The sequence below is a fragment of the Sturnira hondurensis genome, unplaced genomic scaffold, assembly GCF_014824575.4.
Source record: "Sturnira hondurensis isolate 20B ecotype Veracruz unplaced genomic scaffold, ASM1482457v3 Scaffold0023901, whole genome shotgun sequence".
Taxonomy (NCBI): Eukaryota; Metazoa; Chordata; class Mammalia; order Chiroptera; family Phyllostomidae; genus Sturnira; species Sturnira hondurensis.
In genome coordinates, this window is record NW_028096532.1 from 463 (window position 1) to 70,915 (window position 70,453).

At 47.4% G+C, this 70,453-nt stretch overlaps 2 protein-coding genes, 2 long non-coding RNA genes and 1 pseudogene across 4 annotated transcripts in view; all 5 read left to right on the forward strand.

Moving 5' to 3' along the window:
* Window positions 1–13,982: 13,982 nt before the first annotated feature.
* On the forward strand, window positions 13,983–20,101 carry LOC118981300 (carcinoembryonic antigen-related cell adhesion molecule 21-like). Its single transcript, XM_037038012.1, has 4 exons — window positions 13,983–14,066; window positions 14,178–14,359; window positions 15,244–15,597; window positions 19,765–20,101. Exons 2-4 carry the CDS (start codon window positions 14,296–14,298, stop codon window positions 20,043–20,045), a joined length of 699 nt encoding a protein of 232 aa, XP_036893907.1. The 5' UTR covers window positions 13,983–14,066; window positions 14,178–14,295; the 3' UTR covers window positions 20,046–20,101.
* Window positions 20,102–29,296: 9,195 nt separating this feature from the next.
* LOC118981304 (ER membrane protein complex subunit 2-like) lies at window positions 29,297–41,394 on the forward strand (annotated as a pseudogene).
* Window positions 41,395–46,118: 4,724 nt separating this feature from the next.
* LOC118981302 (uncharacterized) lies at window positions 46,119–49,260 on the forward strand. The gene is made up of 2 exons (XR_005065326.1): window positions 46,119–46,253; window positions 49,082–49,260. It is a non-coding gene; the product is annotated as an uncharacterized LOC118981302 (long non-coding RNA).
* Window positions 49,261–53,366: 4,106 nt separating this feature from the next.
* Window positions 53,367–70,453, forward strand: part of LOC118981303 (uncharacterized) — a 20,850-nt gene continuing 3,763 nt past the window's right edge. The window contains exons 1-2 of the long non-coding RNA XR_005065327.1: window positions 53,367–53,377; window positions 69,428–69,432. This is a non-coding gene — a long non-coding RNA (uncharacterized LOC118981303). The remainder of the gene's footprint in view (window positions 53,378–69,427; window positions 69,433–70,453) is intronic.
* Window positions 57,092–60,747, forward strand: LOC118981301 (carcinoembryonic antigen-related cell adhesion molecule 21-like). Its single transcript, XM_037038013.1, has 3 exons — window positions 57,092–57,263; window positions 58,146–58,499; window positions 60,340–60,747. The coding sequence occupies exons 1-3, from the start codon at window positions 57,200–57,202 to the stop codon at window positions 60,618–60,620; spliced, it is 699 nt and encodes a 232-aa protein (XP_036893908.1). The 5' UTR covers window positions 57,092–57,199; the 3' UTR covers window positions 60,621–60,747.

Here is a 70,453-nt window from a genome sequence, read left to right on the forward strand (position 1 = left end):
AGGATGATGCTGTCTTCATAAAAAGAGTTTGCGAGTCTTCCATCTTTGTGGATTTGCTGAAATAGTCTGTGAAGGATTTGGGTTAGCTCTTTCTTAAATGTTTTGAAGAATTCTCCTGTGAAACTGTCTGGTCCAGGGCTTTGGTGTGCCAGGAGTTCTTTGATTACTGCTCTGATTTTGTCAGCTGTTATCGGTCTCTTCAAGCTTTTGCTTTTTCTTCATTCAATTTTGGAAGATGTTTTTCTCGAAATTTGTGCATTACTCTTAGGTTTTCATATTTCTTGGCATATAGTTCTTTGTAGTGATTTCTTACAATCCTTTGTATTTCTTTTTTTTTTAAGGATAGGGGTGTTGATGTTTTGTGGCCCCTGGACTGTTGGGGCATTGTAATCTGAGGCTGCTTTTTTTTTAATTGTATTTCTTTATTTATCTTTAGAGGGGAAGGAGAGAGGGAGAGAAACATCAATGTATGGTTGCCTTTCCTGCGTCCCCTCCTGGGAGTTGACCTGCAGGGAACTAGCCTGCAACCCAGGTATGTGCCCTGCCTGGGAATTGAACGGCGATCCTCTGGTTCGCAGGCCTGTGCTCAATCCACTGTGCTACACCAGCCAGGGCCAATCCTTTGTATTTCTGTGGAATCAATTGTATCTCTCCTCTTTGATTTCTGATTTCATTTATTTGGGTACTCTTTCTTTTTTTCTTCTTGAGTCTGCTTAAAGGCTTGTCAATTTTGTTGATCTTTTCAAAGAACCAGCTCCTGAATTAATTGATCCTTTGGATTGTTCTTTCAGTGTCTATGTCATTTAATTCTTCTCTGATCTTGGTTATTTCCTTCCTTCTACTTGCTCTGAGCTGTCCTTGTTATTGTTCCTCTCTTTTTTGTGGATGTAGGTTTAGGTTGTTTATTTGAAATTTACACCTTTTTACCCCTGTTCCTCTCTCTCTCACTCTTTTTCTTCATCTTCTTAAAGCAGACCTCTAGCACCTCTTGCAGAGCTGGTTTGGAGGAGGTGTATCCTTTGAGTTTTCTTTTGTCCAGGAAACTCCTTGTTTGGCCTTCCATTTTAATTGAGAGCCTTGCTGGGTAGAGTAGTGTTGGGCCTTTGAGTTTTCATTACTTGGAATATTTCTTTCCATTCCCTTCTGGCTTGGAGCATTTCCAGAAGCATTGAGAAGTCAGCTGCCAGTCTTATTGGGGCTCCTGTGTATGTTACTTCTCTTTGTCCCTTGTTGCCTTTAAGATTCTCTCTTTTCCTTGGAATTTTGCTACTTTAATTATGATGTGTCCTGCAGTAGGCCTCTTTGGGTTCCTCTTGACTGGGACCCTCTGTGATTCTAGAATTTGTGTGACTATTTCTCTCATCAAATTAGGGAAGTGTTCCATCATTACTTTTTCAAACAGGATTTCTATTCCTTGCTCTTCTTCTCCTTCTTGTATCCGTATTATACGAATATTATTCTGTTTCATGTTGTCCTGCAGTTCCCTTAACACCTCTTCAGTCTTTCTGAGTCTTTTTCCCTTTTCTTAATCTTTCTGGAAGTTTTTTCTTTCACTTTGTCCTCTGGCTTGCTGATTAGGCCCTCTGCTTCATCTAGCCTGATGTTGATTCTTTCTACTGTGTTCTTAAATCCAGAAACTGTATTCTTTCTTTCTTCTTGGCTTTTGTTGATAGTTTCAGTTTCCTTTTCCATGTTGATGTGGATAATTCGATCTTCAAACAATGTTTTCTCAGTGGCATAAAACTGTGGCTTACAAAGAAAATGATGTTGTCCAGGGGCAACAACAACAACAACAAATACCCTCGCCGTAGACCTTGTCAGGAGAAAGGATGCTGGGAATTATCAGTGTGAAGATTCCAACCTTATCAGTTCCACTGAAAGTGCAGCAGCAATACCAATGCTGGGATTAACCCCTAAGCATCCTGAAATGCCAATTCAAAAGAACTTGTGCACCCAGTGTTCATAGCAGCACAATTTACAACAGCCAAGTGCAGGAAGCAACCAAAATGCCCATTGGTAAATAGATGAATAAAAAACTATGGTACATGTACACAATGGAATTCTATGCAGCAAAAAGGAAGAAGAAACCCCTACCCTTTACAACAGAATGAATGGAACTGGAGAGCATTATGCTAAGTGAAATAGGCCAGGTCGTGAAAGACAAATACCATATGATTTCACCTTTAAGTGGAGCCTAATCAACAAAACAAACAAGCAAGCAAAATATAACCAGAAATGTTGAAATTAAGAACAAACTGACAGTAAGCAGGGGAGGGGGAGAGAGATAATGGGGGGAAATAGGAGAAGGTCCATAAGGAACATGTATAAAGGACACATGGACAGAGCCAAAGGGGATGGGTTTAAGTGGGGGGGGGATAGGTGGGGCAGGGGGCCATGGTGGGGTGAAAATGGAGACAAGGATACTTGAACAACAATTAATAAAAAGAGAAAGTTCAGCATTCATCCCTCCTCTATGTCATTACACTCTAAATAAGTAATTTTGCACTTTTTAAGTAAATTTGTTGATATAGTAGAAGTTTTTTTTAAATAATTGCATTGAGTCAATAAATGCTCAAAAATGTAAGACATTCTGTCATAGAACCAAACAACTCTAGTAAATAAGCTGATCCCTGTCACATCAGCCACTTGCAGGCCAGCAGTATGAGCCAGACTGGTGGAGTCTCTGATGTGGTGCCCATCTGCCAGTTCTGTGGCTCTGTGGGGGAAGGGCTCAGAAAAGGAACCATGGCCCCTGCCAGCACTTCTGTCTGGGAGAAAGCTGCCCCCAGTTTTCACCCTGATGATGAATAATTCAGTTCCTCCCTGTACATCTCTAATGTTTTTCAATCTGCTGCCCCTGCACTGGAACTGAGAGCGAGTGAGTCTGAGTAAGTTGTGCACGGCCCCTTCAAGAGGAACTGCCAGGGAGTCAAGCAGATTCTGTATTCCACAGCCTCAGTTCTGCTGGTTTTTACAGCCAGAAGTTATGTGACTTCTCCTGGCACTGGAACCCTGGGCTGGGGGCCCTGGTGCAGGGCTGGGACACTTTGCTCCTGAGATATCCCTTCCAATTTTTAGGCACTTCACATGGGTGTGAGACCAACCCCTTCCACATCTCTGCCCCTCCTGCCAGGCACGATGTAGTTTCTTTTTTAATTCTACAGTTGTAAAACTTCCATTCAGGTTGATCTCCGACAGGTCTGAACATTGGTTGTTCTATAGTTCAGTTGTCATTTTGATGTGGTTGTGCAAGGAGGCAAGCTGTGTTTACCTCTGCTGCCATCCTGATCGGAAGACTAAATCTGTAGAATACATGTTCCAGATCTGTGAAACATGACATCGGTACTTTAATAAGAATTTCATGGAATCTACAGATTGCTGTGGGTAGCCTGGGTGGTTTCAGGATGTCAATTCTTCCAATACATGCTGGTGATATATACTTCCACTTGTTTGTACCTTCTTCAGTTTCTTTCCTTTAGTTTCTCTTTTTGATAGTTTATTATTGGTGTATAGCAATGTCACCAATGTATGAATATTAATGTTGTATTAGCTATTTGCTAACTTTCTCTAATATAATAGTGCTCTTCCAAACACTAATCCAATCTGGCCCACTTAGGGCATAATTTTTCCACTACAACAAGTTTGCTATAAAACCGACTAAAATTCAAAAACTGTGTATGAAGCCATGGAGCCTTGATTCAACCAGTTTTAATAGCTTTTCAGCATCAGGTGCATGTAGCCCCTCCCCTACAGCCACAACAAATGCTGACAATACCAGTTCAGAGGCCCCGAGAAAACAAGAAGACATCAGGACAGGATCCTTCTGTCGTCCTTTTTTTAAGTGACAGGGCTTTTATTGTTGCTGTAGAGGTTGATATTTACACTCTGTGTTTTGACTGAGAAGGCACTTTTCCAAGTCAGCCCAGAATAAATGCCCCAGATGAATGGTTGCTCCCCTCACATCCTTTTCTCGCCAGGGTGTCACTTATCCAGGCAGAGTTTCCTTCCTCTGTGACTGCAAAGATCGGTCACCCCTTGCACCCCCACACATGGGGACAGAGCCGAGCAGCTCCCGCAGAGATGGGCACTCAGACCACTGAAAGGCTGTCATGCTGAAGTTTAGTGAGACAGGCTGCTATGCCCTTGCTAACTTTCCTCCTTCCTCCTCTTCTGCCATAGACTACATGCTTCAGCACTAGGGTGCTAACTCAGTGTAATATCTTCAGAAGAGGTAAAAGTTTCTCAAGTACAAGGAGAGCTTCAATGGCCACACAGGGCCACTGACTTTGTAGTCCCCAAAAGAGCTCATCCAAGATGTCTCCATCATCATCCTCCCTGCCCCCATGGCTTTGGTTTTTATTTATTTTTAGACTCTTTGGCTCCCCTGAATGTTTTATCTGTATTCCTCTCCAGACTCAATCTCTTTGACAGTCTTCCCACCTGCCAGATGGGAAGACTTCCCTCTCCCACCTGGGCCCTAACTCTTTCACCATCATGGTCTCTTGAGGGACTCAGAGATTCCAAGAGCAACTGAAACAAAACAAAATGGATAGAAATAAGAAACGAACCCACAAACCACACACACCTTATATTTATTATACCCAGAGCTTCTTCTGTTGAGGCAGAATGATCTCAAAAGCTTTGGGATTCTAAACCCAGTTTTTTTTCCTTAAATGTTTATTTAATTGTATTTTAAAAAACACATAGTATTAAATTTACCATCATGCACCAATAAACCGTGTACAGTTCAGTAGTGATACATATATTCTCATTGTTGCCAAACAAATCTCTAGCACTTTTTCATCATTAAAGCTAAAAATCAATGCCAAATTTTCTCTCCCAAGTACCTACAATGACCAATTATTTTTTTGTTTCTTTAAATTTGAATACATGAGATACTTTATATAAGTGAAAGATATTGTTCCTGTCTTCCTGTGACTGATTTGTTTCAACAAGCATAATAACCAAATTTACCTTTTTTCCAAGGTTAATATTTTTGTATATATACATACCACATTTTATTTTTCCATTGCTCTGTCTATAGGCAATTTGTTTGTTTCCACTTCTTGGCTATTATGAATAATGCTGCAATGAAATTGAGTGTGCTAATATTTTTTTAAATCCTGCTTTCAAATTTTTAGATGTTAAAACAAGAGTGAGATTGTAGGACCACCTGGGAAGTCTATTCCTTATTTCTAGGGAAATCTACAAACTGATATCTGTAGTATCTGCACCATCTTTGCATTTCCACCAACAGTGGGTTCAGGCTCCAATCTCTCCACATTGTGCCAACATAGGTTACCTTCTGTGTTTCAGGTAGTGACCATTCCAGTGAGCGTCAGAGTATACTGCATTTTTGTTTCAGTTTCTTTATTCTATTGATGAATGAGGTTGGGCATTATTTTAAAAGCTTGTTGGTTATTTGTAGGTCTTCTTCCAGAAATGTCTATTCAAGTGTTTTGATCATTTTTAATCAGGTAGTTTGGGCTTTTTGTTGTTCTTAAATTGTAGGATTTCTTGTGAATCAAAGTACCTGCTGAGCTAAAGCCAGCCCTAAAATTGTCGGGTTTCTTAATATACTCTAGATGGTAACCCCTTAACAGATATATGGGATTTGCAAATACTTATTTTGTTTTGTACATTTCTTTTTCACCCACTGATTTTTTTTCTTTTGATGAACAATAGTTTTTTAATTTCTTATAAATTTCTTTTTTTTTCCACTCTCAGCTTTACCTGTATTTATTTACCTTTTTTTCTCTCTTGCTTTTTTTATTATTGTTGTTCAAATAAAGTTGTCTCCATTTCCCACCCACCTCTCTCCCATCCCCACCTCCCACCCCCCACCCTCAATACCCCCTGCTTTTAGCTTTGTCCATGTGTCCTTTATACATGTTCCTTAAGGATCCTTCCCCTATTTCCCCCCATTATCTCCTCCCACCTCCCCTCTGGTTACTGTCAATTTGTTCTTTATTTCAATGTCTCTGGTTATATTTTGCTTGCTTGTTTATTTGGTGGATTAGGTTCCACTTAGAGGTGAGATCATATGGTATTTGTCTTTCACTGTCTGCTTATTTCACATAGAATAATGCTCTCCAGTTCCATTCATTGCTGATGTGAAGGGTAGGAGGAGCTCCTTCTTTCTTTCTGCTGTGTAGTAGTCCATTGTGTAAATGTACCAGTTTTTTGATCCACTCATTTACTGATGGACACTTAGGCTGCTTCAAGCACTTGGCTATTGTAAATTGTGCTGCTATGAACACTGGGGTGCATAGGTTCTTTTGAATTGGTGTTTCAGATTCCTAAGGGTATAGACCCAGCACTGGAATTGTCAAAAGGCAGTTCCATTTCTAGTTTTCTGAGGAAATTCCTTACTGTTTTCCACAGTGGCTGCACCAGTCTGCATTCCCACCAACAGAGTACTAGGGTTCCCTTTTCTCCACAACCTCACCATCACTTACTGTTTGTTGATTTGTTTATCATGGCCATTCTCACCGGTGTGAAGTGGTTTCTCACTGTGGTTTTAATTTTCATCTCTCTGATGGCTAATGATGCTCAGCATCCTTTCATATGCCTCTGGGTCCTCTGTATGTCCTTCTTGGAGAAGGGTCTGTTCAGGTCTTTTGCCCATTTTTTAATTGGGTTGTTTGTTTTCCTCGAGAGGAGTTGTGTGAGTTCTTTACATATTTTGGAGATGAAACCTTGTCCGAGGTAGCATTTGCAAATATATTTTCCTATACATTTGGCTCCCTTTTCACTTCACTGATATTTTCTTTAACTGTGCAGAAGCTTTTTGTTTTTATGAGGTCTCATTCATTTATTCTTTCCTTTATGTCCCTTGCTCTGGGGGACATATCAGTGAAAATACTGCTACATGGAATATCTGATATTTTCCTGCCTATGTTCTCCTCTAGGATTTTGTGGTATTGTGATTTACATTTAATTCTTTTATCCATCTTGAGTTTATTTTTGTGTGTGAGTTGGTGATCAAGTTTCATTTTTTTGGCATGTGGCTGTCCAACTCTCCCAATACCATTTGTTGAAGAGGCTATTTTTACTCGATTCTATGCTTCTGCCCCCTTTGTTGAATATAACTGACCATAGAGACTTAGGTTTATTTCTGGGCTCTCTATTCTATTCAATGGATTACCTGTTTGTTCTTATGCCAGTACTAGACTGTTTTGATTACCATAGCCTTATAATATAGTTTGATACCAGGTATCGTGATCTCTCCTACTTTATTCTTCTTTCTCAAAATTGCTGAGGCTACTCAGGGTCAATTATGGTTCCATATAAATTTTTGAAATGTTTGTTCTATACCTGTGAAATATGTCATTGGTATTTAATTTCTAAAAGTGTATACAACAACTTTTGTATTATCAAATGTATTCATTTTATGGTTTCTCTTTTTGAGGTAGGTTAGTAAGAAGCTATGAATATGTCTTGATGAGTAAAATGTGGATATTTAGTCAGATAGCTGAACAAACTGGGTGAGCAATTAATAGCCAAATACAAAAGTTCACCAGGGTGAAAATCTTCAAGTGCTTGGCAATGAACACACCTGTGCTGGACCTCATCTGCAGGGTGGCCTTTCCCCTACTTGGCAAATCACTAGTCATGTACTTTGGAACTTCTGCCCTGGCACCAGTTAGTGAAGACCATGACCCTGAAAAGGTACATCTGAAAAAGCTGATGAACATTTTATTCAGATCTTCCCTGAGACCTTGCCTAAAATCGTTACCTTATGAAAGCAAATAAAATTCCTCGAGACAGAGAAGCCAGAGAGGGTTCAGTGGGAGGCATGCCCACTAAAATCTCCTTTTCAAGTACATTTTTTTTCTTTCTCCTAGACTCTGAGGGGTCCTCATGAGGCTTGCAACCAGGGGAGCAATGGGCATTGGCATCTTGTCCTAGGCAAACCTCCTGAACTTGTTCCCAAGGTCCCCCTTTTTTCTGTGATCCTGCAATAAGCTGAGACCAGCCCCCCTAGTCCCACATCCCTCCCATAGTGTTGTAAGAGAGCCACAGCAGCCCTCCCCCCCAAGTCTCCCTTCTGCTACTCTTTCTATTCTAAGCCCATCCATGTTTCACTGTCCCAGCTTTAATAAACACACTCCCCAAATCACCTGGGCTTCTTTTGAGAAATTCTTCCTGCACAGAGTCAAGAATCCATGCATGACTGGCTACCCTTAAACAAACCTCCCCTGAGCCAGGTCCCCTTTCTGGTAATATTTTAAAATGTAGAAGAAATGCTACTGCAAAATGAAGAAAAAGGGTGTGTGTGTTTTAAGAGAGGTAAAAATTGTGTAGTTTATCCTTATAAGTTGGTCATTTCTGAATGAGTAAAAAGAGATAAACTAATAAAATCAAGGGAAGTGGTAGAAGGTTACTGGAATAAAAATATTGAGAAAGGACTTTTGTGAAGAAATGCTAGAACCTAATTATGTGAATGTCCTTATACCTTAACTCAACAAGGACTACTCACTATATTAATTCAATGAAGCTGAAGCGGTTATAAATCACAGCCCTCCGTACCTGCTGCTGAAGCAGAGGAAATGTACCTATGAAACTCTTACTGTCCTCCTCACCTGTGGAACTTTTAGACGATAATTATACTGAACAGCATTGTGTTCTTACAACCTGGCCCCAAATAAATCTTAAGGTTACAGCTTCCAAGTGTACGACTAGCAAAAATCAGATTAATAATAAATAATTAATTATTAAATATAGGCGAATGAGAACCATCATAAATGAGAACCAATCTTATGGTCAGATTATTAAAACTGAAGAAGTTAATAGTCTGCCCTCAAACTCTAAGTAAATGTTATCCAAGATGCAAAACACAGAGAAATGAGACAGGAAAGCCTACATGATGATACCTTACAGGTTCGAAATGATCCAGAGTGTTTTTCCAATAAAGGCCTGTGGGTCCAACTGCCTTCCATTTACCTGTCTTTCTATTTGAGGACATTCGGCTTTGACTTCCATCCAAGGTGAAGGTCTTGCTGCATCACCAACGGTTTATCGTTCAGCAAGACAAACACTGACAATAAGACTTCCTAAGATTCCCACTTAGCACTTGAGACAATATAATCTAACCAAAAGACTGGTCATCAGTGTGTTCTTTAGCTTGATTTATGAATAAGAAGGGGAAGTGTGGATAAAAAAGCAGCCACAAGATAAACCTGCCAAGGTCAGGGGAGGCCTGCGTGGTGGGACTTACAAACTCAGAGACCTGAAGTAACCACATAGGGGTGGTCTGAAATTGAAACTCTTAACCCAAAGTGACTAGTCCTTTCTTGACAAAGGTCAATCATTGCCTTAGCTGAGCATGTTCATTCTCTTTTTGCATCTTCTCTAACATGCCTTTAAAATGTCAGGGAAATTTCTTTTTTCCAGGTCCCTTACTGCACCAGAGCAGAGACCACAAAATGCTTCATCATTGTTCTTACCATGTTTATTACTAACAGTCAACTATCCTGTACCAACCTAGCATTTGAAAAAGTATATATCTGTTGTACTTTTTACTCAAATGTCAGAAATTATGGCACTGTGGTTCCTCCCACCTCCTTAATCTATTGCCAGTGGAGTTCACGGAACCCCTGAGGCCTCTGGCCTCGACTGCACTGCACAAAATGAGGTGCAAACCTGCCACTGTCTGGAATGCTGTCTCAATCCACCGAGATGCGGATTCCAGCAATCGTCAAGTTACACTCCAATAGACTCATAAGACTTTGCTATAGGTGTAAAGGTTTGTCATGTTGACGGCTGGGATTCCAGGCCTCTGATCCAGACTTGCTCTCTCTGCTGACCTGTCTCCGTCGGCAACCACCCAGAGGCCTGCCAGGTGTTGCCTCATCCTGAAACAGACACTCTTATCACCCTCATCACTTGAGCATTCCACAGGTTTTGGTGTTCTTTTCTAACATCCAGGAAAGAAGACCAAATGGCTTTTTGTGATGTCGCATGAGAGACCTGATGCTTCTCGAGGTGGGGTCATGCCCAGGGGCACACAGCCTGCAAGTGGAGTCAGACATACTACGTGTGGTCTATTGGCACTTGTCATCTGTGCTCCATTCTTTTCTAGATTTCCTCCTGTATCCGAGGCACTGAAATTTTAAATGCTAAGTTCCCCCTGGTCCTAGTGATTGAAAATCCAGGTGTGAATCAAATTCAGCTTCTGAGGTGCACCTGTGTTTAATTCAGAAGCTGGAACTGAGATGGAACCACTATTTCTGCTGCTGAGGTGACTGATGGGTGGGCTGTAGCAGATACAGGTTTATGTGAAGAACCAGGTGATTCTGTACCTCTGGCTGGGGCTGTGGCCATGCGACCTTGAGACTAGACTTCCAGGGGTAACTGGCTAACTTCTATTTCTATAGCTACTCGGTGGTTTTACAAGCACTGATGCTTTGTGTTAAAGATGTTTCTGCACAAATGTTCATGACCTGTGCACTTGTAACAGCCTAAAACTGGAAATAACACAAATGTCCACAAAGGGGTGAGTGGATCAACAAACTTAATGCGTCCCTAGAATAAGATAGAACTAAAGCATTGAAAGAAAGAACTGTGTCAAAATAAACTTTTTTCAGTCAAGAAGCGAAACTCCACCTAAAATTACACACTGTGTTATTCCAAGTGTGAAAATTCTTGAAAATGAAAATGAATCTATAATGACAGAAAGCAAGTGAGAGTTTCACTGGGGAAGAAGGTAAAGTGGGGCAGAATGAAGAGATTACAAGGGGGCGTGAAGAGGCTTTGAGAGTAAGGGACGTGGTTATTACCCTCATTGTGACAGCTTCTCTGGTGCGTGCCTCAGGAAGAGCTCAATACATTGCATGCTTTCGACATGTTAATCTTATATTCAACTATAACTCAATAAATATATTAAAATTAAATACACACATATGAAGTATTGCTTAACATAGAAGTTGAATAAAAAATACAAAACTCAATAAACACCTGTCACTTGAGTTTTCCTGCACATTTTTCTGGTGACACAGGTAATCCATAGCCTGAAGCATTTCCTAGGGGCTGCTGATCTTAAGTCAGCAGCACTCAAAGCCCAGCAGGGACCAACCTTATCAGCATCAATCATTACATAACCTTTCTAACTCTCCAGCCTCCCCGCAGTAGACTGTGTCTGCTCCTCCATCCAGCCGAGCGTCAGCCCACCAGAGGTCAGTCCTCTGCAGGCAGGTTTTCCATACACCCTCTGTTCTTCAATGAGTAAATGGCCACTAACTCTTCATGACTCAGGCAAGAGGTCACTTTGTCAGAAGTGCTCTCTGTGACCCACAGCCCAGCTGAGACTCGAGTACGTGCTTTAAAAGCTCCCGAAGTTTTCCTTTATGACCCTTCACTGATTTGTGACTAATTTCTTAGAGCCATGGTTCATCTGAGAGCTGGTCACTGTTCCAAGGTAAAGTCAATGATCACAGGACCCACACTTGTCTTGCTCTCTTTGGAGTTTCCAGGGCCCAGCCAGGAGCCTGGCATATCACAGAAGACTTACATTCAAAGCCCCCATTCTGTGTTGGAGGACATATAGCACGTTTTGGGGATCAAACTTCCAGGTCAGCACTTTCTCCCAATAGCCTCAGGAGACCCTTCACCAGGCCCTTTCTTTGAATGGTTGAAAGCAGAGAGCTCTGTCTGGTAGGACAGTTCTTTGGTGGGACAGTTCTCCTGACACTGAACTCCTAATACTCTGGACAATGCCTGACCTCTGTTACTGAGCTCACCCTGCATTAGTCAGCATCCCAGTGTAGCACATTGGCTGCAGATCTACTCCTGACCTCCAGGGGGCAACATTGAGACACTCAGACAAAACAGGAAATTCTCACGTGAACCTGCTTTTGGCTAAGAAGATGGAGGAATCTGATTTTCATCCCCTGCTTCAGTAGGCTTTTCTCGGGCCCTCCCTCATGCCTGCTCTGTCCAACCTGCTGCTTCTAGAGACTGTTAACAAAACGGGGCTGTGCAGCAACACTGACAAGCTCAGGGGGCCACATGGCAGGCCTGGCAAGCTCAGGGAGTGAATGTAACCTAACACAATATTCTGGTCAGAAATTTCTAACTGGGCAGGTGATGGCACATCATCCCCTCCCAGGCCTATACCTTGCTTAGCAAAGGTCAGTCTTTACCTTAAGTGAGCCCTGACCCCTGTTTTTAGGCATCTTAAAGAGCATAACTTTAACACATCTGAGTGATCTTCTTTGCTAGACCATTGGAAGGCACAGACTCTGGGATCAGTGTACAAGACCCCAGAGACTGGTCCCCTGCACACCCTCTCTCTGTCCTATAAATGTTAGTTTTCTGTACTCATGAATGTAAAAAAAAAAAGTATGGGTTTCTCCATTTTGACTTTTATCTAATTCTAGAGATTTCCCCATTATGCTTTTCCTCCCCTCCTAGTGGATTTCATGTAAATTTTTTCATCTTCTCCTTTGATTATAATGTACACAGAGAGCATTTTGATGGTTGCCCATTGGGAGTGGGGTATATTGGAATGGGCAAAGAGGTGAGGGGATTAAGACATACGAGTAGGTAGTTACAAAGTAGCCATGTAGATGTAAAGCACAGTATAGGAAAAGGAATAGCAAAAGAATTTATACACACGATCCATGGATATGAACAATGGTGGGGGGACTGCCTGAGGGAGTGGGGGTGCTGGATGGAGGGAGGGCAAAAGAAGAAATATCAGGACAACTGTAATAGCATAATCAATAAAATATAATTTTTTAAAGAAAAAAATAAAACTGCCATTCTTTGCAGAGTTTGAGATCTTGCTCCCAGGCATATGACGTCAGGTTGGCTCAGATAAACTCACCGAATTGCTCCACAGGTTTGGACTTTTCTTGTTTTTATAGAACCTGGAAGCACCTCTCCCTCAGGGGTTTCTGTGCTGCTCTCTACCCCAAGCCTGACATCACCCATGGGCAGGTCTGGTGACCACAAGGAAACCTCCCAGGCAGAACTCAGAGGTTGTCCCAACACTCAGGAAGCACAGGGACAGGCCCAACAGACACCTGAACCCATCCCTCCATAACCAGGAAGCCCACAGGCACCTGACCTTTCATCACAGTCCTTTCTTTCTGGGACATGCAGGACATGTCCCGTTTCACACCCCAAAATTGAAGGTTCTAGCAAACTCCCAGTCCTGGGTCTCTGTCCCTGGAAGCAGAAGCCAGGCTGGTGACACCTGAGATAGAAGAAGAGTCCCCTCTGCAATTATCACCAAGCTTGACCCATTCTCACCCCCAGAGTCATCTCTGTGACCTTCCTGCTGGGAGGAAATAAAACCTCAGAGCATCTGAGATCATGAAGCAGCCTGGATTCCCAGCTGGGTTTCTGTGTCACAAACAGAAATCACCCCCATTTTCTAGGATACCTGGGACTCTCTCTGTGTGGTTCTGATGGACCCAAGATGAAGAAACAGTAGAGGCCAACGCTAGGGTGAGTGGATCATCCTCTCAGAACATCTGTGTCCCCATCAGCCTTGCAATTGTCAGTGAGCTCCACAGGCCGGTAGGGTCAACCTCTCCTGAGAGCCTGTTGGATGCATAGTCTTTGACCCACCCACCCCTGTCAGAACCTGCAGTTTAACCTGGAGATGTCCCCTGGGCACAGGAGAGCAGGAGAGGCACTTCTACTTTCACTTCAAGAGATCTCATTTCGAATGGGCACCCACATTAACTGGACAGCTGCTGCAGCTGCATTTTTAAGGTGTCACCTGGGCATTGCAATGTTTACAAAGTTCCACAGGTGATTCAATGCACAGGAGAAATGCCATCCCTCTGACAGGTGTCTCTGAAGTAGCCCAAGAACTCCTGCTCTGAAGGGAGCGGTCAAATGTGAAAGAGAGAGGCTGTGGCAGAGGTTCACCTGGCAGGAAGTAGTGGGGAAACCCCGAAACCCAGACACCCCAGGCTTGTGTGTGGGCTAGTGTTGTATATGTATGTGTGTGTGTGAGTTGTGTGTGAGTTCATGTGGGTAGCTGTGTATGTGTGGTGTTCAAAGGTCTCAGCAGTTCCCAGGGAACCTAAATGTCAAAGGACAGTAAACTGGTAAGAAGGGACAGTAATGGCAAAAATGAGGTCAGGGAGTGGGAGAGTCCTGGGCACTGACTCCGCCCCCAGCCCACATGACAAGAATCGTAATCTTACCCCTGAATAAAGCTCAGCCCACAGGTAAGACACACAGCAGATTGCACCATTCTGGGCAGAGGTGCCTGTGAGCCTCACAGAACTTCAGGCTTTTCTCAACGATACACCCACAGAGGAGGCAGCAGACACCATGGGGCCCCCTTCAGTCTCTACCCACAGAGGACATGTCCATTGGCAAGGGCTCCTGGTGGTTGGTGAGTAGGAGACAATTCCTTGGGGTTGACTAGGGACCTGACGGACACTGGCTGGGATCTGCTAAAGAGACCAGGGCTCTGAGAAAGAGGGAAGGCTTCTGTTTTGACCTGAGGGTGAAGGAGAAAGGAGCAAAGTAGGATGGGGAAGGGGGCTCAGCAAGAGGAAAATCTCATAATCTGGAAGTGGTGAGAGACAGGAAAACCTCAATTGCTGTTCATTTCCTGTTATTCATCATTGAGTATTGAATTAGGAGAACTGATAATAATAATAATAATTTATGTCTGTAAACCCCAGAAAAAACATAACCAAGAGTGCTAGACACTGTCTTTACCACCAGCCTCAGAAACGGTCAAATACACTGCAGGATATGCAGAGCCCCAGGAAAACTTGTTTATTTACCCACAGGTATTTGCAGCCTTTTGCGGTCACTAGAGGTACAATAAGGTCAGACAAGCCCCTGCTCACATGGAGCTATGTTCTAGTGAAGAGAGAGACAAGGAAAGTCTACTTGGGATGTCAGGTACCCACAAGAGCTATAAACAAGAAGAGCAGGGTGAGGTCAGAAAGTGAAGACACAGAAACTTTAGAGAAGGTGGTCAACACAGATGTCTCTCAAAGACACTCCTGAGTGTCAGCAGGGGTCTGAGGGCAGTGAGTGGGTGAATGAGACAAGCACCTAGAGAATAATATTTGAAAAAAAAATAGAACAGGTTCAGAGGTGCTGAAGTAATAGTGCCCATGACTCTGACCTTGGCCATCGGAGACACAGCCTCACACGCAGACCAAGGCTGAGAGCTGAAGAGACTCACTCAGGATCCATGGCCTCATCTTTCCCTCCAACCCGTAGATCCAAATATTGATTAACTTTTTTCTTCTTTTCTAGTCTCACTATTGAACTTCTGGAGCCTGCCCACCACTGCACAATTTGCTATTGTGTCGACCAACGCTCCTGAAGGGAAGGATATACACCTACGTCTCCGAAATACACCTCCTGATGCTCTAGGCTTCTTCTGGTACAGGGGGGAAGGGGAAAAATCCAATCATAGAATAGTCTCTATTTCAACAAGCATAAGAGCATTTGCAAAAGGGCCTTTATACACTGGGCGAGAGATAATATACAGAGACGGATCCTTGCAATTAAAGAAGGTCACCAAGAAGGACACAGGCATCTACACCGTAGTGGCCCACCTTCAAAATTCAAAAAAAGAAATAGGATTTGGACGGCTTAATGTATATGGTGAGTGATTCCTCTCTGCCCCCTGGGTGTCGGGTGGGGTGAATTCTCCTTCACACACAGGACTGGACCCAGGGCCCTGGACCCTGGACCCAGCCTCCATCCCCCTCTGCATCACATTCCAGGCTGGGTTGGGCCTTTAGTGCAGGACACACCCAGTGGAGACAAACTTCCTAAGATCCCAGTGCCCTTCCCAACTTGCAGCCCTGCAGACAGTCACTGCTGGCTGAAGACCAGTCTGTGAGAGTAACTCAGCAAAGGGAGGCCAGTCTAAGTGCAGCCCTGAGCTCCTCCCTGTGACCTTGACCCTGAGAACAGCCCTGCAGGGCTCTGTCAAAGCCTGCTCTGAGGAGCCCCCTGCAATTCTTACAGAGATCACTAGAGAACCCTGTCCAGGGATCTTGACTCCAAGGACCTTGGGGAGCTTGTGTCAGGCTGGGTTTGGCCTCCTAAAAAAAGGTTAGTTGGGTAGTAGTTTAACGGGTGCCCGAGTCACAAGGATTCTGAGCTGGTCACCAGCCAGGGCTCAGGCCCAAGAGCCACATCCTGGCAGAAATGGAGTCCAGTCTATCACCTGAGACTGGCTCTGGAGAGCACAGTTGGACAATGTCCTTGGACATTAGCCAACTGTCCTGGGGGACTTAGCAAAGTCAGGTTCAGATAAAGGTCCACATCCCCAGAAAGAAACAGAGAAAAAGATGCTTCTGGAAGCTCCTCATTCACCAGGGATCGGCCCAGGGGATTCTTTCTTGGAGTCGATCAATAGCAGATGCCTCTTATTTGAGCTGCTCTCTATCCTAAGATTTAGGTCCTATATGTGAATATTTTGTGGTTAATACACTGATAACATGGCAGCCAAATATTCATCCTTCATGGAGAATAAACTAAGACCCAAGAAGGTACAGTCACTGAAGCAGAGTCCCACAGACCCTGAGCAGCTGGTCAGGGTCACTCGAGGTCAGTCTACAGCACCTGTCTTCTCCCTCCTAGGAGCCCAAGAAGGTGTCTGTGGGTTCCTGAACCTACCATTGGCTCAGATGCCTTTCTCTTAACATACTCAGCTCAGAGAAATATATTCGGGTCTGGAGGGTGAAAGAAAATAAAGAAATAATCTGTTTTAACTCTAGAACCAAACTACCTGCAGTAACGATCAGAGTGAGTACAGAGAACACCTGGGCCTCTAACTCAGGCGGCTTATCCACAGCTCCCCGCCCTGGACTTGAAATCACTTGTTTGTTTCCTGCTGTGGTGGAGTCACTCCCACCACATATAGATAAAAGGGCTTTGTCTTCTCATCTTCACTCTACCCCAAAACCAGCTCAGGGACCAACATGTAAGACTCAGTTGCTTTTGATGAATTAGGAAGAAGTAAATAGTGATTTAATGAATGAGTGAATTGATGGATGAATGATCCAAAATCTCTTCAAAGCCTGAAACCTGGATGCAGAGTCCTCGGATTTCTGGCCACAGGGCACCAGCTCTCTGTCCCCTCAGGGACAGCCCCATGTCTCAGACCCTTTTCTGCTCTCCAATGAAAAGTCTTTCCTGCATTTGGTTGTAGGCCTTGGGGTATTAGTAATACTTTTTTCACATATGGAAAAATTGTGTTTCTCCCAAATTTCTATCTCATAGCCTCTCAACCCAAGCAGTCCACATGGGCCTGAACTACAGCAAGACCATGCTCCCCACTTGCTGTGCATCACCCACTTTGCATCTGCACACGTCCTCACCTTCCCTGGACAGATGGAGAAGGATTTTAATGACCAAGGGCAGAACCCAGGGTTCTGCTGCCACAGTCAGCTTCCACCTGTCTGCTTCACTTGCTTTCTGAATTGTTTCTTAGACTCTTCTCTATCATTTAGTGACCCACTGACTCACTTCAGTCACACACACCTGGGAAGACATGACTCACCTTTTGGCCCAGAGGCCTGAGTAGTCAACTGACCACCAGCCTGGCCCTGTGTTATGTGTTATTTCTGCACAAACCCCAGTTGCTGGGATGTCCTGGGAAGTGATGCCTCATAGAAACACACTTAGCTGGGTGATGGAGGGCTGTGCAGCTGGAAGGAAAGGCTTCTGGTCGACCAGGCAATCAGCTGGTCAGTGAGGAAGCAGGGGAAGTGCAGGGGTGTCTCTGACTCACAGTCTGTGTCTCTCCACAACCAAACCCTGAGACCTCACTGTCACCTGAGAAAGTCTGTACTTTCCCCCAGACACAGAGCTGGAGGCCATACATTGCCCTCAAAGCCCTCAAACCCCCATGCATTTGTCTTGTGATACACAAACCTGCCTTGTTCTTCTAAGAACTCAAATTGGCTGAGAGGTGAGAGGTGAGAGGTCTCAACTCTGGTTGAAGAAGCTTTTAGAGGAATCAAAGGTACCACACAGGGCGATTTTCTTTTTCTTACCTGCAGAGCAAAGTGAACCATGCCAAACAACACAAGCAACAACTTCGACTTTAATAGTTTTGATTTGCATTTTTTAAATAATAGTGGTGTTGAGCATCTTCGCCTGTACTTATTGGTCATTTGTATATCTTTTTTCAGAAAAATGTCTATTCAAGTGTTTTGTCAATTTTTCAATCAGATTATTTGTTTTTGTTGTTGAGTTACAGGAGATTTTGATGTATTCTGGATGTTAACATTTCATTGTACATATGATTTGCAAAATATTTTCTCCCATTTCATAGGTCACCTTTCACTTGGTTGATAGTGTTTTTGATGAACAGAAGTTTTTCATTTTGACAAAAAACAAATTGTCTAATTTTTTTGCCTGTGTTCTTAGTGTCATATTCAAAAAAAATCATTGCCAAATCCAATGTCGTATTGCTTCTCTGTATATTTTTTCAAAGTATTTTTTAGCTTTAGGACTAACCTTTAGAAGTTGATCCATTTTGATTTATATTTTGTGTATAGTCTAGGGCAACAGTCCACGTCATTTATTTGTGTATGGATATTACTTGTTCAACACCATTTATTAAAAAGACGGTCTTTTCTCCATCGAACAGTCTTGGCATTTTCATCGACACCATTTCATTGTGTCCTTTGAAGGACAGAAGTTTTCATACCAGTGTCACACTGTTTCAGTTACTTTAGCTCTGCAGTGAGTGCTGAAATTGGAATATTTGGCACCTTCAATTTTATTCTTTTTAAATATTATGTCAAACCTGTGGGGTGCATTGAAATTTCTTATGAGTTCTGGGATGGATTTTCTCTATTTCTGCAAAAAAAATTTATTTGATGTTGATAGGGAATGTGTCAAATGTGTAGAGCGTTAGGGGTCTCCTAATCCATGAACATGGGTGCCTTTCCAGTGACTTGTTTCCAACTTACTTTCTTTCAGAGACATTTGGCACTTTTCAGTGTATGTGGTTTCTGCCTCATGAATTCAGTTTGTTTCTATGCATTCCAGTCTTTCTGATGCTATTGTTGATGGAACTGTTTTTTTCTAATTCCATTTTGAAATTGTTCATTCTCCTTGCACAAACGGGAAGTGATGCTGAGTATTGATTTTGTTTCCTGCAACTGTGCCTTATTTATTAGCTCTGACAGTTTTCTTTGTGAATGGTTGTCACAGAATCTTTAGGGTTTTCTACATATAAGACTATGTTGTCTTTTCAAAAAGAGAGTTATTTTTTCTTTTTCTCTGACTTGGATGCAACTTATTTCATCCTCTTGCATAAAATGTTCTGGTCAAATCTTCCAGCACTATGTTGAATATGTGAGTAAAACAGCATTGTTGTCTTGTTCATGATCTTAGTAAAGTTTTTGGAGTTTCTTCACCGCATACTGCTCTAGCTGTGGGCTTTCATGCATGGCCTTTATTATAGTAAGTAGTTTTCTCCTATTCTTATATTTCTGTCTTTTGTTAAAACCATAGCCATTTTCTTCTAGAGATTTATTTCACCAGTACATTCAATCAGCAGGCCAGGAAATACAGTCTTGTTCAGACTGATAAAACTTTTACATAGAACTCCTCCAGGTCTAAGGTCAGATCTCTCCTTATACACTGTCACCTAAACTCAGACCATTGTCCTTCTGCAAATGTCAAGACCATACTCTGGGACCTTTACATAGCTCACGTGGGCTGTGAGTGGCTGAGATCTCTGAGGAAGCCGTGTGGCTCCCTGTCTCAAGCCCACTCTCAGTCCCATTCTCTCTTTCTCCACAGAGCCTGTGAGAAAGCCCACCCTCCAAGCCAGCAGCACCACAGTCACAGAGAATAAGGATGCTGTGGTCTTGACCTGCTACTCAAATGCAGTTTCCATTGAGTGGTTATTCTATGGCATGAATCTGCAACTCTCAGAGAGAAGGAAGCTGTCCAAAGACCGCAGAAGCCTCACCATAGACCCCGTCAAGAGGGAGGATGCTGGTTATTACCAGTGTGAAGCCTCCAACCCCATCAGTTCTGCTGAAAGTTGGCCCCTTGAACTGCATGTGCAACATGAGTGACCCTTCTCCCCTCCTCTTTGTGATCAAACTCTAAATAAAGGTTTTTGTATTATCATAATAAGTTTGTTCTGAAAGTAAATACTTCTTAAAAGATTTTCATTGAGTCAACCAATACTTAACAATGGGAGCTGACATTGTTATTATTTCTGACTTCAGGTCACATTTCAGAGCAACCCCTGCCTTGGTATTGTCTTATATGTACCATGTCCACAGTGGGGGTGACATTGTGTCCCTCAGAGAATGAGCAGTGGTTGTGTGATAGCCAATGGGAGCAGGTGATGAACCCACGGAATCTGAGCTCTTTCCCTTCTCCATGCAAACATGTGGAGGCACCTGGACACTGTTGTAGACAATGGGGATGGACAAGAGGACACCGTGTGTGTAGAAACACTGACCTTAGTCTTTCAAGTTGACGTCTTTCAAAAGATTTCTAAAGTCTCTTGAGTATTCTTATTTATAGGGCAATAAAAGTATTTGCATGAGTTTAGTCCTTCTCTGTTCTTTTAGTTAATAAGATATCATTGGAAACTTTGGTAATAAAACCAAGGTTTTAGCTCAAATGTCCTAGTTCAGACTGATGCCCAAGGAATTAGAAATGACCTCATGCTTTATGGAGCTAAGTTGTACCTGTTTGGTCCTCTGGTCTCTCTTGGAGAAGAGGAATCACTAAAAGCTAGAGAGACTGCAGGTGCAGTGTGAGGGTGAGACTCCCTAACCTCAAGAGGCTGTTAAAACTCCCATCTTAAGCTTCATTTTTTTAAAAAAACTGCATCAGAAAATACTTTGTGATGATGTCATCTCTTCTGCACTTAAGTAACTAATCAGATCAAGTCAGGAGACACCTTTCATGTGGAAGGATCAAGAATGCACTTCCCTGGGCATCACCTTGAATCAAAGGGAAAGTGACTGTAGAAAGAAATGTAATGTCTTAATGGAAAACTCCAGAAGCACAGCCTTTTGGGAGATCAGATCCTGGCTCTGTTCAGGGACTCTGTTATTTCGTACCTTTTTATAAATTGCAATAACTGATGGACATGCAAACTGGGTCTTGGCTGAAAGAGATGTAGTTGTGTTTCCCTCCACTGTGCAGAAGGCAGTTTGGTTATGACCCAGAGGCCTTTGTGTCCCTCGGTGTCACAAACTTTAGACAGATTCTTCTGATTGCAGGCCTCTGACCTCCATTTTCTAGAGCATTTTCTTCAAATATATAATTGCAGTTTGCAATTACAGGTTCTTTCTTTGCCCTTTTGAAACATACATAGACCTCCTTAAAAAATCTTTTTGCCAGAGTTGTGATTCAGAAAGTATCTGTCCCAAGGGCCTGGGCTGATCCCTAAAAATGCAGTCCTCCTGGGGTCTCTGTGACCCAGTCTGTGGGAAGTAGAAGCCTAAGCTGAGTGAGGACCTTGACAATCATGAGGCCTAAGAAGGCCCCTCGTGAGGAATTTCTGAAATGTTGTACTTTCCTGCTCTGTGCCACCAATTAGCAAACAAAGGTGGCTATGATCCTTTCTCCTGTTCTTAAAATCTCCACAGCCTTTTCTCTCAGAGGTGTTGAGTTCTGGCTCAGTACACTGTGGCATCGTCTTTAATAAATTTGTTCAATGCATCTTTCACTCTGACATCAGCTGCTTGTAATTAGCTGTTCCTGTCATCATGCTCACAACGTCCATCCTTATTAGATTTTCAACCCTTCCCAAAGGTTTTAATCTGGATGAAATTTCCCAGGTAAAGATTCCCAGTTGTCTTGCCTTCCTTCTGAATTGGTGCCTAGAGCAAAAGATGGCCTGACTGCCCAGATTTTTCTGGGGACCAGGTTAATTCAAAGTGTCTTTTGTCTTAGAATCTGATAGAAAGGGCAGGTGTGAAACCCTGCAGTGGCCTAATTATCAACAGCGTTCTCATTGTGCATACATGTTCATTCACTTTCAGAGAACAAGATTACAGAGATTTTAAAAATATTCTGTCATGACACTCAGGAACTCTAGTAAACATGCTTCCCTGTGACATCAGCCCCTGCAGGTCTGCACTGGGAGACCCTGTTTTGTGCCTCCTGTGACCTGAAACTCAGAGCACAAATCATTATCCTTATTCTTTCATTTCTCTGTTTTGTTTACAAAGTCCACATGCCTGTCTTCAGAGAGTTTACAATCAGAACTTGAAAAATGGGAAAAAATCTCTTTTCTGGTTCTGGTTTTTTTGGTGGTGGTGGTTTGATTCTTTGTGTGTTTGTTTGTTTTAATGCTCCTTGTGGCCTCTAAGGTATTTGGTTGAAATCCTTGAAGAATTGGTGAGAGGAGGATTGTGGATAAGCAGAGCTGTGCCCACACCTTGGAGAAGCCAAAAAGAGATGGGATCTGGTCAGAGGCAGGGTGAGAAATTACAAAGCATGTGAGTTTGGGCATGAGGCATTGTGTGGATTGAAGAGGGCATAAGAAAGCCATGCAGAAGGGTTTTGTTAAGTAAGCTCAGGATGGGGCTGAGGCATAGGAAAAAGGGGCTGACCTAAGTGATGAGGGAGGGACCACTGAAGCTGGTGTGGTTAAGAGAAGGGAGCCATTCTCCCAGACTAGGACAGGCGAGTGGGAAGAGACCCTGGGTTGGCAGGAAGGATTAGGTCTGGAGGATGTTATCTTTTCTAAGCTAAGGAAAAGATAAAGTCCTAAGATAGGAAAAAGAGGAAAAAACAAATGTACTAGGCAGCAGAAGTTATGAAACAGAGGACATGAAATAAGAAACAAGAAGATGAGCATTCGATGGGGAGTGAGGAGTCTGAAGATGGATAAGGGTTTGTAGGACTGGGGGTACCAGGAATACAGAAGATTTAGTCAGGGAAGGAGTTGGAGTGAGGGGTAGTCAGACTAGCAAAGGGGTTGGGATAGAGCCTGGGAAAGGTAAGGAGTGCAGGGCAACCTTGGGGTGACAATCAGATTGAATGTTTCCAGTTTTAGTTCTGACCCAGTAGCAACATATGCAGCAGGTTCTCAAAGTGTGGTCTGAAGGCCACAGTTTCCATATGACCTAGGAGACCTGTGAAAACTAAATCTCACCCCATAACCCGAGACGTGACTGAGCTGAGCCAACACGTTAGCCATGCCCCAGGGATCTGTGTCAGTGAGTAACGCAGCCTGGGGAGAGGAAAATAGTGTCTGATGGTGTGAGGCATGAATGGGGATTTCAGGGCTGGAAAACTTGGAGTAAATGGAACCTTTCCTTTCTTTGTTGACTAGCCAGAGTGGACTTTCTGATTCCATGGTAAAAGCTATGTGGCAGGTCACAGTGCTGGCCCAGTGGTTCCAGTGGTCTGGGCCACTTCTCCTTGTTTCATCCCAGATGTACCACAGCCACCTGTGATGGACGCTGCTCTTCCCACCTGTCCTTATGTTGGCGGGTGTGATAGAACCCAGGTCACGAGGAGGAGGTCTGGCCACCTTGTCACTTCACAGCTCAAGTTCAGACCCTTTGTATCTCCTCAGGATTAGACTTTGTTCAGGGATTCTTATATTATTGCTGTAGAAGGCACAGCCTCACCCCAAAGCCTTGGAGTCTGCATGTAATTCTCTGATTAATTTCCACAAGAGGCTACACAAAGCAGCTTTTATTCTTCTAACATGGATTAGATGCAGGTACAAAGGCAGCAACTTGTCCTTTACTCTGGGGTGTACGTCCAGCGTGGCCAAGAGTATTGGAGCCGTGAAAGTCTCATACTTTGCAGATCCCTGAGTGGTCACAGATGTGGATGTTCCTGCTTTACTTAACCTGCTGATCACTAGATCAGATCCTGTCACTGGTGTCACTGTCCTCACTGATGCCATTGTCTGAGAACATCAACGCAAGCAGGTACCTGCTTCCACCCTTCAGAGCACATGTGTCTTTCCAAAGCATTTACAAAACTGACCATTTTGTTCATTTTTAGAAAAAAGCCTATACTTTGAAACCATAAATGATGACACCAGTAATAAGTCCATAGGCTTTTTATGACTTGCGGTTGGTGTGGAATTGACTTGGAGGATAAATGACTCCATTTGCCCTGCTAGGAAGGGTTGGCGTCACGGACTCACAACCTGTGCAGTCACTCAGAAAGGCCTACAGTAGGTTTAATGCTCCACTTTCATGGTTCCAAAATACTTAATGACTTTTCCACAAACTGCCCTGCATTGTCACTTGATGCTGATTTTTTCTGCTTCCACCCTAGAATAACCATGGCTTGGAAAAAATACTTTGACCCTACTGGGAAGTGCAATTTGTAATGTGACCACGAGAGGACAGTACCAATGCAAAGTAAACAGGAGAAAAAGTAAAGGAATTGGAGGAGTTTGGGGCTTTTTTTACTCTATGTTATGACAAGGGTCTAATGAGCAGAACTACTCATCTCTACAGCTCACAAAGGGAAGGTTCTTTATCTCTGTTGTACTTCAGAGATTCAAATTTAAACAAATCTCTGTTAGTTACTTCAACTATGAATAGCATTAAACAGGCACAATAAAGTCTACAGTAAATGTTGGTCTTTAGAAAAATACTGAAAAGACGAGATAGGAGCTGTGTAAATGTGTGTTGGTGGTGGGACAAAAGCAGTCAAGTCCTCATCTTTCAAGGGGAAAAGTCTTGTATTACATAGTGCATAATAGTAAAAAATTAGTACAGCACCTCAAAATATATACTATAAAGAAGACTTTGTTTCTATCTGGGGAGGCTGCCGTGGTTTGAGGCAGATGTCATAAGCATGGACCTTATCGGGGGCCATAAGACAGGGAGGCCAGGACCTTCCTGTGATCCCTCTGAACAGCACAGACAGGGAGTCAGGGATTACCACGACCAGTGTTGTCACAAAGACAAGAAAGGACGCTGAGCAGGTGGGAGCTGGGAACTGGTTTTGCTCACAGAGCGAATACCAAACACAAAACCGTCATTTTATATTTCAGATGAAGCGAGAGTCAAAATCTACTTAATGTGGTAGGTGCTCACATCAAAAATATATGCTCTCTCTGGGCCTTCCAGACTGATGGAGAAAAACCAAAATTTTTGGCTCTTGTCTTGAATGACATAAGATGAGCACTGACATGTTCGCTGTGTTTATTTGTTTTTTTTTTAATATCAGGAGCATAGAATTTAAAAAACTATAATCCTCTGTTTATGAACCAGCCCATAAATGGTCTGCCTTCATTTTGTAGAGAAGTATTACTTATTTAAATTAACTTTATGTGTCTGGAAGCAGACTCGAGTTGCAATTCCAGAATGATCAGGCATGGAGAATGGCCTTGCTGAAGAAGCTGCTGCTACTTCCTGAACGAAAACACTGGACAATGGACACACTGCACTGGTCTCAGGCCACAGCCCCTCTGCAGCCTCTGCAGCAACAGTCCAGGACCCACCAGCCCCACTGCCCTGAGAGCTGGGGGAGGCACAACCCTCATCTCATAAACCACTTCCATCTTTCAGAACTCACACATGGAAACTGTTGTCAGAGACTCTGAGATGTGCTGTGCTCACCTCCTCTGTCTTTTGTGTGCTTTCCAAAGGGTTTGGAAGAGAGTGAGTTAAAACATTTGGGGTACCTCTCCTAGACATCACTGGGGCACCTATAATGTGATATGTGCACAAGCATGATTTTGTTCATTTCACCTGTCAACATGATCCTTGCAGAGTTTTCCCCTTCTCAGTCAAGGTCAACCTCATCTTTCCAGGTGCTCAGGTTGAAAATATTGGCATTATCTTTGATGCCTACCTAGCTCTCACAGTGATCTCTAATCCATCGGCACACCTGGAGTCAGTATACTGTGTATAGATAGGAACCAAACACTCACGTCCAAGCTACCATCGCTGCTATGTGGGCTTATCGTATAGCCTCCTACTGGTCTTCTGCTGCCAACTGATATAACTCTCCCCCAGAAAAAGACCTGTGAATCTTTTTAAATAACATTTTTTTAAAAAAACCTAGGCAGGTCATCCTTTTTCTTCTTAAAGCCTTCCTATCACACACATCTCAATCACACCAAAATCCAAAGTCTTCAACACAGTTCAAAAAATTTCATATTAGTGCTGTTCAAAGTGCTGCTCTGCACAAGTCAGGACATTTCTACCAGAAGGTCAAGACACCCAGTGCTGTGGGTGAAAAAGTCTTGCAATGAAGAACGTGTCAGCTGGGGGAAATAAGGACCTGTAGTTACGTAACTGGTATACTTTTTTTTAAGACTTTATTTATTTATCTTTAGAGGGGAAGGGAAGGAGAGCAGGAGAGAAATATCAATGTATGGTTGCCTCTCATAAGTCCCCTGCCAGGAAATGGCCTGCAACCTAGGCATGTGCCCTGACTGGGAATCGAATCGTGATCGTGTGGTTCGCAAGCCCAGGCCCAATCCACTGAGCTACACCAGCCAGGGCTGTGATTGGTATACTTTCTATCTCAGGCTATTTAGCTGCTTACTGGTCACCCTTTGACAGCACTGTTCTCAAAAATCTGGTTCCTGTCTACACTTCTCATGTCACCCCTTCTTCTCACCCCATCTCTTCCGGTCACAGTGGCTATTTGACCATTGGACATGACAAGCAACACCTGGCACCAGGGCCATCACATTGGCTGTTCCCTTTCCCTAAACTAATCTTTCCCCAGAGAATCTCCATAACCCCTTCCTCACTTTTCTAGTCTCGCTAGAAGGTCACATAGTCACAGAGGTTTTCTCTGACCATCTCATGTAAGAAAGTAACCCCCAACCCACCTACTCCCTATCCACTCCACCCTACTTTATTATTCTTTAGAGGCTTTCTCATCTTTTTAATTGCTGATTGTTTGTTTCTGGATTGCCTCTCTCTCTTCATGAGAATATCAGCTCCATGAAAACAGTGACTGTCTGGTTCACTTCTGTGTCCCTTAGAACTATAAGCCTGTTAAGAATATTTGTTTATGCCCTGGCTAGTGTAGCTCAGTGGATTGAGCGCGGGCCTGTGAACCAGACAATCGCAGTTCGATTCCCAGTCAGGGCACATGCCTGGGTTGCAGGCCAGTTCCCAGCAGGGGCCAGTTCCCAGCAGGGGATGCACAAGAAGCAATCATACATTGATGTTTCTCTTCCTCTCTCCTTCCCTTCCCCTCTAAAGATAAATAAATAAAATATTTTTTAAAAAGGATATTTGTTTATAAAATATAACCAGAGACATTGAAATAAAGAACAAACGGACAGTAACCACAGGGGAGGGGGAGGGGGATTACAAGGGAGAGAAGGGGAGGGGTCTTCAAGGACCACATTTAGAGGACCCAGGGACAAAGACAGTGGGGGTTGGGTGTAGGATTGAGGGTAGGAGGTGGGGTGGACTGGGAGGGGGGAGTGGTGGTGGGGAAATGGAGACAACTGTACTTGAACAACAATTTTAAAAAAGAATGTGTGCTTATCATTCAAAAAAAGAAATTAATTAATTCACCTGTGAATAATTGCATGCTGGGAAGTGAGTATAGTCCCTCCAGCTTCACTGTCTGTATAATGTGAATAATTCCAGCCCTGTCCTTGTATAGTGATCAGGTAAGGATGGGTATCTCCTTCCTGATATCCATTGCTATGCACCAAAAGAGCTCAAACTTACAATTGCTTCACGTCTGACATGATGAGGGACCTGAGAAAGACGAACTCCAATCATGATAATAAGCAATCAACATTTGCACGAGGTAATAAAGACCCCAGATCTTAGGTAAAGTTTCCTGGGGTCCTTTTGGAAGGTTCGCCTCCCTGGCCTCTCATGCTTGTCTACGGTCCCTCTCTGGAATGGCCCTGGGAGTTCTGCACTGCTCTCACTTTGCATGTCAGAGAGCAAACAGACCTGTACCTGACTTGTCACTTCACAAGGGGCAGGACTCAGTGGGACTGTTCTGTCACCCCTACACTCACCTACAGACATCACACAGATTAGACCCATGGACCAGTGTCCCTTCTTTTTACTGAACACTATGACTCTGAAACACATCCAAGTTGGCACGTGCAATCTCATCACTGTCTCACCCCCCGTCCCCGTCCACCACAGATGAAAGTGAAACTACGAAGACATGATCTGCTTGGGGAGGAAAGGTGGCCAATCCCTCAAAGGGGAAGGGCCAAGAGCCCCTTCCTCAAGGGGCCTTTATTGGGTTCATTTGCACAAAAATACAGGTAAGGATCAAACAATAGATATCATTCAAAGAACTATGAGGACTTATTCTTAGTCAGAGTCAGATAGCTAAAGAGCCATAAAATTTTGAGGAACAAACTTCTTGCTTGGACCCTTATCATTTAAATGAGAGAATTCTAAACAAAGCAGGTTTCACGGGATTTTACATATTTTTTCTTAGGCCTGATCACCCAGGGAACCCACCCTTTCCAGCACAGGGCTGCACCACCTTCCCATTCATAGGTTTTTAGGCTTAAGTGGATTAGAGCCAGGAAGCACTTCTCCCAGACAGAAATGGGGACTCTGGCTATGTCAGAATAGCCAGGGGAGGTGAGGGTCCATCACTTCCTCTTTGTTGCAGCCCCCGAGTCCTTCCATGATAGCCTCCCAACTAATCGTGTCTGGCTTAGGTTGCCCCCGCTCTGTGAGGGGTCATACCCATTATAGACTAACCGACCAAGTATTGGGGGTAGGGGATGAAGCAGAGACAAGCTTTGTCTCCTTAGTGGCTCACATTCTAGAGGTTGCTCACTCAGCCTTCGCCATGGGGGATAGTTACAACTCCTGAAACCAGGCAGAGTGGTTCCCAACACTCAGAAAAGAACACATCTATTAAAGGCAAGACCACTGACTGTCTATGGGACATAATCTGGATAATCTGAAAGGCAATATTTAAGAGAATATTGCACTTTTCAAAGGGCCACGTCTTCACAATCAGTAAGGAGATGTGATAATTTTTTATAAATACTAGCTCATTATTGTTATAACTAGATATTGCATTTTGAAATAGACATGATTATTACATTGTTTGAAAACACATAATCTTATTTTAATAGATGACTATTAATTTTATTTTTATTAACATTTTTTATTTTATTTATTTATCTTTAGAGGGAAAGGGAAGGAGAGAGGGAGATAAATATCAATGTATGGTTGCCTCTTGTGAGTCCCCTGCTGGGAACTGGCCTGCAACCCAGGCATGTACCCTGCCTGGGAATTGAACTGCAATCGTGTGGTTCACAGGCCCGCGCTCAATCCACTGAGCTACACCAGCCAGGGTTGATCTTACAAATTTTCTTTATTCAGCGGGCACACAACAGTATATTTATCATGAAGAAATGAAAAAATGGAGGGAAAAAAGCTCATGAAATAGCAAATCGTGGAAGTCAGAGAGGAATTAATTTATGAACATGCTACTAAGCTTGGAGATGTGTTTGGATCCTGTATGAACAGGTGATGATTATAGGCCTCATCTATGGTCGGGATGACTTGGCCTTGTTTTGTCTGCAGCAGCTGAGAACGCAGTTCTCTGGCAGCCCCAGAGTCATGTGACCACCCGTCAGGCGATGTGAAGGCGCGGAAAGATCCGTGATGCCATACGGCTATAGGATAGAACTGTACGTGAAGATCAACCAACACTGCTGCAAGAAGGCTCCAAATTGCCATTCGAAAAGCGCAGGGGAGACAGGTGGAGACCAGTCAGGAACTGAGTAAGTTCTGGGACAATTTGCTGGAGACCAAGAAGCCTGGCGTGAACCTGCAGGGCTTTATATCACTGAACGTGACTGTGCTAACGCAGCTTCTCGTTTGCAGGAGCTTACGCTGACTTAGCAACACAACCACTTCTACCGTCAGCAGCATGATGCGGTTAAACATGCCCAAGGGAAACGTGACAACCTTGAAATTTTGAGAAAGTATTTTGCACAGACATTCAAACTGAACATCAGAAATAAAAGAGCTTTGTTTGGACTTTACGTGTGCACAAGTCACATTATTTCTCATTCAAAAGCCAGTGCGAAAACAGAAAAGCCCAACATAAAACATGCTAACTGGGCAGTTCGTCCGATAGGTGAAGCTCTCCGGTGTACAGGCTGCAATAAGCAGGAAAGCAGACTCTCTTCACGCAGTCGATGCCATGTGGGAGCCTCAGTGACATCACATCTCACAGCTGCACAGCTCAACTTACTGGCCTGTGACTTTTTCACTCAACGCCCAGTGCTATTTATATACTAATTTTATGTTTAGGCCGTTGTAAAGACGTTGGTCATATAAACCTAGAATTGCCTTTCGTGGCTAAGCAGAAAGGCCGGGAAAGTCCATGAAAAAAAAACATTCAAGAAAAATCATATTGATTGTACATGATTCCCTTCAGATCACACACACGTACCATGTTTATATTTTTATTTCATTTTTTTAGAGAGATGGGTAGGGAGAAGAAACAAGTGGGAGAGCCACCTTGATGTGAGAGAGAAATTTTGACTGGTTGCCTCTCACACACGTCCCGGCCAGGAACTGAACCTGCAACCTAAGCACATGCCCTGACCAGGAATCGAACGAGGAATGGGATTTGCAGGATGACGCTGACCCACCTGAGCCACACCGGTCAGGATGACGTATGACTGCTTTTAAACTATAATCTGACGTGGAACAAACCTCGTCAAATAAATTATAATGATCTATTTAAAATGTAAATAAATAACATTTTAACCATGAGACAGGCACAAAAGGCAAAAACCATTCATTTATTACAGTTGAAAAAAGTTCGGTTCATTAATTCAGATGGCTAAGCCTTTTAGTGATTTTTAGAAAACACTTTTAAAAACAAATTTTAGCCCTGGCGGGTGTGGCTTGGTGGATTGAGCGTGGGCTGCGAATAAAGGGGTTGCTGGTTCAATTCCCCGTCAGGGCACATGCCCAGGTTGTGGGCCAGGTCCTCAGTGGGGGCCACATGAGAGGCAACCACACGTTGATGTTTCTGTCCTTCTCTTTCTCTCTCCTATGCCCCCTCTCTAAAAATAAATAAATAAAGTCTTAAAAAATACAAATTTTAGATTTATATTTGCCTGAGGTAAAAAACACTTAAGGAAACAGGAGAGGGTGGGGTCCTTAGGCAAGTGAACCTTTGAGCAACTCTTATTAAAAAGTTTCCTTCTCCCATTTTTCTTTTGGCTTGTTTAGCATTAGGCAATATGGGCTATGTTTATATCCTTATTATCTTTGGGAAGGCCTTGAATGTGCTGAGAACGCCTGAAAAATTCTACTAGAAATGAGTAATTAACCACCCGGCTCCCATCACACGAAGCAAGAACTGCTGGCTCTTACTTGACTCTTACTTGGCTCTTACTCACCCTGTTGACCTGGGTCAGTGATGACGTTAGAGCCACTGATGTGCTCAGACTGCGGGTTTTCTCGACCTGTCACTGCTAGTTGTGCCCTTGGCCTGCTAAGAATTCAATTTTTGTAACAGACGTTTTTTTTTTAAAAAGCCACGTCTCTTTTTTGGCACAGCCACCCCCTCCCCATGGTTTTGCAAAATTTCATTGGTGCCAAACAGCCTGGCCTTTACCTGCACCGGCAGAGGCAACATGCTGCAGTTCAGAGAACACACACTCTGTGTTCAGGCAGATGTCCTCAAATTCTGTCACTGATGCTACACTCTATGAAAGCAGACAAGCAAGAAAAGCTGCCTGATCCTTTTAAAATGACATGTTTCTCAGGGCTCTGTAACTGAGGGGCCTCTGGGCAAAAGAGTTAGCCTGACACTTAGTACTAAACAGGTGCCAAACTAAGATTGGTTTCCCTTTTATGCCTTCAAGCTGAAGCTTTATTTTCTTAAAGTTGGTTTCAATTACACTTGACATTCAAAATTGCATTAGTTTTTCGTGTATGGTGTAGTGGTGAGACATTGATAACACTTACGAACTGATCCCCTGATAACGGAGGACATACCTGTCACCATACATAGTGATTGCAATACTAGTGGCTATATGTCCTTTGCTGTGCTTTGTATCCCTGTGACTATTTTACTGTCCAGCCGTTTCTCTTCTTCACGCCGACAGCCATCAATGTCCCCATCCCCACCACACTACTGATATCTGAATTCCTACGAAGCTCAGTCAGTTCCTGGGTTTCTCCCCCACAGGTCCACTTGCAGACTCATAATAATATTTGTCCCTGCATCTCTCCTTTGTTCAGCTGCTGCCACCTCGTGGCAGGTGGCTGGTACTCAGGACCTGGACCCTGGGAGCCTGCTCCCACCGCTGCCCAGGAAGGCAGGGCTGGGCCTCCACACTGATGGGGTCAGGGGCAGCAGTGACCACTCTGCAGACCTGGGAGTCCTGGGCGACTGGGCAGTCAGCGCCGCCCAAGGGTGAGGGGGACAGAGAGTTGATGTGGGACTGAGTCAAGGATGAGGACTGAGGGGCCTCAGCTGGAAGCGCTGAATTGGCAAGTTCTTGACTGTGGGCAGGGAAAAGCTGGGCTCTCCAGAGGAAACACTCTGGGCCCTCACTCAGCTGCAGCTGTTCAGCCGGCTGTGGGCCTCCTGTCTGCCCATCACTGCCCAGCTCCCACCCCCAGGAATGAAGGTCTCTCCTCACTTCCACCTGCGCTGCCCCACCTGTGCTCATTTAGAGTCCAACTCTCCATGAAGGGGCTCTGGGTCCCTTTCCTGTACTGTAGGGAGAGGGGAGGGAGACGGAGTCCCCACAGACAGCCCAGCAATGGTGTCCTGACAGGTGGGGTCAGGCAGGACCCTACAACTGGACTTGATGGCAAAGCCCGGACACCAGCTGCTCCCTCGGGCCCCGAGAGAACCTCCCTCATCACCCTGCACAGACCTGACCTTGGGTGCCATCGTCATTACCTGAGCGTTTGGATGCCTTTCTTTTCTCACAGTATTCAGTGTGTCCCAGCTCTGGAGGGAGATGTAATTCTCTGTGAATGGCGATGAGTGACAGAAACGCACAGAGAAATCAAATCAGTGTTCACAGAACATAATCTTTGTGAACCTAAGAGAGATTAAAGTCTTAGATGAAATCCACATAAAATCTACATCCCTGAGCTAAACCATGAAGTGTAGGTGGCTTTTGCCATTTTTTTAAGAGCCAGATTGCCAAAAGTGATGTCTGTAATGAACTAGAAGTATATGCATCACAGTTCCTAGTAAAACTATTTCTTTGTCTTTAAAAGAGCATTGCAGTGGATTACTTTCATTTTTAAAAGTACTTGTTAAAACTATTTTTTATTTATTCCAGAGAGAGATTGAGAGAGAGAAACCTCATCAGTAGCCTCCCCTGCATGCCCAACTGGGGGCCATGCCACAACCTAGGCGTGTGCCTTGCACAGGATCAAACAGGCAACCATTCAGTGGATTGGACGATGCTCCAATCAAGTGAGCCACACCAGGTAGGGTGGGTCATTTTCATGTTCACAATGTAGAAAGGTGGGCCCTGCAGTCAGGGTGTCTTCCCACCATCCTGAAGCAGCTGGCTATCAGTGATTATGGTGACCAGATAAAAATGATCCTTTGGCCTTTAAATATCAAATACAAGACCAGAGGCAGCTCCTGACCCCTCTCCCACAGACAGCCACCTGAGACCCTGTTATTGGGGCACCCTGTGCCCTGCTGTCACCGTGTCTGCGAGGGCACAGCCTGGTGTGACCTACACACCATCCTACCAGGGCAACACTAACTTCATCGGGACCCTGGGCCCAACAGAAGATGAGGGGCCTTTGTCATCCCACCCAGTCACAGCCACAGCACCCCCAGCCCTGCCTTTTTACCCCTCTCAACACCTCAGTCCCTGCTTTTGCCAACCCCAAGGGCACCACACCCAGAAGTGGCCTGTGTCCCATCACCCCCACCCCAGCTCAGACCTCAGCTGCCTCGGCCTTCCTCACTCCTCTGAAGTGAGCACTCCCAGGCCCCTGCCCCAGTCACCAGCGAGGTCGCCATGGGGGCTCCTGGCCCGTCTGCCTGGAAGCTGGGGTCCCAAGGCCTCTGTGTGACCCAGGGGGAGGGAGGAAGGATCCCTTTGCACATGAACTACCCTCCTGTCCACACTGGGGAGAGGTTGCTCCTATCAAACCCTTTCCCCACCCCTGCCTGCCCACTCCTCCCTGCCTTCCCCTGGGGTGCAGACTTGCCAGGAAGGCTCACCTTCCCCACCTGCCCCATTTGCCCAGGTTGAACATACAGATTTGTTCTCACCAAATATTAAGAGACTGCTGCTTTATTATCATAGAGATTGTCACATTCTTTCTCATTTAAACTCACAGAGTAAGACTTCGGCCTGTAGGAGGATTTTCAGTTTCAGAATTGCTCACAGTTGGACCAGATCTCTTTCCGTTGTGGGGGCTTGTTCTGTGCATTGCAGGACCTTCAACACTATCCCTGGGCCTTGGTCCAGGAGGCACTCACCGGTCACCCATAGTCCTGACAACCAAACACCTGCAGACACTGCCCGCCATCGCTGGAAGAAATAGCAATACGGTTGAGAACCACTGAAGTGGGCCTGGATATTTTGTAAGGCTAAACCTAAACAGAAGATAATGATGAAATAGAAAATTAGACACAGACCTTCTATGTAGCACAATGATAGTTAAATAAATACAAAATAATATCTCATGCAGCATACGGAATATCCAAGACCAGGTAAGAGGTCTTTTGGACACTTGCATGTTCTACTCTTTTCATCGAAAGATGCTCTAGATGTGGTCCAAGCATCAGGTCCTTCCTTGTGGCTGCTCCTAGTGACGGAGACAGAAACCTCGGCTGTGCTCACAGCAGCCCCTGCTCTCACGGAGCTCCCTGTCTAAAAGGTGTGGGGACAGAAGACAAACAGTAAACAAATACATCCTTTGTCAGCTGAGGGTATGGGACATAAAGAAAATAATTGATTCATTTCTTGTGAGGAGCTGACATTGACATTTAGGGGAAATTTTCTTGTTATGTGGGACAGTCCTGAGCTTTCCCCTCACGTACTACCTCTCACCCCTCACCACGTTCTGGAAGGCCCACCAAGTCCCTGATGGAGCCAAAGTACTCCCCCAGAGAGAGAGAGAGACGCTTCTAAAAGGTCTCTGAGAGGGGTGGTGGGCACTGCTGCCCCCTGCTGAGAAAAACATCTAAATTCTTAACACTTTTCTGCACCAAGAGCTTTGCCTTGTGTTTTTTCAAATGGCAGTGATCGTGGGCATCTTTCCTGTGCTTACTGGTCATTTGTACGTCTTCTCTGGAGGAATGTCTGTTCACATGCTCTTCCCTTTTTTAAATCAGTGTATTTTACTTTGTTTTTGTTAAGTTGTAAGAGGTTTCTCAAATGTTCTGGATATAATCCCTCATTCTATGTATGATTTTCAAAGTATTTTCTCTCATTCTGCTGTCATCTTTCACTCTGCTGATTGTGTGTTGGGTTTTGTTGGTTTGGGGTTTTTTTATGAATAAAAGTTGTGTTTTTGTTTTATTTTGTTTTTTTACGAAGTTCAAATTACCTAGTTTTCTCTTTCTGCCTATGATCTTAGTGCCATATTCAAGAAATCATGGCCAAATCCAAGGTCCTAATGCTTTTCCCCATATTTTTTTTCAAGAGTTTTTTAGCATTAAGTCTTACCTCTGAGATTCGATCCATTTTGACTGACTTTTGTGTTCGATATAAGCGATGGCCACGTCAGGCGTTTGGGGGTGGGAACTCCGTTCAACGCAGTTTGTAGAAACAACTGCCCTTTCCCAGTGGAGCAGTCTCCGCCCCTTTGTCCAAGCCGTTTGATTGGCTCCTTGGGGAACAAAAGTGTGCGTGCCAGTGCCACGCGATTGTCTTTGCTCGAAGTAGGATTTGGAATGAACAAGTGAGAGAACTGTGAGAGAGCTCCAACAGTACCCTTCTTAAGAGCACAGCGAACACTCGGAATTTCTTGGGGTTTTGACACGAAGCGTATCACAAACGCAGATAGGTGGAGGTCTTCCGACTCGTGACCATGGACGTTTTCCGTTCGTTGTTTGTTCTTCACTGTCCTTCAGAAGCCTTTGGCAGTTTTACTAAGACATCCACACCCGTGGTTTAGTCTATTCCTAAGTAGTCTGCATTTTCGGACGCTACTGTGAATGAAACTGTTTTCTTCATTCCATTTTGGGTTTGATCATTTCTGTTGCAAAAAAAAATTAAAATCATGCTGAGTGTTGATTTATTTTTCCTCCTGCAACTTTGCTTAGTGTATTAGCTCTATCGGATGTGCGGGGTGGGGGGTGCAGAATCTTTAGGGTTTTCTGCATAGAAGGTTATGTTGTCTGGTAAGAAAAAGAAAAAGAAATGTTTCTTCTTTTTTTAATCACAAGGCCTCCCTTGCTGCTGGTTTTGGGATTTGTTCGTTTGTTTGTTTGTTTTTTTAAGATTTTATTTATTTATCTTTAGAGGGGAAGGGAAGGAGAGACACATCAATGTATGGTTGCCTCTCGTGAGTCCCCTGCTGGCAACAAGCCTGCAACCCAGGCATGTGTCCTGACTGGGAATCCAACCGAGATCCTTTGGTTCGCAGGCTCGCGTTCAAACCACTGAGCGACACCAGCCAGGGCAGAAATTTTTCTTCTTAGTTTCAACTTGAATGGGTCTCTCTGACTTTGCCCTCCTGCCTGCTGTCCCTGCCGGGACTGCCAGTCCTGTGCCAAAGAAGCAGTAAGATCTGCGTCCCTGTGCTGCTCAGGGTCTCAGTGAGGGATGGTGCTGGTGCTTCTGCCCAGAGTGCTGTGTGAGCCGTGGGCTCCTATATAAGTGTCTGCCACGTGGAGTAGTTTCTTCTGGTCCCGCAGTCCTGCCTCTTGTCAGAACTGTCACCGCTGTTCCCCAGACGCTCCTTCACGGTGACGTTCAGTCCCCAGACCAGGAATCAGAGCCTTGTGCAGACTGAGAAATCCATTCGGTGGAACTCCTCCAGGTATAAGGTCGTGAAGACGGAGCCGGGCCATCTTTATTGCCTAATGAATTATTGAACATGTGGCGAATGCTTTCTACCTTACTGTAAAGTTGCCCTGGACGCAGAGATAAGCAGAGGTGGCGAGCCTGCCTTCCCCAGCACACCTGGGAGTTTATGTGAGGAGGGGACCTGATGTTTTCAAAGTCAGACAAAGTTCTAGCAGGAAAAAAAAAAGCTCATGAGTGAAAAATGGTACCTCATGGTGAGGTTACAGGGCAGGTGGGCTGGAGAGGGGCTCCCCACGCAGACACTGCAGAGGTGTCTGCAGAACCCAGGGCAGGGGCCGCCTTGGGGTGATTTGGGGTCAGAGAGGAGGTGCCGCTTTCTCCTTACACAAGGTCACCTGAGCAAAGACCATCTCCCTTCTGCTGAGACCAGGCCAGTCCTCTGCTGGCCTTTCAGAAGCTCACTGTGCACTGTGAGAAGCTGAGGTCTCTGAGGAAGCAGCACAGCCCACGGTCCAAGTCCACTCTCAGTGGGTTGTGCCTCCTAGTCTCCACGGAGCCTGGGAGGGTGCCCACCCTCCCTGCCTGCAACACCACAGCCACAGGAAGTGAGGACACTGTGGTCCTGACCTGCTCCACAGCCACCATCTCCACATGGTGGTTCTTCAGCAGCTCACAGAGAAAATAAAGCCGTCGGGCCAACAGAACCCTAACTACCGACCTTGTCAGGAGAAAGGACGCTGGGAACTGTCAGCATGAAGACTCCGACCCCATCGGTTCCTGTGAAAGTCAGCCCCTGGGTCTGGATGTGACCGATGAGTGACCATCCTCCCCTCTGCTACGTCATTAAACTCCAAGCAGACTTTTTTGCACTATTGAAACAGACTTGTTCTGAAGGTGGAGAATCCTCGGAAGACTTCCATCAAGTCCATACACGCTCAGACATTGGAGATTCTCTGTCACGAAACTCAACAACACTAATGCACAAGCAGGTCCCTGTCATGTCAGCCCCGAGCCGGCCTGCACCTGATGACCTGGTTTGGGGCCCTCTGTGACCTGGAGCTCAGGCCAGACGTCACTGTTTTGATGTTCTGTTTTTTGTGCTGTTTTTACAAATTCCACGTGCTTGTCCTTAGAATGTTTGCAGGCAGAGCCTGGGAACTGGATACAAATGTCTTCTCTTCTTTCATTTCGTTTTTTTGTATTTCCTGCTCCCTGTGTCCTCTGGAGCATTTGGCTGAAATTTGTGGAGACCCAACCCAAGGTGGATGGTTGGTAAGCAGAGGTATTCACAGACGGGGCTGTTGAGGGCTGGCGTCTGCTTAAAGTCAGGATGCAAAATTGTAAAGCCTGGGGTGGTGGGTATCTTAGGGAGCATCTGGGTTCTGAGGGACATAGAGGTACCATGCAGGAGGGCTGCTCTGGGAGGGGGGAGTCAGAACAGCGCCAGAAGGAATGAGTGAGTGGCCCACCTGTCTGCGGAGGGAGGAGCCACTGGAGTTGGTGCAGTGAAGAGGGGGGAGGTGACATCCTCTCAGACTTGGGTGGGTGTGAGGGCAGGACACAGGGCTGTAGGAAAGGACAAGGCTCACCATTGTAGTGAGAATCTGGAGAGTCAAAAACAGGCAGCCAGGAAGCTGGGCTAAGACTTTGAGAGGAGGGAGGGATTTGGACTCGAGGCTTTTGTAGGATGTGAGCCTGGAGAAATTGTAGCTGGGAGGACGAAGCATTTGATATAGCCGGGTGTGTGCTAAAAATGCTACAGAGAGGGTTTATGGAGTGGGAGGAATATACCATCAGGTTGGCATATGGAACCAGGTTAAGAGCTTCCTGAATGCGGATGGCCACTGCTACCAGAGCCCGCAGGCAAGCCAGCCAGCCCAGGAATAGGGCATCTAGCGGCTAAGAGAAATGAGCTACGGACCTTAGATCAGGCCTATAGTGTTGAGCTAAGAGGCCCAAGGCATAGCCATCCTGAGTGTCCGGGTAAAAGCAAAGAGGTCCTGTGATTGGGAGGAAAGGGGAATGATGAGAAAAATGCTCTTACAGAAGGGTGTTTTGCATCCCCAACCCGAGGGTCAACAGAGGAAAGGAAGGTGGGGTCTGATGAGTTGAGAGCGGGGGAATTGGGCGGCTCCGTAAGGTCAGCAGCAGGACTGTTTGTGGGTTTAGAGCACGTGTTAGGCTCCATAATGAAGGTGTTAGGAGGGAGGCTTGTAGCTTGGCCAACACGTCCCTCTCTATCAGCAGGACAGGACTTCCTTCGTGTGACTAAGGAAGAGTGAGCCAAGGTGTCTTCCCCTATATGGCAGAAGACCTGAGGAGTGGCCCATGGTTTTGTTCGTTTTCCATCTATTCCTACAGCAGGAGGTGGCCGTGGGTTCTGGCAGAGCCTCACACGATGTCCCTTCTTTTCGCACCTGAAACAAGGACCCTGGGGAGCCCCTGCCTGGGTAGGTTTCTCTCCTTTCCGACACCCTCCAGGGTTTTGTCCCTGGAGGGCAGTGGCAAGCATTAGGTACCTCACATTCTCTTTCCTACCTTTCCTTTTCCCTGGCATTTTCTCTTTCTTCTCTGTCTTTTTTGTTCTAGTTTTTTCCTCCTCCTCTCGGTTGGTGAATACTCGGAAAGCCGTCTCAGCGAGGTCCTCTAGTCGTTGGCGCTTTTCCAAATATCGAGCGAGTGCCTTTGTGCAGAACCTGGGTTCAGATTGGTGTGTTTGAGAACTGCCTCACTGAGGGGGCTCGTGCAGGCCGCAGGGTTTTCACCTGGGCCCTGGGTGATCCCTGAAACTTCATCACACTCCCTAACGCGGTTCTGGGGCCCCAGGAAAAGAGCCAAGCTCGCGCTCGGTTTGTGCTAAATCTGACGGTGAACAAGGAACAGGAGCCCGCACCGCTCCCTCCTGCCTGGGAGGAGACATCCCGGAGGAGACCTCAGTGGGGGCAGACACTCACTGGGGGATTTGAGATAGGCCTGTGAGAGGAGTGTGAGTCTGTGAGATAACAGTGGGGTGTAAGGGCTTTGTCCTGGGGTAGGAGGGTCGGGTCTGGGAGGGTTCCGAGTCCCCTGAAGGAGATGAGTCGTCTAAGAGGGGGGCAGGGACCCGCCTAGGGCAGAGGGTGGTCCGGATAGAAGGAGGTGGCTGAGGAGGAGTCGGGAGGGGAGAGGGAGTGGAAGGGGTAGGAGCTCGGACCCCTGGCCAGTGAGCTGCACAAGATCGGTGAGGATTTTGAAATCGAGAGAGTGCCCTTCTCGGGCTCTCGCTACAGTGCCATTTCCTGGCCATGGTTCTTAAGGCTGCGAACAAGCTGCCGAGAAGAGTGTCCCAGGCGGGAAGAGACTGAAATGTCCCTGTAATTATGCGGAGAACGGGAGCGGTTATAAGGGAGAATACTGGGAGGGCGAGTCCGCGTCCCACGACTTGAGGACAGCTGACTCCCGGAGTCAGACATGGCCCTGAGTGCGTCCAAGTCCCAAGGCCAGTGTCTCTGCATCGGCGACAGGGACCTGAGAGGAGCACGCGGGCCTCACCAGGGGCGTCCCCAAGGCGAGACAGGACCACCCGATCAGAGCAGGAGGGCTCCGACGGAGCGCTCAGATGTGGAGGGCTCACCCCTGGAGTTAGCAGTGAGGCGAGTATGGCCGGGGCGGACCCCCAAAGTGCTTGGAGTCAAAGGCCAAGGACTCACCCGAGAGGACAGTGACCGGTGTGGATTGGAAAGGTCCAGTGCCAGGGGGGCAAGGGCCCCTGCAGGGAGGGTCCTCTAGAGAGAGGAGCCAGATGGGAAGGAAGAACCAGAGGGGGAGCTCAGGCCGCTGACCCCTAGGGTCTCTGAACGACTCCAAGGTCCGAGATTCAGGGCGACCAGAAGCCAGTCCCAGTGGCCCTGAAGGATGGGAGCACGGGCCTCTGGCTGGGTGCCAAATCCGGGCTTTGGCACCAAAAAATGTTAGGTCAGAGTCTCGCAGTGAGCTAAGGAGCAGGGTGTATTAGCGGGGAATACCAGGAAGAGTGGGGCCGACGTAGGGAGGTTGGGGAGCCAGCCAAGGGAAGTTAGGACTCCCTCGGTTGTTCTTAGGGCAGGGGTTTTAAGCGCAAAAACCCGCGAAGGGTAACTGGTTGGGGTGTCAGAGTGTGACTGGGTAGAGCTGGTTGCTGGGTGCCATTTCTGCTGACCACTGTTCTTGATACATCTTGTCAGGCTCCAGTTAAAACTGCATCCTGTTACACCGCATAGGCCAACCTCAGACCCCGATCTTAGTCGGGCATGTGTTTGCCCTGGGCAGGGTCGGCAGGCAGTTTCCCAGGCAGGCATTTTCCCAGACTACAGTTTCCCACAGTACAGATTTCCCGCCTGGTGATTTCCATTCCTCCTAGGCCTACCCAGGTTGGTCACTCCTCTGACAGCCACAAGGTGCTGACAACAGGGGACCAGAGGCTCCAAGAGAACATGAGGACATCGGGCAGGATCCTTCTAGTTGGTACCAAAGTGGCAGGGCTGCTGTTGCTGCTGTAGAGGTTAACGTTTACACCTCTTGTATTGTGCGAGGAAGCGCACTTCCAAGTCAGCTCAGAAATGCCCCCCCCCAACAGTTGTTCCCTCGTGTCCTTTTCTCACCACAGGATGTTTTACCCACGCAGGTTCCTTCCTCTGTGATGGGGTCGGTCACCACCCTGCGCCCCCACACACATGTGCCTGGAAGGGCAGCCCCTACACAGATGGGCACTCAGACAGCTGACAGTCCAGTGAGACCCAGGCTAAAAAGGTTCCCAAGGAAAGGAAAGGGTCCGCTCAACACGCCCAGGGTAGGTGAGTCCAGCGTGGGAGTCCTGGACCAGGGCTGCGTGTCAGGTTCAGAAGCTGTTGTAAGAAATCCTGTCTCTGCCTGGCTGGTATAGCTCGGTGAATTGAGTGCGGGCTGCAAACCAAAGGATGACTGGTTCGATTCCCAGTCAGGGCACAGGCCTGGGTTGCAGGCCAGGTCCCCAGTGGGGGACTGCGTGAGTGGTAACCACACACTAATGTTTCTCTCCCTCTCTTTCTCCTTCCCCTCTCTTCTTGTGAAAAAATAAATAAATAAGTAAAATCTTAAAAAGAAGAAATCCTGTCTCTTAGAGAACTGATCATCAAAACAACAATGAGATTGCTCAAACATTACAAAGAGAACTCCACACGACCTCTGTTGTTTGTCTAATTTGTCTAAAAATAATTTAAACACTAATTCAAAGGGCATCTGCACTCCTCCGTCCATTGAAATGGCGCATTGTCGATAATAGCCACAATGGTGGGGGGACACCTGGGTGCCCTCAGCAGATGAACAGAAAAAGTGAATGCGGTATATCCAGGGTCCCGCAGAGGGAAGGCCAGCTTCAGCGTGGTAGGGTGGGCAATGATATGGGTGAGAGAATATGTAGTTTCAATTTGAACATCTCACTTAAAATGTCATATGGTGTGCTTGGGTGTGATATTGTTATGTTACAGAATCACCTACTTATGATTTTGTAATGAAAGATTTTATCATGAAAAAGGATGCTGTTTGTGGCAGACCCTGTATATGGTAAATATACATGTATATGTAAAAAAAACCTGAGTATTGCTCAGCCATTAAAAAATGTGAAATCCTGCACTGGTGACAAAACAGATGGTCCTGGAGATGCTATAGTAAGCAAAATAAGTTTTAAAAATCCATAAGGAAAATATTAAGTGACAAAACAAGAAGAGCAGATGTGACTGCAGGAGCCAGGGAGGGAAGGCGCGTGGGATGGGGGACCTGAACCCTGAATGAGGACGGCCTCCAGAAGCTGGAAAAGCGCAAACAGTTTCCCCAGAGTCTGAGGGGGGAGCAGGGTCCTGCAGATACGCAGCAAGACTCCAGCACAGCGAGGCCCATGTCAGGCTCCTGGTCTCCGGGATGGTTAGGGAATGTGCGGACTGGCTGAATGCCTTCTCCACTCAGATGCCCTTTGCAGACAGCCAGGTGACCACCTGCTCACTTTCCCCCACAGCTTCCACGGGGCGGCAGGCACATCAGGGCAAAGGGAAATCATTCAGGTCCCCTCACTGACTTCGGCAAGAACACCAGCCCTAATCACCAACATTATTCTAATTTCACATGCACTCTCACCTCACATGGAAGGGAGCAGATGCACAAAACTTTCAAAGATGTTCTGTCACAGAACTCTGGCCGCGTGTGGGGTGGGAGGACTCCTTAAAGACGCAGCTGGGTGAAGGCCTCAGCTATCGGTCAAGTGCGCCCAGTGCCCTCACTGCTCTGCGATCACCCGGAGACCTCCAGATGCACCCACGACCCAGGACACGTCCTTGGCTTTCGCTGTCATTTTCATAAACTCTGTGTGCCAGTTTCAAAGAGAGTCCACAAACAGGAGGGAGGCAGAGTATCTGAAAAGAGACACTATCCTATGAATTGTTTGGGGCTTTGTTGGCTTCTGAGCGTAGAACAAAATCCTCAGCTGACCCAAGGGTTTTAGAAACCAAGGGGCTGCCGGAGGGAAAAGGAAGGCCTAAGGTTCTGGACAGAAGTAAAAGGGAAATTGTGAGGACGGTAGAAGCAGCGCGGGGAGGAAAGGTGTGCGCTGTTGTCTTGGTTTAGGGTAAAGAGGAGGAAAACTAGGGGTGCTGGAGGGAGAGGCCGAGGACTCCGGAGTGCGCAAGATGTGGTGGTCGCGCTGGGGGTGCCTCCTCCAAGGGGGGAGCCGCCGGGCCTGGAAACGCGACGTGGGAAACCAGCGGGAGCCGCTCCTCCAGACGCGCCTTCGGTCTTGAGAGGCAGGGCGGCTTTTGAAAAGAAGGAATAAGATGCTAGTGGGAGACCCAGATGAGTCTTCTTGGCACTAAAATCAAACACCTGATGTGAAGAATCCACGGGGGCTGGGGGCAGGGGCGGTGGGCAATCCTGTACGTGGAGGGAAAAAAAAACACAGAACCTTAGGGAGGCTTTGGGAAACCAGAACAGGAGGCGGGAGCTCGGTGAGTGCGCGGGGGTGGAAAGGGAGGGAGAATGCGACCCTAACGACACGTAACCAGCCCTGGCTCGTGTAGCTCAGTGGATCAAGCATGGGCTGCGAACTAAGGGATCACGGTTGGATTCCCAGTCAGGACACATGCCTGGGTTGCAGGCCAGTTCCCAGCAGGGGACGCAGGAAGACAACCATACATTGATACTTCTCTCCCTCTCTCCTTCCCTTCTCATCTAAAGATAAGATAAATGAATGTCTTTTTTAAAAAAGAGAGAGGTAACCAGAGAGCCATCTCGGTTCTCATACCCAAGGGTATTATAGAGCCTGGCGCCCCAGGGAGACGGGAGACCCGGTCCTGGTGGAGGGGTCAGAGGGCGCCTGAGGGTGGGAAGAAGGTTCGCAGCCCCTGGGAGACTGAGGGTCTGGGGAACCAGGAGGATGGGAGGGGTCGGGGGGAGCGCAGCCCCCAGGTGACAGGTGGTTCCGAAGAGAAAGTCCGGGGCGCGGAGGCAGGTGCGAAGGCGAAGGCAGGACGGTGGGTAGCAATGTGGTCGGGAAGATGTGAGGGCAGCGCCAGTTTGGCGCCCGGGGATGGCGTTTTTCAGAGCCCGACCCCGACCCCAGCAAGACTGGAGCTGCCCCGCTCCCAGGGCGGGTGCAGGGCGGGCCGTTGCGGCTCCGCTCGCTCGGAAGCCCCTGGGACACGCGAGCCCCGGATTCGCCCAGAGGCCGCACTGGGGAGCGAGGGCCCGGGACCGAGGCGCTCGGAAGGGCTGCGCAGTGCCCGGCGGCGGGGGCTCCCGACAGAAGGGGGTGGGGGCAGCGTCTTTCTCAAGCTTGCTGCGTCTTCGGGGTCTCATGGAGACTGTGCCAAACCCGTCGATACTCAGGGGTCTTTCGATCCATAAACATGGACCTCTTTCCATGTATTTGTCTCTTCTTTCCTTTCTTTCAGAAATATTTGGTAGTTTTGAGTGCGTATATCTTCCACCTACTTGGTTCGTTTGTTTCCCCTAAGCATTCTTTCTTCCTGATACTACTGTAAGCGAAACTGTTTTCTTAACTTCGTTTTGGGTTTATTGTTGTGGCAAAGGATTGGAAGTGGTGCTGAGGGTCGATTTCGGCTCCTGCAACTTCACCGAATTTATTCGATCTAGCTGTTTTCTTAGAGGGCGGGGATCTTTAAGGTGTTCCCCGTGTAACATTCAAACAGAAAGGAAGAAAAAGCTCGCTTCAGGATAAAAATCAGGACGTTCCTCTTAGCCTAATTTCATTGAGAATGGTAAATACGAGGGCTCCAGGCAGGCAGCGGTGACTGGATATCCGTGTTCCATTGTTTCCGAGTTGCCTAGAAAAACTTGTCTTGCCGTCTAAAATCCGTTCTCTTAACTGTCTGTAAGCTGCCCACCCTGACTTCTGAAATCTAAGACAGCATTTTCTCCTTTTTTTTTCTATCTTTTATCCAAAAAGTTTTATGTACCTCATGTTGCCTCATGGCTGGTGAGATTTGCATGCTTATGTAAATTTCCCATGCTCGGACAGTAAAAATGTGATATTCTCCTGCTAATCTGACTCTGCTCATGGTTAGCCCAGGCAGAAGAATTTCGGAGAATTTAGGTGGGAAGAACGGCATCACTCTTTTCTAGCTTCCACGTTAGTCAGCATTTGTGTGGCTGCTGGGTGAAGGGCAGGGAGCCCAGTGAGGGAGGAGGCCATGCGGTCCCCCAGGTGACGGGGGAGGGTGGTCTGATCAGCGTGAGAAAAGGGGATCAGTTTCTGACTTCGTTCCGAGCGCAGAGGTGAAGGATTTGCTGAAGCGTGGGGTGTCGGGGGTGAGAGAAAGAGAGGAATTGGGAAAACACAGAGATCCAGAAAAAGTCTGGAGAAGCACATTGAGGTCGATAATTTGGCTGGAATTAAGGGACTTTAGGCATCTTGAAGTACCCTTTAAAGATTAGTCATCCAGTAAATAATTGGACGTCAGCAGCAATGTCCACTCTGCCTCTTTCGTCCACTGTCGTGTCCCCAGGACAGTGCCTGGCAGGTCCACAGTACAAGTCCATTACACATGTCCAGAATCAACAAATTAGCAAGGGAAAAGCAACCAAAATCTCCCCCGGACTCCCACACACAACAGTTGCCGTTGACAAAGAAAATACAGAGACGCCACAGAGGTACCGTGACTGCAGGGACCTTGATGAGCCCATGTGTTGTTGGCGGCCCACCGGGGACCGTCTCGAGCCTGCAGTCCGCGTTGTTGGAGCCAAATTCAGCGACACGCGAGAGCACTTGGGCGGCATTGAAACGGAGCCGGCGCCCCTCTGTGAAACTCCCTCCTCCCAATTCTCAGCAACAGAGATGCAACCTGACGACTTCAGGTCGCAACCTGCTCAGTGGGTACTAATCACAACTAGGGACGTGTAAAAACGCCACGAAAGAACCGATTCAGCAGTAAGCGACAACAGTGTAAACCCTCTTGTGAGACACGGGACAGGGTCACAGGGCTCCTAGCTCTTCCTCGGCAGCTGCGGGAAATGTCACAGCACACGTGTCGAGTTGCTTTCCCAAAAATGAAGTGCCGGGCAACAAAGAACGGGGCTTTTTTTTTTTTTTAGCAGATTCAAATGCATCTTTTCACTTTTCTATAATACGAAGTCAAAAGTCGATACACTTAGATGAGTAGGACAATGTTTCCATATTTTATCTGGTTCGGTCAGGAGTCAGGGACTCAGAGACTTGCTAGAACGGAGGTGTCGGGGAAACGCGTTAACCCAGCCTCAGAGCCGTGGTTCTGCTGGGAAGGGAGGCAGATTTGCTGCCCCAGGTTTGCCCTTGTGGGTTTTGATTAAGATCTTGTTATTGGGAAACAGAAGGCTCGGAAAGAAATCTCTCTGGCCTCCCTCTTAACTGCCTAGAAATAATCCAGATGGAAAATCACCTCCTGGTGGGACATTCACATGAAGATGTTGAGCAAACATTTATTTACCAAACGTTTGCATTGGCATCTCCATGCGAATGGCTTTGTTGCCGTTAAAGCGTCGACCCACGAAGCTTTTTGTTCTTTCGCTTCAGAATGACACAGAAGCCTCAACTACCCAATATTTCTTTGGGTCTCTATTCTTATCTCCCCAGAAGATTCATTAGTAAATAGACTTTTACCTTGTCTCCTGTCAATCTGTCTCTGCCAACTTGGTCATTAGCTCAGCTAAAAGAATTTAAAAGATGAGAGAAAAATATATTTTTTGCTTCCACAGCTGACTGTCATGTTTTCTAGTTAAAGAAATAAAGGGAAAAAAAGAACCTGGCAGGTATGATAGGAAAGAATGCAGATGTGGCCCAAAGCCTGGAAACTCAGTAAAGCAGGCTGCAGGCGATGTACTTCTCAAGATAAGAGGAGGATGTGGCCCACTGAGGGGGAATCGTTCTGTTCTCTGCTCCTAGGTCAACACACCAACACAGCCCCCAAAATGGGCTGCAGAACTCTGGGTTGTCTGCAAGCAGGGAGGCCTCTGGGCCTCTGGGAAGAGGGAATGATGTCAGGGGAGAAATAAATCAGGTCATAAAAACTTACATCGTAACCCAGCCAGCTGCACAGTCCATGACCTTGAAACCCCTAAGCAAGATTCCGCCCCATTTTTCCTTTTTAAAAGGCCTTAAATGAAAAGAACTGAAGATCTGGGGTCTTTGCATATCAGCTGCCTACTTTTTTTTTTCAATAATTCCTTTGAAACTTTTTTTTTCTTCCACTGCTACCTGGTGTCAGGTTTTTGGCTTTTTAGGCATCAAGCAAATGTGCTACCAGACAGTGGGCTTAGCCCTGAGTGGACCAGGGGGTAGTTTGTGGGTTCTTGACTTTGGGTAGAAATGATTTTACAGTGTTAGTCCAGATGACTGTGAGGTTGAGCTGGGGACAGTGAAACAAGGAAGGGCCTGGCATAGGAGCAAAAAGCAAAAAAAGAAAAGAAAAGACTAGGCTGGCCTGTTTTAGCTCATTGTTCAAGTTAGAGAAAAGGGACTTTTGGAAACAGGTTCATGGGATGAGCCTGGGATGAGCGGCCACTGCCCACTGTTCCCCTGACTTCAAGTCTCGGGTCCCTTAGAATTTAGGAGACATGTGCCTGTGGGGGAGGAAGTGAGGGGAGCAGAGGGGAAAGGGAATGGCCAAGCTGCTTCCCAGGGGGACAGGGTGCTCGCTGGGTCCTTTGTCTTCAGTTTGTATCACTCTTGTAGGCAGGAATCTTAGTGGGGGTCTTGGTAAAAGAGTCGTCCATTTTCCAGGTGTGTTTTTTCAGGGTTGTGGTCTCTCCTGATTGGTCAGTGACAGGGCAGGGGGTCCTTAGTCATTGCAGCCGGTTCTGCAGCGGCCCCCACCTGCTTTTGCTGCTTCTTAGAGGGGCCTTCGAGGCAATGCAACTGAGGCCTAGAAGTTACCTGTAGGAAGGGGAGCGTCTGTGTTTGGCTATAAATGTCCCGGCCATTTTCTCCAGCTTTTTATCTTAGGTTCCCTATTGCACTGGTCTTGGCTTATGGCTTGTCTCAAGTGGACCCCACTTTAAAATGGACAGTGTTCCAGGCTTGTGCCTCCACTGGCCCTGGGACAGAAAACACCGCTCCAGGACTCACTCCCTGAGACCAGAGAGGAGGAAAGCAGGTGGAGGGGTGAGAGGCCTGAGGGAGAGAGGACAGTGAACGTGAAGTCTGCTCCGACTCCCCTGAGCACCTCGTGGAGGCGGGTTACACACAATCTCATAATTCCAGCGTCACCCCTGCCAGTCTATTTTTTCGTGTTAACCAACTCCCCCAAATGCGTGCAGACCCCACAGGTTCAAGGCTCCGTGACACAAAACTGCCGTCACTTCGGATGCCAGTCACAAATGGGGTGCTCTGCCTGCTCTCCTTTCTGCCTAAGTGACTACAAATTTGGGAATTCCCATGACCGCCCCCACCAGGTTTTCTAATTAGCTACAATGACTCGCTCAACAGAGAAAAAGCTTTACTTACTATTACTGGTTTCTTATAATAATATAACTCAGAAGCAGCTCAATGGAAGAGACAGGGCGAAACATGGGGAGAGGCATGGAGCTTCCATACCTCCCCTGGGTGCCGGCCACCCCCCCACACACTCCCACCCAGAACCTCTCCAACTCCAGGTTTAGGGTCTTTATGGGAGCTTCCTTCTGTTGGGATGATTGATTACATAATTGGCCACTGTTGATGGTCTCTAGCTTCCCTCCCCTGCAAGGAGTCTGGGGAGTTTGGCTGTATGGATGAAAAAGAAGGTGTGGACTAACCTGACCAGCTCAGGACAGGCCTGCGTGGTGACCCTTACAACCCGGAGACCTAGAGTGACCGCACGGGTTGACCTGAAATGAGGACTTCCTCACTAGGTGACTGACTCACAGTGGACATCATGCCCTAGGCCAGCTTCTTCCCTGAAAAACATCAATCTTTATTTTAACCTGTCCTGTCTAGTGTCTTTTTGCCTTTGTAATATACTTTTGAAATGTCAGAAAAATATCCTTTTTCCTGGGCTCCTCACTGCGCAGGAGCGGAGACCACAGAGCCCCCCCGTGCTTTGTTATCCTGTTCATCGTTAACTGTGAACTATCCTGTACCAACCAACATTTTTTTCAAAGTGTGTCTATTTGTTTTTAATGTTTATCCAATCCCAGAAATTGCCCCATCTTGCTTCTCCCACCTCCCTGATCCATCGTCAGGAAGTTTTAGGTGACCCCGTACGCCTCCTCCTTGGACTGGACTGTATAAAGGAAGGCACAAAACTGCCGTCCTCTGGAGCATTTCCTCAATTATTTGAGATCATCTTTCCTAGCAATTGTCATCCAGATGGCTCATATCCACTCATACGAATTCTCCACATGTTTTGCAATGATGTTTACTTGGTGTGGTACAGCAGGATTCCAGAAAACCCCACCAAAAACCACTGTGCTAGGTACCAGCGGGGTTCCATTGTGCCCCACCAACTCCTCCCAAGGTGCCGGGTCAGCTTGGATGAGATTTTTCTCAGAATCCTGGACCTTCCTGTTTTCAGGTTAAAAGGTCTGAATTTATTTGAGCTATATTTTTTTAAATCCTCGAGACAAAGCCAAAGGTTAGAAGTTGAGAGAACAGCCCTGGCTGGTGTAGGTCAGTGGGTGGAGCACGGGCCTGTGAACCAAAGGGTCACCAGTTCAATTCCCAGTCAGGGCTCATGCCTGGGTTGTGGGCAATCTAGAGGCAACCACACATCAATGTTTCTCTCCCTCTCTTTCTCCTTTCCCTCCCCCCTCTCTGTCAGCTTTCATGAGTGACAAAGGGTCACTCATGAAAGCTGACAAGCTCAAGGGAGGCCTGTGTGGTGGGACTCAGAAACTCAGAAAACTGAAGTGACCACACTGGATGGTCTGAAGTTGAAATGTCCTGACTAAAAGTGAGCCGTGGCCGGCAGCCATGGCCTAGGGCGGTGTCTTCCCTGACCAAGGTCAGTCTTGACCTTAACTGAGCCCGTCTGTCATCTTTTGCATCTATGATAACGACCTTGGGCAGATAAGGGTGATTTTTTTTTCCTCACCGCACCAGAGCAGACACCACAAACCCCTCTCATATTGTTATCATATTCTTTGTTAACTAACTCTCCTGTACCACCCGACTTCAAAAAAATACTGGTCTCTTTGTTTCACTTTTTCATCCAGCCTCAGAGAGTTTCCTATTCTGCTTTATCCCATCCCCTAATATAATGTCAGCGTATTTTGGGGGGCGTCCTGCTTCGACTGTACCATATAAAATGCCGAGTACAGCTGCCATTCTTTGGATTGTTTTCTCGGTCCATTGAGATTTTGTTCCCCGGTAACTGTCATCCAGTTTGGCTTAAACAAACTCATAAACATTCTCTGCAGGTTCAAACATTTCTTACACGGACGGCTAAAAACACCAGGCTTCTCACCAAGACTCGGTTTTTCTGGCAGTAGACCTTCACCCTGCAGTTAGCTAAGGGCCAACCCTGAGTTTCCTCCACAGAACCAAAGACACGCTCACCACATTTATCACTCAGAAAGCGCCAAGATCCTAGCGGCTCTGTTCTGAGAACCAGGAAAGAACACCAGCTGTCTTTCTATGGTGTAACAGGAGAAAACTGAGGCTTCCTAATGTGGGGTTGACTGCTGGGGGAGATAGGGAGCAGACCAAGTCAGGGAGGGGGAGAAACCTGTCCCACCCACTGACCCCGCAGGTCTTGCACTTCCATGTATCTTTTCCATTTTCTGGGAAACAAAGCCTTTGAAACGGCTTTTATCCCAAGGCCTGAAAAGGGCCCGTCGTGCCTAAAGGAAGAAGCCTGTTAACGCCTTAGGTATTCAGGCCCCTGTCCTGGAAAGTAGCACCACCTTTACCTGTCAATCACTACGCAACCCTCCCCAACCTGGCCAGGTGTGTAAGTCCCCAGAACAAAGGATCTCTCTCTTGCTCTTGCCTTTCTCCCCGACCTGGGCAAGGCTCATCCTCTTCCATGAGAGCATATCACCAATAAACCCTGTTTGCACAACAATAGACTCGCTGATCTGTAATTCTTCACTGCCTTGTCGAGCACCGAGTTCCTGGGAGATTCTCCCATGGTGGACTCAGACATGACGTGTACGGAGCATCCGCACTTGGCTTCTATCCTCCGTTTCCTTCTAAGTTTCCCCGTATACCAGAGGGACTGAAAGTTAAACACTCCCTGTCCGCTACTCCTAGTGATTGAGAATCCACGTGTGAATAAATGCAGTTTCTAAGGTGCACTGGTTCACAAATGAGGAGCTGGAAGGAAGATGGGGCCATTATTTCTGCGACTGTGTTGACTGATGGGTGGTCTGTGGCAGACACAGGTTCATGTGAAGAAGCAGGTGTTTCTGTACCTCTGGGTGGGGCTGTGGCCGTGCGATCTTGAGACCAGACTCCTGGGGTAACTCCTTCACTTCCATTCCTCTAGCTGGTCATGGTTTTACAAGCACCTAATTCTTTGTGTTAAAGACTGACCTGCACAAATGTTCATGGCAGTGTTACGTGTAACAGCCCAAAACTGGAAACAACGCAAATGCCCACAAAGGGGCAAATGGATTCACACACTTGGTGCATCCCTACAGTGGAATAGAGCTGAGGGATACATTTTAAAGAACGATATCAAAATCATCACATTGAATCAAGAAGCCAACCCCTGCCCCCAATTAAATATTGTATAATTCAAATTTTGAAAATTCTAGAAAATGCAAACTAATCTATACTTACAGAAAACCGGTGAGAGTTTTCATATCACTGGGGGAGGGGGTCGGAGAGGGGCAGAATGGAGAGATTACAAAATTACCCTCATTGTAACAAATTTTCTGGTGCGTGCCTCAAGCAAAACTTAATGCATTGTATACTTTGAATACGTTAAGTCATTGTATATCAACAATAATAATAGATACAGGGTCCAGCAGAAGGAAGGCCTGCTTGAGTGTGGTTGGCAGGGTAAGAATACGGATGTAATAATTTATGGCTTTAATTTGAATATCTCACCTAAAATGTCATATGCTCTGCTTGAGTGTGATATTATGTTACAGGATTACATGTTTATGATTTTTTGATAAAAGGTTTTACAATTTAAAAGGGACATTATTTGTGTCACTATTTAAAAAATTACATATACACATTTGAAATATTGCTTAAAGTATATGTTTTACAGAAAGTAGAAAGCTCACACTGGCTGGTGTGGCTCAGTTGGTTGGAGCATCATCTTGTAAAACCGAGTGGTCCAGGGTTTGATCCCTAGTCAGGGCCCATGCCCAGGTTGCACATTTGGTCTCAAGTTCAGGTGCATATAAGAGGCAGCCAATCAATGTTTACCTTTCACAAGGATGCTTCTCTCCCTCTATCTCCCTCCTTTTCCCTTTCTATAAAGTTAATAAGCATGGTTTTGGGTGAGGATTTTTTTAAAAGTATAGGGGGGAGAAAAAAAACCTAACTGTAACATCTTTTTCCTGCACATTTTTCTATTGTCCACCAGAGGGCGGCAGAGCTATTCTGCAACTGGAAGCCCCCTCCTCGGCAGCACCCACAGCCCATCCAGGGTCCAACCTCACCAGCGTCACTGAGTCCACAGTCCTCCTCACCCTCCAAGCTGCCCACACCAGACTCTGTCAGCTCCTCCAGCCAGCCAGGCATCTGCCCACCAAAGGCTGGCCCTCTGCAGGCAGCTCTTCCTCACCACCCTCTGTTCTTCAAGGATAATGGCCACTAACTCTTCAGGTCTTGGCCAAGAGGTCACCTTCTCAGAGGTGCTCTCTGTGATCCCCAGACCAGCTGGGACTCAAGTACATGCTCTGGATGCACCAGAAGTTTTCCTTCACAGCCCTTCTCAGGATTATAGTTAACCCCTTAGAGCCGAGATTTATCTGAGACCCTGTCTTGGTGAAGAGACAAAAACTCCATGAAAGCAGGGCCCGTGTACATCCTGTTCTATGTGGAGATCCCAGGGCCCAGCCCAGGACCTGACACATCACAGATGCTCAGTGACCACTCATCAAGTGGATGAGGGAAATCACCCAATGAAATCCTGCAAACCTGTGGGACACTTACCATCAGAAAACGAGTTTTTATGAACACGAAGGCATTGGTGTCAGCATGGGAGGAAAACCAGGGTCAGGGCTTTACCTTTCACACAGCCAGGAGGGAGGACAGCAAGCTCTTCCGGGTGAGGGATCCAACCACCCTTCCCACCCTCACCTGTGTGAGGGGCATCTCGTCTCCCCCGGCTCTGGGCAGCAACCTGTGTCCTTCCTCTTCTCTCAGAGACTGGAAACGGCAGAAACTCTGGATCCCCAGCCACAGCTAGAGTTACTGCCGGAGGAGAAAGGAACCCACACAGGTCTCAGATAAATCAGGGGACGGCTCTCCATCCCCAAGGCCCCTGGTCCATGAAACACATTTCCCTGATCCCTGTAAACCTCTCACCGGCTCACGGTGTCCTGAAGAAGTAAAACTTCCTGTGAAGGATGGGGCCAGGGGACCAAGGACCTGTGGTTGCTTCTGTCTCAGAGGAGCTGAGGGTCCCACAGGAAGGAACCTCCCCTCTGCTCACAGAAAACCCACAGGGTGCCCTGCCCAAGTCTCCACGTGCAGCTTCCCCAGGTCCTGGACCTGTGGGGATCCCAGAGCAGATGACAGACAGGGACACGGATGATTTGGATGTAGCGCCCCAATGCTGTGATGGGGGACACATGAGACATTTCGGGGACCAACCCTTGCATCCAGCACCCTCTCCCAAGAGCCTCAAGAAAGCTTTCGCTAAGCCCTTCCTTGGATACATTGGACACAGAGAGCTTCCCGGAAACAGCCCATCTCCCTAGGGGGATAGTTCTCCTGACACTGGACTCACAATACTCTGGATGCCTGTCCTGTCACTGGGCTCACCGGGCACTGAGATGCAGTCAGGAGACATGGGGCTCACAGTGAAAGAGCCCCAACTGACCAGTCTGTCAGACTGAAGGTCAGAGCCACCTGTGTCCTGAGCACAGGGTCAGCTCCCATTCTCTGGAGCCTGGTCAGCATCCCTGGTGCAGCCCCGACACTGGCTGCGAGTCCCCTCCTGCCCTCCAGGTGGCGACATAGAGACACACAGACAACACAGGGGAAAGTCACCCGTGAACTTGGCTTTGGTGAAGGAGGCAGAGAAGGAACCTGATTTACAGTCCTAGCTCAGACAGGCCCCTCAGGGCCCCTCCTTCCTGCCTGCTGTGTCCTATCAGCTTCTTTCGGGGACTGTGCAATAAATTTGGCAAGCTCAGTGACCAAAAGTAACCACGGCTAAGTGAGCCCTGTCCCCTGTTCTTGTGAGCTTTGAATGACCTACCTTCAGCAGATCAGCGTGAGCTTCTCTGTGAGACCATTCGAAGGTGCAGCCTTTGGGAGCAGACCAGGAGACCCCAGAGTCCCTCGGGTGCTCTGGTTCCCTGCATGCCCCCTCCCTGTGCTTTGAATGTCAATTATCTCTCAATGTAAAAAAAAAAAAAAAAAAAAAAAGTACGTGTCTTGAGCCCTGGCTGGTGTAGCTCAGTGGATTGAGCACAGGCCTGTGAACCAGAGGATCATGGTTCAATTCCCAGTCAGGGCACATTCCTGGGTTGCAGGCTGGTTCCCTGCAGGCCAACTCCCAGCAGGGGATGCACAAAAGGAAACCATACATTGATGTTTCTCTCCCTCTCTCCTTCCCCTCTAAAGATACATAAATAAATAAAATCTTTAAAAAAAGTACGTGTCTTTCATTGTTTTGCCTTCTATCCAACGCTAGAGATTTCCCTGCTGTGCTTTCTCTCACCTCCTGATGGGTTTCATGCAACTTTTTATCTTCTCCTTGGATTCTAATGTGCAAAATAAGGTGCAAAACTGTCACTCTTTGCAAGACTTGAGATCCTGCTTTGTGGCATATGACATCCCTTAGAGTCGAGATTTATCTGAGTTTGGCTCAAATAAACTCGTAAAGATTCTCCACGGGCTTGGACATTTCTTGCTTTGATAGGGCCTGGGAGCCCCTGACCTCTCAGGGGTCCCTGTGCCGCTCCCTGCCTCACGGGTGGCACCACCCATGAGCGAGGTGAGGGGACCACAGGAGACTCTCCCAGGCAGAGGTGACAGGCTGTCCCAGGGATGGGGGGCACAAGGACAGGCTCAACAAACACATACAGCAAAGGAGGGTCTGAAACCATCCCCCCAAAACAAAGGAGGCCACAGCCACCTGACCACTTACCACAGTCCTCTCTTCCCGAGACGTGCTGAACACCTTCCCCTTCACACACGGAAACAGCAGGTCCTTCCGAGACCCCAGATCTCTGCTCTGTGTTGCTGGGAGTAAAGGCCAGGCTGGTGGCCCCTGAGGTACAAGGAGGCTCTTCCCTGCAGTCATCACCCACCTGACCTTCCCTCACCCCAGATTCCTCTGTGCAACTTTCTGGCCATGGGAAAAGTCCATCTTCTGAGAGCATTAGAGGACAGAGGGTGCCCAGCTGTGTTTCTGGGTTAAGGTTCGGGGGGGCCCCGGGGCTCTCTGTGTGGTGCTGACTGACCCAGGACCACAACACAGCAGAGGCCAACACTGAGGGGGTGGTGCGCACGGGCTGCAGGCACGGGTCTCCACGGGTCTCCATCGGCCTTGCTACTGCAGGTGAGCACCACAGGCCAGCAGAACCGGCCTCCCCCAAGAGCCTGCTGGTTGCTGCTCCCCTGCAGAGTCAGAGTCTGCGTGTTCCCAGGATCCAGAGACTCGCCCAGTGCATGGAGGGCGGGAGGGGCTGTTCTCCACCCGTATCGAGGGACCGTATTCTGACTGGGCGTCCACATTAGCTGGGCAGCTGCTGAAGCAGCATTTCTGAGGTGTCACCTGGGCACCATAGTCTTCACAGAGTTTCACAGGTGATCCCATGCACAGCAGGGGTGGCATCCCCGGAACAAGTTTTCCCGAGGTAGCCCCCAGGGCTCCTGCTGTGAAGGGGAAAGTCAAGTGTGAAAGAGACAGGCTGTAGGAAAGGCTACTGGGCAGGGGCAAGGGGCTGTGGGAAACCCTTGGGACCCAGACCCCCAGGCTTGTGCTTCTCCAAACAGGGCGTGTATGTGTGTGTGTGTGTGTGTGTGTGTGTGTGTGTGTGTGTGTAGNGTCTGCGTGTTCCCAGGATCCAGAGACTCGCCCGGTGCATGGAGGGTGGGAGGGGCTGTTCTCCACCCATATCGAGGGACCGTATTCTGACTGGGCATCCACGTTAGCTGAGCAGCTGCTGAAGCAGCATTTCTGAGGTGTCACCTGGGCACCATAGTCTTCACAGAGTTTCACAGGTGATCCCATGCACAGCAGGGGTGGCATCCCTGGGACAAGTTTTCCCGAGGTAGCCCCCGGACTCCTGCTGTGAAGGGGAAAGTCAAGTGTGAAAGAGACAGGCTGTAGGAAAGGCTACTGGGCAGGGGCAAGGGGCTGTGGGAAACCCTTGGGACCCAGACCCCCAGGCTTGTGCTTCTCCAAACAGGGCGTGTATGTGTGTGTGTGTGTGTGTGTGTGTGTGTGTGTGTAGGCTCAGCTGTTCCCAGGGAACTAAAATATAAAGAAACAATACACTGAAAGGAGGACACAAAAGTGGCAAAAATGAGGGGAGGGAGCCAGAGAGTCCCGGGCACAGACTCGGCCCCCAGCCCACGTGACCAGGGGAGGTGATGTTGCCGTGAGAGGAGGCTGGACACACAGGCAGGAGGGAAAGCAGCGTCCACCAGTCCAGACAGAAGTGCCTGTGAGCCCTGCTGCCCCTGAAGCTCTTCTCAGAGAGGGAGGGACAGAGCAGGCAGCAGACGCCATGGAGTGCCCCTCAGCACATACCCACACCAGGCGAGTCCCCTGGCAGGGGCTCCTGCTGGCCGGTAAGGAGGGGACGATCCCTGGGGGTAGATGGGAGGATGGGAGACAAAGGACCAGCTGGGATCTAGTGGGAAGCACAGCACTCTGAGAGGGGACAGAGGGCTTCTGTTTGGCCCTGAGGGGAGAAAACAGGGGAGCAGAGGAGGAAGGGGTGGGGGCTCGGCAGCAGGGAAATCTCATGATCTGGAAGTGTGAGGGGCAGCAAAACCTCGATTGCTGTTCATTTCTTAAGTTACTCACCACTGAGAATTGAATTTTGCATAGTGATGATAATAATAACAATTTATGTCAGGTGACACCAGAAAAAAAATTAACCAGGGGAATCTAGACGTTGTCTTTATTACGGACCTCAGGGATGGATGAGTATGCCCCAGGAGGTGCAGGACTCTGGTGGGACCACTCACTCTTTCCCCCACAGGTATGAACAGCTTGTTGCAGGTGCTGGGGGGAAAACAAGATCAGACAAGACCCTGCCCTCCAGGAGCTCCCATTTTATGTGGAGGAGAAGGACAAGGAAAGAACTGGATGTCAGCTACCCACAGGGGCCACAAAAATACAAAGTGAGGGCAGGTTCGAAGGCGAAGACAGAATCTTTAGTGAAGGTGTCTTTCAAAGAAGCCCCTGAGGGCAGTGAGGGGGGGCCAGGCAGACACCTGGGGAGAGTATTTGAAACAGAAAAAAAAAAAAAAAAACAGGTTCGAAGGTGATTCAGTAATTTTGGCCATGCTGCTGACCTTGACCATGGGAGACACACACCCTCACTCACGCACACACATACACACACAGAGACTGAGGAGTAAAAATACCTGCCCAGAACCCAGAGCCTCATCTTTCCACCCACTACAGAGATCCAAACACTGATCAAGTTCTCGCTTTCTTCCTAGTCTCACTGTTAACCTCCTGGAGCCCGCCCAGCACCGCCCAACTCGCCATTGTGTCCACCTATGCCGCCGAAGGGAAGGATGTGCTTCTGCGCATCCGCAACAAGCCTCAGGAGGTGATAGGCTACATGTGGTACAAGGGGGAGGGGACGAACCCCAATCGCAACATCGCATCTATCGCGGTGGGCCCAGGATTGTATGCAACGGGGCCTGCGCACAGCGGTCGGGAGAAAATCAATAACGACGGATCCCTGCTGTTAAGGAGGGTCACCCGGAAGGACTCGGGATACTACACCATAGTCGCCTACCTTCACGACTCAAAAAAGGAAATAGGATTCGGACGGCTGAATGTGTACCGTGAGTGACTGCTCTCTGACCTCTGGGAGTCGGGTGGGGTGAATTCCACTTCACCCACAGGACTGAGGGCCCTGGACTCAGCCTGCACCCCCCTCTGCACCACGTCCCAGGCTGGGGTTGGGCGTTTGCTGCAGGGCATGCCCAGTGGAGACAAACGTCCCAAGACCTCCAGGCTGGGGTTGGGCGTTTGCTGCAGGGCATGCCCAGTGGAGACAAACGTCCCAAGACCTCAGTTCCCTCCCCTGATTCCAGCCCTGGAGACAGTCACCACAGAGAGAAGGACCAGACTGATGGGTGAATCTCAGCAGAGAGAGACCAGTCTCAGTCCAGCTCCCTGGGCCTTCCTCGGGACCATGACCCTGAGAAAGACCCCGCAGGGCTCGATCAGGGCCTGACCTGAGGAGCATCCTGGAATTCTCACAGAGAAGCTCAGCCCAGGAGCCCCTCCCCAGACTCCTGTGTCCTCGGGGAACCTCGGGGAGCTTGTGTCAGGCTGGGTTTGACCTCCTGGGGAGGGATGACTGGAAGCAATGGTTTCCTGGGTGCCTGAGTCACAAAGCTCCTGAGCTGATCACCAAACAGGGTTCAGCTCCAAGGGCCACAGCTGGGCAGGGATGGAGTTGTGCTGTGTTTTTCACCTGACACTGTGTGGGACTAGCATAGCAACACAGGGTCCCCGAGTCATTTGCCACCTCTTCTGGGGGACCTAGCGGGGTCCAGAGGAAGGTCCTCATCCCCAGGGAGAAACCAAGGAGAAAAGATGCCTCTGACAGCCCCTCATCCACCAGGGATCAGCCCAAGGGGTTCTGTCTGGGAGTCGATCAGTAACAGGTGCCTCTTATTTGAGCTGCTCTCTATCCTAAGATTTAGGTCCTATATGTGAATATTTTGTAGTTAATACACTGACAACCTGGCAGCCAGATATTCATGCTCCTCCACTGAGGAGAAACTGAGGCGCGGGGCGGTACAGTCACTAAAGCAGAGTCACACAGACCATGAGCAGCTGGTCACAGTTACTTGGGGTTTGTCTCAGCTGTAGCTTTATCCTCTGCTCCACCCTGGGCCTGCGGGGGGTGAGGGGGGAGCCTTATGAGGTGTGTGTGGATCCCTAGACCAACCTCTGGCTCATACCCTTTCTTCTTAGGCACCTCAGCCCAGAGGGAGAGATTCTGGTCTGGGGAGTGAAAGGGAATGGAGAATTAACCTGTTTTCACTCCAGAACCAAAGTCCCCGCAGTGACAACCAGTCAGTGCTGGGAACGCCCAGGCCTCCCTCTCAGGCTGATCCATACCTCCCTGCCCTGGACTGAAATCCCTTCTTTGCTTCCTAATGTGTCAATGTCACTCCCACAGACAGACAGGGACAAAGGAAAGGACTTTGCCTTCTCACTCCTCACTCCACACCTGCAACCAGCTCAGGGACCAACATGGAACAGACACCCAGTTGCTTCTGATGGATTAAAAAGAAATAAATGCCAATTGAATGAATGAATGAATGGATGATTTAAAACCTTTTCACTGACTGAAACCTGGATGCAGAATGTTTGCAATTCTGGCCCCATGAAACAGGCTCTCTGTCCTGCCAGGGGCTGAGCCCCAGGTCTCAGACATTTCGCTGCTTTCTAGAGAAATAGTGCTTACTGACGTTGGTCATAGGCCCTGAAATATTTATAATAATTTTCACACAAGAAGATCTTTCCAAATTTCTATCTCAGAACCACCCAACACAACATTTGCCAACATTTTAGCACGTTTGTGCTCCCGACTGCCCTCCCTCACCCGCAGCATGGCCCCAGGTCCGAGGCCAACCTCAGTCATTCCCATTCTCTGTTTCTCCACAGAGCCTGTGAGAAAGCCCACTGTCCTAGCCAGCAACACCACAGTCACAGAGAACAAGGACTCCGTGGTCCTGACCTGCGACACAGACGCCGTCTCCACCCAGTGGTTGTTCAACGGCATGAATCTGCGGCCCTCGGAGAGGATGAAGCTGTCCTGGCGCAACAGAAGCCTCACCATAGACCCCGTCAGGAGGGAGGACGCTGGGAATTACCAGTGTGAGGTCTCCAACCCCATCAGTTCCGCCGAAAGTGCGCCTCTAGGGCTGCACGTGGAACACGAGTGACCCTTCTCCCCTCCCCTGTGTTATGACACTTTGAATTAATTTTTTGCACTCATCAAATAGATTTGTTGGGAGGGTGGAAAGTACCTAAGAAGACTTGCACTGAGTCAATAAACGATCAAAAATGTGATCTGACGTTGTCACTGTTGTTGCTTTGAGGTCACATGCCACACCAGACCCCACCTCTGTTTGGACTCATTGCACCACCCCCACAGGGGAGGCGACACCGAATCCCTCACAGGATGGGCAGCGCCACGAGATGACCAGCGGGGGCACCTCATAAGCTTGCAGCAACACAAGGTCCTTCCCTCCTGCAGCGGGATCCATGGAGGGCATCTGGACGCCACTGTGGACCACAGAAGTGGGAAGAAGGACACCCATGAAGTAGAAAATCGCCCATCTTTTTCTTCCTCTTCCATTTCTTTCAGAAAATTTCTAAAGCCTCTTAAGTATTCTTATTTTCATGGTAATAGACTTATTTGCATAAGCTCAGTAAGACACTGTCCTCCTTGTTAGCAGAATATAATTGGAAACATTGGTAATACAACCAAGGCTTTGACTCAAATGTCCTAGTTCAGGCCGATGCCCACAGAATTAGAAGTGACCTCACCCTTTATGGAGCTAAGTTAGACCTGAGGGGTCTTTGGGTCTTTTTGGAGAAGAGACCATCACCCAGAGCTGGAGAGACTGCAGGTGCATTGTGAGGGCGAGGCTTCCGCATCTCAAGAGGCTGTTACAACTCTCATCTCAGGTCTCGTAGAAAATCCTGCCTCAGAGCAAACTGTGTGGTCAATGTCAGCTCCTCTGCATGCAGGTAAGCAATCAGGCCAGATCAGGTGACACCGGCCCTGTGGTAGGGTCCAGAGCCCTGTTCTTCCTTGACGTTGGTATCTGGTCCAAGGGAAAGTGACTGCAGAGAAAAATGCAACGTCTGAAAGGAGAACTCCGCCAGCACAGCCTTCTGGGAGATCAGATCCTGGCCCTGTTCAGGGCGTCCCAGCTACTTTGCACCTGTTTATAAGTGGCCAGGAACTTGCACCCCTTTGCAAAATGAAGAAACTAATAGAGACTGGGTTGCGGTTCTCTCCACTGTGCAGGGGCAGTTTTGTTACGACTCAGAGGCCTTCACGTTCCCTCAAAGTCAGGAGACTTTAGACAGGTTCTTTCTGACTGCATGCCCCTGTTTTCCACTTGTTTTAGAACATTTCCTTTAGAAATATAATTGCAATTAGTAATTGCAATTCTCGCCTCTGCCCTGTTGAAATATCCTGGTCGTCTTCTCTGTCTCCGAAGCCTGGGCCCATTTCCTGGAAGTTCCTTCTCTTGTGTCTCTGTGCCCAGTCTCTGGGGGAGGGCAGGGCAGGACCCTAACTTGGGTGGGAACTTCACAGCCAGGATGGAAAACGACCTCCTGTCAGAATTTCGTATGACGCTTGACTTTTCTTTTGTGTGAACCCCGTTATCCGACACAGATGCCTGTGATTCCTTCTGCTGTCCTTCACATCCCCCCAGCCCCCTGTTCCAGGGGCGTTGAGTTCAGTCTCCCTGCCCTGCTGCATGGCCTTTTAATAGTCTTTCCTGCCTCTTCGAATTTGTGTGATGCATGTTTTACTTTGACATCACCTACCTGTAATTGGCCGACCTTGTTATCTTCTCACACTGTCAATACTTACCCTATTTTCAAATCTCCCCATTTCTTTTCTTATCTGGCAAAAGTCCTCCATGTATACATTTTCAGTTGTCCTATCTCTCTTCTGACTTGGCGTCTAGTGCAGGAGATGACCTGACTGCCCAGGTCGTCTTGGGGCCACAGGTGCCCCGGACAGGCCTTTGCCCTAACATGCGAGAATTCATGCCAACCTGAAACCTTGAACATCAGTAGCGGTCTAACCATCAACAGTGTTCTCATTCCACATCCCTTCTCACTCGCCTTCCAAAGAGCAAGGTCATGAAGCTTTAAGATATTCTGTCATGAAACTCAACTTCTCTAGTGTGCATGTGGGTCCCTATTCTATCAGCCACCTGCAGACCTCCCCTGGGTGACCTGTTTGGGGCCCTCTGTGACCTGGAACCAAGCCTAGACATCGTCATCCTGATTCTTTGCTTTCTTTTGTTTGTTTGTTTGTTCTATTTGGGGGGTTGGGGGATTTTTTGTTTTTATTTTTTTTAATTTAATTTTTTTTTACAAATTTCACATGCCTATCCCTAGAGAGTCCACAACCACAGCCTGGGAAATGGGAAAGAAATCTCTCCTCTGGTTCTGTTTTCTCTCCTGCTCCTTATTGTCTCTGGGGCATGTGACTAAAATCTTTAGAGATGTGGCCAGATGTGAATTGTGGGTAAGCAGAGGTGGGCATAGAGGGGAGTCCTGGAAGAATGGGGTCTTCTTCTCAGGGTCAAAATGACAAATTGTAAATCCTGGAGGGGGTTTGTGGGTCTTAGGCATTATAAGGTTTCAAAGGGGTTTAGGGGGGCTCATTATGGCTCACTGAGGAATATGAGTGCGGAGCTGACCTACCTGTTGAGGGAAGAGCCACTAGAGCCGATACGGTAAAGTGGGGGCACCATTTTCCCAGACTTAAAAGGGCGTGTGGGGTGCAACACAGGGTTGGGGAAAGAATGATGTCCTTGAAGACTCGGGTTAGTGCCCTGATGTTGGGAAAAGAAGGAGCAGTAGGTGTCTGGCCCAAAGCATTATGGGAGAGGGGACAAGAATTAGGAAACCCGGGGGAGAAAAAGATGACCCTTTCACGAGGGGCAGAGTCTGAAGAGCAATTAGGAGGTTGTAAAATTGGGGACATCGAGAACCCCAAAGATGAGACAAGAAATCCTGAAAATTTGAGTCAGGAAGGGAGTAAGAGTGCAGGGTAGTCAGACAAAAAAGGGGGTTTGCGATGAAGCCTGGGAAAGGGGAGAATGCGTGGGAGGCAGGCCAGGCTGTGAGACCAGACGGATGGCCAGAGGCGTCCAGTCTCCAGTTCCGACGTGGTAGAGACGTGTGATCCGACCCTCAAAGTGTTGTTCCCAGGCAGCAGTTTCCGCAGGGCCCGGGAGAGCTGTGAAAAGCCAGGCCTTCCTTTCATCCCCCAAGACGTGCCTCAGCTGAGTCCACAAGTCAGTCATATCCCCAGGGACTTGGGTGTCAGTGAGTAAGGCTGAGGAGGAGCCTGGGGTGAGGCAAGGGAGTGGCTGATGGTGTATGTCAGTGGGGAGGGAGCATTGGGGGCCAGGATAGACTTGGAGTGAGAAGAGACTTCCTTTTTTGTTGATTAGTCAGAGTGAACTTTCTGTGTTTCCACAGGTGAGAGCTCCCTGGGAGCTGTCACAGGGAGCTGACCTGACACTGTGTGGCAGGTCACAGTGCCGAGGGGTCATGGTCTCAGCCACCTGTCCTTGTGTAATCTATCACTTCCATCTGTGGTGGATGCTGCCCTCCCCACCTGACTTTGTGTTGGTGGGTGTGACAGCACCCAGGTCACGGTGAGGAGGTTGGCCACCTGGTCACATTAGATAGAGCCCAAGCTCCAGCTGTTTCTCTTAAGGCCTGGAAGCCCATCAGGAACTTCTGTTCTGTCGCTAGAAAAGGCACAGCCTTGCTGCAAACCCTGGGGGTCTGCATGTGAATCTCTCATTAGGTCTCACCAGAGTCTTCGCAAACACCTCTTCTTCTAATATAGATTAGATGGAGGTAAAAGTAGAACAACTTGCTCTTCACTCTGGAAGGTATGTCCACCATGGCCCAGACTATTGGAGCCACAGAAGCCTCGTAGAGGTGGCAGACCCCTGAATGGTCCCAGATGAGGGTGTCGCTACAGCTCATGCTTTGCTGAAACTGCTATCCCTAAAGATGATGTCACTGGTGTCACTGTCCTCACCGATGTCGTGCCTGAGAGCATCCACCTGAATACACACCACTTCCGTCTTTCAGAGCACATGTGTCTTAGTTAGGCATTGAGAAAATGTACCATGTTGATCATCTTTAGCAAACAAGCCTCTAGTTCTCACTGTTAAAATGACATTCATTGTAGGTCTCATGTTTGCAATGACCGGAGTTGGTGTAAAATTGACTTGGAGGAAAAACACATCCATTTGCCCTGCTGGGAAGGGCTGGCTTCACAGGCTCACAATCTGCACAGTCACTTAGAAAGGCCTGTGGTAGGCTTCATACTCTGCTTTCACCATTTTGAAATTCTTAGTAACTTTTTTTAAGGCAAGAATGACCACTCTTACCATTCTCTTTAAAGATTTACTTAATTTTTAGAGAGGGAAAAGGAGAGAGAGAAACATCAGTGTGTGGTTGCCTCTCACACACCCCCTACCAGGGGCGTGGTCCACAACCCAGGCATGTGCCCTAGACTGGGAATTAAACTGGTGATCCACTGAGCCACACCAGCCAGGGCAAAATTCTTAATAGCATTCGAACAAAGAGCCCTGCATTATCACTTCACAGTGACTTTTCCTGGTTCTGCCCCTAGGAGTGACCATGGGACAAAAAATTGGTTTGACCCTATTGAAGGTGCAATTTGTACTGTGACCACCAGAGGCTGTGTCGGGAACAGCCCCACCTGGTTTCAGGAGCTATAACTTCCCCATGGCTAAGGCTGAGTGAACAACCTTGGGAGCATAGCGACTAAGGAGACAAAGCTTATGTCCCTGCCTCTGCTCCTTTTACTTCACCCTGCCTGGCCCCCAATGCTTGGTCGCTTAGCCAATGACAGGTAAGATTCCTCAAGGGAGGGACGACCTAAGACAGGCACAATTATGAGGCCCCCAGGGAAGGACTTGGGGGGCTATAGAAAGAGGGAGCGATGGACCCTTTCCCCTCAGCTTTCACATAGCCTGAGTCCTTGTTCTGACGGTGAGAAGTCTCCTAATCTCTTGGCTACCTTACTTCCCCTGCCTGACTTAAACCTGAAAACAGGCCTTAAGCCTGAAACAATGCTGGAGGTAAATGCAGCCCTATGCTGGAAAGGGCAGGTTCCCTAGGGCAATCAGGCCTAAGAAAGAACGCATAAAATCCTATGAAACCTACTTTGCTAATACCCTCAATTTAAATGATAAGGGACCAAGCAGGAAGTGAGTTTATTCCTCAAAGTTTTCTGGCCCTTTAACTGTCTGACCCGGACTCAAAATAGGCCCTCCGAGTTCTTTGAATGTTATCTGTTGTTTAATCATTCCTGCCTGACAATGATTGATGAACTTTACACCTACACTCTGTATTCCTATGCTAATTGAATCCAATAAAAGCCTGTCAAGGCAAGGGTCCGGCACTCTCTTCTTGAGAGAGAAGCTGTGCCGTCCCTTTTCCTCCACAGGACTCAGTAGGCTGTGTGAATTTGTCTCGTATCTCATCCATAACACTATGGACACTGTGGGCCAGTATCATCATCAGGGTTGTATCATGGAAACTAACCTGAAGGACCTATGAAGGCATGTGGAGAAATTTTTTGCTTTTTCTACTTTTCTTTTCATCACAAGTGTCTAATGAGCAGGACAATTCTACCCCTACCTCTGTAGCTCACAGAAGCAAAGCTCCCCATCTCTGATATACTGTAGAGATTTGAATTTAAAGAAATCACAGTCACTTCTCTCAAATGTAAATGGAATTAAACAAACACAATAAAGTCTACACTAAATATTTGTCTTTTAAAAAATGCCGCAGAGGAAGATGGAGGTGTAGGTGGAAACACTGTGCCTCCTCGCACAACCAGATTTAAGGACAACAAAGATTTAGAAACAAACACAACCAGAACAGACAAAAAAATTGAACTGTATGGAAGATCGACAACAAACCATTCATCTGAACCAGCAAGAGGGGTGGAGTCAGTGTCCAGCAGAGAGGGGTTGTGGCAGGAAAAAGCGGTGGTTGGCAGACCTGAACATGGGGAGGAAACGAGCAGACCCAGTGAGGCACACAAGGCACTTGGCTGACCTCGGTCACGCATTCGTGAGCAGATAAAACAGACAAAAACAGGCAGTGAGACAGACCACACAACCCAGGGCCCCAGCAATGGAAAATAAAGCCTAGAAGCACCGATTGAAAAAACTTGCATGGGTTGAGGTGCTGGGAGAGACTCCCAGCCTCACAGGAGGGTTTGTTGGAGAGACTCACAGGGTCCTAGAATGTACACAATCCCACCCACCCAGGAACCAGCACCAGAAGGGCCCAATTGCTTGTGGGAAGTGGCAGAGGGGACTGAAATTCGAGAGAGAGCAGAGCAAGGCCCATTATTTCCTCTCTGACCCCACCCCCACATATAGCAACACAACCCAGCAACTGGGGTGACCCGCCCTGGAGAACACCTAAGGCTCCACCCCTCACACACAACAGGTGTGTCAAGACAAAAAGTATGGCTCAAATGAAAGAACAGATCAAAGCCCCAGAGCCAATACTTTTAAGCAACCAAGAGATAGCCAACCTATCGATGCACAGTTCAAAACACTGGTGATCAGGATGCTCACAGAACTGGTTGACTTTGGTCATAAATTAGACGAAAAAATGAAGGCAACACTAAATGAAATGAAGCAAAATGCACAGGAAACCAATAGTGATGGAAAGGAAACTGGGACTCAAATCAAGGGAGTGGACCAGAAGGAAGAAAGAAACAACCAAACAGAAAACAATGAAGAAACAAGAATTCAAAAAATGAGGAGAGGCTTGGGAACCTCCAGGACATCTTTAAATGTTCCAACATCCGAATTATAGGGGTACCAGAAGGGGAAGAGGAACAGCAACAAGTGAAAAACTTATTTGAACAAATAATAAAGGAGAACTTCCCCAGTCTGGCAAAGGAAATAGACTTCCAGGAAATCCAGGAAGCTCAGAGAGTCGCAAAGAAGTAGGACCTAAGTAGGAACACACCAAGGTACATTACATTAGCCAAGATTAAAATGAAAGAGAGAATCCTAGGAGCAACAAGAGATAAGGGGACAGTCACCTACAAAGGAGTTCCCATCAGACTGTCAGCGGATTTCTCAAAAGAGACCTTCCAGGCAAGAAGGGGCTGGAAAGAAGTATTCCAAGTCATGAAATCCAAAGACCTCCATCCAAGATTGCTCTATCCAGCAAAGCTTTCATTTAGAATGGAAGGGCAGATAAAGAGCTTCTCAGATAAGGCCAAGTTCAAGGAGTTCATCATCACCAAGACCTTATTCTATGAAATGTTAAAGGGACTTGTCTAAGAGAAAAAATATGAACAGTGAAGGGACAGCAAACTCACAGTTATTCACAACCATACCTAAAACAAAAGCAAACTAAGAGGACAGCTAGACCAGGAGCAGAGCCACAGAAATGGAGATCACATGGAGGATTAGCAACAGGGAAGGGGGAGGAGGAGAGTGGGGGAGAAGGTACAGAGAATAAGTAGCATAAACAGTGGGGAGAAAATAGACAGGGGAGGGCAAGAGTAGTGTGTAGTATGGAAAATGTAGAAGCTAAAGAACTTATGACACATGAACATGAACAAAATTGGGGGAATGGTCGGGGAGGGGATGTGCAGGGTGGAGGGGAATGAAGGGGGGAAATGGGACAACTGTAATGGCATAATCAATAAAATATATTTTTAAAGCCCTGGCTGGTGTAGCTCAGTGGATTGAGTGTGGGCCTGCGAACCACATGATCATGGTTCAATTCCCAGTCAGGGCACATGCTTGGGTTGCAGGCCAGTTTTCAGCAGGGGAAACACGAAAGGCAACCATACATTGATATTTCTCTCCTTCTCCCCTTCCCTTTCCCTCTAAAGATAAATAAATAAAATCTTAAAAAAAATAAATAAAAAGAAAATAAATAAACACGTAGTATTGCCATTCCTCTGGAATGGCAGTTCTGCCTCCATTTCAGGTGGCTTTACACACACACACACACACACACACACACACAGACACATATAACCACAAACACACACAGATCCTGTGAGGTTTTTTGGTTGCTGTTGCATGACTGTTTCACGGGTAGATGTAGACCCACTTGATTTATTTTTGCTTTTGTGGACTGTCCTTTTGGTGGAGGACATATTGGACCCTGGGGGATGGAACAGTAGTTCCAGTCCTACTTCCTCCGAAAACTATGACTGCAGACCTGGACGTGTGCCTCTCGCCATAGTACAGACCAGCCCTTTATCATCCATCTACCAAGACAGAGAGGGGAGTGTGCTGACTACTGAGCGTGCTAATTTTGTAGCCCTTTCTGCAATCTCTATGCTACACACACAGGGACGTGCTCATAACAGCCTTGTCTCAACCCGCCAACAACTACGTGTCACCACAGGTAAAACTGGCAGGGCAAATTTGCACCCTTCCTGAAATGCAGACAAGCCACTTCCCTTTGTTACCATGACGCACCTCTCCATGGACCTTGACTGCACCAGCAAAGGCAACAGGTGACAGTTCAGGGCATGCACACTGTGTAGTCAGGAAGACTCATTCCAATCTTTCACCAATGTCTCAGCCTCTGGAAATTCACAGGAGCTCCAAAAGCTGGCTGTATCATGGAAACTCACCTGTCTCGCAGAGCTCAGTAACGAAGGACCCCAGCCCTGCCTCCCACCCCACCCCCTCTCTAATCTCAATCAAACCTCCCATGCCTGAGCAGGCAGCCAGCTGCGCCTCCCCCAAACCCACACGAATCCAGCATCCTCCCCGACAGACAGCCCAGCCGCCCTCCGAGACCAAGCACAGAGGACCTGGGCAGAACATCACAAGACCTCAGCACGAATCAGGCCACTGACTGCCTTGGGTTGACGAAAGTTTATTTAACTGATTCCATTCTCATTTCTTCTGCCCTCTCCTGCCTCGGGTGGTAGGTGAGGCAGCCGTTGTAGAAGCTGTCTTCACTTCACCCTCTTTCCAATGTCTGATACTTCCTTCAAGTCCTGTGCAGGAAGGAGTTTAACTCCCCCCTTACCCACATTTCACTTCCTTGAGCCGCATGTGCGCGCATTGGTCCTCTGGAATGGCAGCGCTGCCTCCTTTTCCAGTGGCTCCTGCATTTGCAGGGGAGGGTTGTGGGCGTGCACACAATCTTTGCAGTTTCATGCAGCCTCTTCTGCTTCTTTCTCCTGTCATTGCCCTTCCTGTGGGAGTCAAAGCGCAGAGAGTATGTGGGTTAGTTCAACCACAACCAGAGCTCTTGGTGTGGGAAACATCAACTTCTTTTCGGCACCACAGACACATTCATTAAAGATTTATCCTCGGTCAGATCGTGTACAACGGGAGCAAGACCACCCACAGTGAAAGCGAGGGTCTATTCAACAGAAACTTGCAGATCACTTGTCAATACAAGGAGGACAGCCAGTGGTTCTCCAGGTGTTGCGGGGTCCTTTCTGGGAGAAGCGTGCCTATCTTTTCCACCACAAAGGACGTCGCGACCTCCACCAGCGATTCCATGGCATTGTGTTTTATAGAGACCACGACTGCATCCTGGGAGGACACAGAGGTGGTGCCAGCGTGGGCTCCTCTCAGTGCAGGGACCACAGGCCTAGAGGTCCAGCTTTGATAGCAACGCAAATCAGTGCTTTCTGACTGACGCCTCTTGAGCTGGTTAATTTTGTAGACTTGTGTGCACTCTTTTTGCTAAGGGCGATGACCTTCTCCTATGAGGCAAGTCTAGACTTGCAAACTACTGCGTCCACCCAGTGCTCATAACTAGCAATGCACCTTATTGTGACAGCCTTTTGTTAAATAACAAAGAGACACTTCCCTTTTTGCATGCCACAGCTCCGCCTGGCCTTGAACGGCACCAGCAAAGGCAGAAATTTGCCGTTCAGGGTGCGCACACTCTGTGCCCAGGCAGATGCCTGCCAGCCCTGTCATGAACGCTTCAGCCCTAGCAAAGGGAG

Coding starts and splice junctions, on each gene's coding strand:
- LOC118981300 (XM_037038012.1), top strand. CDS start 14,296: ATGGGGCCCCCTTCAGTCTCTACCCACAGAGGACATGTCCATTGGCAA. Junction 14,360..15,243: donor GCAAGGGCTCCTGGTGGTTG/GTGAGTAGGAGA, acceptor CTTCTTTTCTAG/TCTCACTATTGAACTTCTGG. Junction 15,598..19,764: donor TGGACGGCTTAATGTATATG/GTGAGTGATTCC, acceptor CTTTCTCCACAG/AGCCTGTGAGAAAGCCCACC.
- LOC118981301 (XM_037038013.1), top strand. CDS start 57,200: ATGGAGTGCCCCTCAGCACATACCCACACCAGGCGAGTCCCCTGGCAG. Junction 57,264..58,145: donor GCAGGGGCTCCTGCTGGCCG/GTAAGGAGGGGA, acceptor CTTTCTTCCTAG/TCTCACTGTTAACCTCCTGG. Junction 58,500..60,339: donor CGGACGGCTGAATGTGTACC/GTGAGTGACTGC, acceptor GTTTCTCCACAG/AGCCTGTGAGAAAGCCCACT.